The sequence below is a fragment of the Helianthus annuus genome, chromosome 15, assembly GCF_002127325.2.
Source record: "Helianthus annuus cultivar XRQ/B chromosome 15, HanXRQr2.0-SUNRISE, whole genome shotgun sequence".
Lineage (NCBI taxonomy): Eukaryota > Viridiplantae > Streptophyta > Magnoliopsida > Asterales > Asteraceae > Helianthus > Helianthus annuus.
The window spans coordinates 130,011,303-130,083,391 of NC_035447.2; the positions used below are offsets into that span (position 1 = coordinate 130,011,303).

General features: G+C 39.9%; 4 protein-coding genes across 4 annotated transcripts; 3 read left to right on the plus strand and 1 right to left on the minus strand.

The window, feature by feature from the left end:
• Window positions 1-32,074: 32,074 nt before the first annotated feature.
• LOC110912443 (dof zinc finger protein DOF3.4) lies at window positions 32,075-33,062 on the plus strand. Its single transcript, XM_022157154.2, has one exon. The coding sequence runs from the start codon at window positions 32,234-32,236 to the stop codon at window positions 32,867-32,869; it is 636 nt and encodes a 211-aa protein (XP_022012846.1). The 5' UTR covers window positions 32,075-32,233; the 3' UTR covers window positions 32,870-33,062.
• Window positions 33,063-44,468: 11,406 nt separating this feature from the next.
• On the plus strand, window positions 44,469-46,014 carry LOC118487528. Its single transcript, XM_035984455.1, has 5 exons — window positions 44,469-44,765; window positions 45,175-45,481; window positions 45,561-45,668; window positions 45,759-45,924; window positions 46,002-46,014. The coding sequence occupies exons 1-5, from the start codon at window positions 44,469-44,471 to the stop codon at window positions 46,012-46,014; spliced, it is 891 nt and encodes a 296-aa protein (XP_035840348.1).
• Window positions 46,015-46,055: 41 nt separating this feature from the next.
• LOC110914187 lies at window positions 46,056-47,463 on the plus strand. The gene is made up of 4 exons (XM_022158999.2): window positions 46,056-46,212; window positions 46,296-46,479; window positions 46,626-46,880; window positions 46,949-47,463. The coding sequence occupies exons 1-4, from the start codon at window positions 46,061-46,063 to the stop codon at window positions 47,375-47,377; spliced, it is 1,020 nt and encodes a 339-aa protein (XP_022014691.2). The 5' UTR covers window positions 46,056-46,060; the 3' UTR covers window positions 47,378-47,463.
• A 1,891-nt stretch (window positions 47,464-49,354) lies between these two features.
• On the minus strand, window positions 49,355-50,702 carry LOC110914186 (protein FAR1-RELATED SEQUENCE 7-like). Its single transcript, XM_022158998.2, has 3 exons — window positions 50,220-50,702; window positions 49,660-50,134; window positions 49,355-49,569 (listed from the first exon to the last, which is right to left on the minus strand). The coding sequence occupies exons 1-3, from the start codon at window positions 50,700-50,702 to the stop codon at window positions 49,355-49,357; spliced, it is 1,173 nt and encodes a 390-aa protein (XP_022014690.2).
• Window positions 50,703-72,089: the final 21,387 nt, after the last annotated feature.

A 72,089-nucleotide genomic window follows, 5' to 3' on the forward strand; every position in this document is an offset into this window, starting at 1 on the left:
TGCCACTTTAACGCGTCGTTTGCGTAAAACGCATTCGGAAAGCCTAACTAGTCCTATGACAAGCAAGTTATCCTTAACATGTTTAATATTGTTGCTAAATCAGTTTAGATGTCAAAAATTATGTTACATAGGCTTAAAATGAATTTTGGCATAAAAAGGGTATTTTGGTAATTTACCTAAGGCATAAGAACTACTTATCATACAACTACTTAAATGTCGCGACCATAAGGTATAACCTCGGAAGGTTATTCCCTACACAACTATGGTCACCTAAAATGTTTGGTCGGATCCTAAAGATCGACCAAATGGGTCGGGTTCGTAAGCATCAGCGATTGATTAGATCGCTTACCTTTACGACCCTAAACAAGCACAAATCTAAAAGCGACGAGCTAAACATGCTAGAACATGTTTAGTAATGTTTAGAAAACAGGTTTGGTATTAAAACAAACGGTTTTAATACCCTAGAGTAGTTTGGTTACAAAATACGCGAGAAAACGCATTTTGGCCGAAACTACGACTCGTCACTGAGCCTAGATAACGTGGTAATCAGTAGGTATAGTCACTAGGGACTATAACCATCGTGATTACGTTCACGTTATGAAGTTCAAACGAACTTCGCAATGACCATAAACTGGTCAATGCAGAAAGTCAAACGCAGTTTGACTTTAACGCTAAAACGAACGAAAAACGTGAAAGAATACTTACAGAAGGTCCCCGCAAGATTGATTTCCGAGTATTTCTCTGGTATGAAGTGTTTATAACTCCAACTTAGAGAAAATCTCAGAATCAAGTGGGTTTGAATGAAGTTGGGGTTGGGTATTTATAGGAAAGGCACAACCGTTAGGATCGTTTATCGCGAAACGTGCTTCGATCTCGGCCGTCCAAGTGTACCCATTGTTTTGCAAAACCATTAGAGCCCATTGTTTCAGTCCCTTGTTTTGAAAATACCATTTGCACATGATTTTTAGGTGTATAACAGCTGTTAACAGCTGTTTTCAGCAAAAATTGCAGGTCTGGGGAGGCCACGCGGCCCGCGTAAGATTCATACAAGTCTTACGCGCCCCGCCTGGGTGCACAGATCAGCAAACAACTTTCAGAAATGACAGTTTCAGCCCCTGCATGCTTTTAAGGCCATTTTTGACACGTTTAAGGCCCGTTAAGCCAACCTTAAGGCCCTAAAATGATGCCTAAGTATGAGGGACATAAAACATGCTCAAAAATATGCCGGATGTCGGTTCGTTTGGTCGTACGATCGCGATGTTCGCTTAATTACGACGGAATGCGCATAAGCGCGAAAGACGATCCAAATTGCGCGACGAATGGATTTTTCTCATGCCAAACATTAAAACATAATATTTTAATGCTTACATAATTTTTTGGATGTCCGGAAGTATTCAGAACGTAAGTTATGCGCGAAAATGCAAACTTATGCACTTTTTGACGCTTTTAGTCCCTGAATGAGCATAAAGTTTATTTTAGCACACCGAACCCCTCAAAGCCTATTTCTAAGCTATGTAAAGGATATTTAAGGTGTGTTTAACTTATGATCATGTTCCGGAATGTTCATTACAGTTCAGATTGGCATACTTTCGCAGTTTGTCAATTTTAGTCCCTGTAAGCGAATTAACTAGATTTTGCCATACCAAAGCCTTCGAAACTTATTTCTAAGTTATGTAAATGTTATTTAAGGTATGTTAAGCATAAATTGGTGTTCCGGAGTATTTGTTGCATATAACTGATTACGTTTTCGCACCAGTTTGCGTATAATTCTCCAGAAAGCGATATAGAGTTTGAAATCGAATAAAAGTCAAAACATGAAAAACATCAAACACAAACAAACAAACATAGGGATCAAATAACTTTATTTCATTAATAACTGAACTGTTTACAATGATTACAAGCACAGATGTCACAAAGAATAGTTCGATTCAACAAGAAAGGAAAGTAAAATCCAAGGTTTGTTGGACCATTCGAAATCATTAAACAAATTGGGCCAGTACTTATCATCTAAAGCTACCAGAAGAAATGACTAATATACATGATATGTTTCATGTATGCAACTTAAGGAAATGCCTAGCTGATGAATCTTTAGTCGTACCTCATCAAAGATATAGAGGTAAATAAAAAGTTTAAGTTCATTGAAAGACCCTTACAGGTCAAAGATAAAAATCTCAAAGTATAGAGATTAGTTCTGGTCAAAATAAAGTGGAATTCAAAGCAAGGACCAAAATATACTGAGGAACTAGAATCAGAGTTGAAATAAAAGTATCCCTCTTATTTCAGTGAATCTTGAGGACGAGAGTTAAAACAAGGTGGGGGAGGATGTAACAACCCTAAAAAAGGGCTCGAAACAATTCATAATCGAAAACCCGAATGTGTATGACGAGAACCAGCATGAAAAATGAGAAAACCAAGTTCTGATCACCGTCGCGCGTCGCGTGGCGCGACGAGTTCCTTGAGGACTGTCACGTGTCGTGACGGGGTAGGATTACACGGAGGCCACGTGGTGCCACCCGATGGCAAGTGGCAAGGCTAGATACGCTGACTCACCAACCCTAAACCCTAGCCATCCCCGTCGCGTGACGCGTCCGGGTCTTGTGTGCCCGTCGCGTAGCGCGACGGTGTCTCTTTTTAGCTATATATAGGTTCGAGCATGGGCAGTTACATTTGCTCATCTTCACATCTTGATCTCTATTTCACACTCTCGTTCTCTGTTACCAAACCCCTGTCCCAATTTCCGTATACGAAACCCTAATCGCTGAAACGATACCCTGTCCGATTGATCCGAAACCCTAGCAACGAAAAGCTGAAGTTCCGCCTGAATAAGGTGATACTTTGTATGTTGCGGTTTTGATCTCATGATTATCATTAAAGTTTGATTTGGTTTCTTACACTAATCCATGTCACATTTTGGTATATCTAGAAATTAGAACTTATAACCAGGAGTTGCTAAACCAGAAAACGTAGTGGTTAAGAAAACCTAGCGGTTAAGAAAGCTTAGTGGTTAAGTAAGTTAATTAATTAATCAGCTAAGTAAATTAATTAAATAATCAGCTAATTAAGTTACTTAATTAAATAGATAAAGTAAACAAATTAATTAAACACTTTAACTAAATTAATTAGTTAAACTGTTAAAGTAAATTAATTAGTTAAACAACGAAGGTTAACAACAAAACGGTTAAGTAAATTTAATAACTTAATATCTAAATAGATATATATAAGGTAAATAACATTTAAATAGGTATATATGAGGTAGATAATATATAAGGAATGTTTATCTAGGGAAGGTATATATAAAACTTCCTAAAAATGAAAGGCATATTCCTTACCTATAAATAGGAAGCCTAGAATTTATTTTCCTTGCTCATTCCTTCTCGTCTTCTCTCTATACGTTGGTGTTCTAACCAATAATCACTGATACGATATTATGTTCGATCTATAAGGGAACCAACTAACGAATGCCAAAGTGCTGCCTGAATTAGGCTATACTTTGTTAACTTACATTATGGTTCTGATTTCATGACCATCGCTAGGTTTGATTTGGTTTTACACTAATACCTATTCTACTATGTTAAACTATCAGAAAGCTCCGAACTATAAACTTACTATCAAAATAGATGCTTAATTACCAGAAGATTTAGAACTATAAAAGTAGATGCTTAACTATCATAAGGTTTAGAATCATGAGGTCTGTTAAATCAATAAATATAGACCTACAAGGTGAGTCATTCTCTTTTACTCAAATGATTTGCAAAACCCTAAATGTTTTCCAAGTTGTATTTACAGTGATTAAGTCTTTGTAATCTGAAATTACTGCCGGTATGTAGGGTTTTGTATACACTACTTGACACTCATTGCTATTAGACAATGAGTTAGCCAATAGTAATATGACTACAGTCACCGTAAAAGGATGTGTGACAAATACTGATTTGAGTAATTGAAAGATATATACAAATGTAAAAACTCTTAATGCTGTAATTACAAAACTATATCTTTTTATACAAATGAATGAACTCACCACTATTTCCTGCTGATAATATGTTTTAAACATGTTTCAAGTGATTATAGTAGATCTGAATAAGAGTTGTAATACGGCACCAAAAGGCTTAAAGAAGTGGCTTGTATTATCAATTAAATTAAGAAACATTATTTTATGTATTCGGGTTTATCCCCTATTAAAGCTACCTTTGTAAAACATGAGTTTTATTCCCATTTGTTATAAATAAAATTATGGTGTTTCTAAACTCTGATATTTTTTTTCCTAACTTACGTTCCTGATGAAATTTTTGTTGCAATGTTTTCAAAATAACCACCGGTACTACTTGACTGTTCACGGCTCCCGCCCAGGGTGTGGTCGGAGGTTGTGACAGAAGTGGTATCAGAGCCACTGATTTAAGCAAATAAGTGTTGTAATAATACTTTAGCTTAAACGAAAGAGTTAGAAAATTGATATTAACTGGTAGCACCCAGGATAGTATATAGACTTTAACTTAAGGAAGAAGACTCAATATAAGCTTTGAGATGAGCTATTTACTTGTATCAGGGGCGGAGCTAATGTATTAAGAGGGGTAGCACGGGCTACGGCTCAACCCCATATTTGTAGTGTCTCTTTTTCGGTTTTTTGGGGGTTTTTCAGGTTTTATACAAAGGATGCCCCTAAACAAATACAAGAATACCCTTGAATTAATGGTGTAACACCTCGAAAAATTTCGTCCAATAATGTCTTGACACGTGTCATAAGGTTCCGTTATGTGAAAACATACTTTAGAGGGACTAAAAGTGACAAACGGTGAAAACTATGGAACGTAAGGGTCCAAAGTGTCAACAATGGATAAATAGGCTCTATGATAACCCCACATAATGTTTATAACCTTTAACGGATGGTTCATGGATCATACGACGCGGAAATTGCACAAAAGTGAAGTATTGTAAACTATAGGGGCCAAAAGTGTCAACATGTTTAATTTATACCTCTGAGTGAACTTTTGGCAGACCCGAAGCTTAGTATAGCTAAAATATACTCACTAGAATATGTGGTAAAAATTTCGTGAAGTTTCGTCAATGTATGAGAAAGTTATGGCCAAAACCGTACTTAAGGGACTAAAAGCGTCAACGTCGAATTTCAGGGCTTTTCGGTTGAGCGCAAAGTTATCCGAGGATATTACCATGTTGGTAAAAGTCCTAAGGTTCTTAAAAATCAAGTTTGGGGGTTTGCGGGTCGAGAAAAGCAGCCGAAACATCACACGCAAGCTCAGGGACTAAAGCTGTCAAGTTTAAAACTTGTTTTGGCTGAACCAGGGTCAGGCGACCCGCCTGGTAAAGCCCAAGCGGGCCGCGTGGGGCTGCCAGCGACCAGAAATTGTATTTGGGTGAAATTGGGTCCGAATTTGAGTTGATTACAGTTGTTTTCGCCTCCAAATGCACCAATAAGAAGCCTTGCATGCCTACATCAACAGTAAACCTCAAATATCTGCTTTAAATCCGAATTTGCATCCATTTCTTGAGCATGTTCATAGTAACCAAGTGCTCTCAACATTCAAGAACTTCAAGGCAAGCTTTCTGGAGGTAATCTGATCAACAAGGCCGACTTCTAGTGTTCATTAAACACCTATAGGACCTTTGTAAGCTTTCAATTCGTTCTTTAATCTGTTCTTGTTGTGTTTATTGCTAAAAGTCAAACTGGGTGTTCATAACCTTTGACTTTCTGATTAAACAAATTTCTTTCAGTCATTTCTCGAATTGAAACTTGTTATAGATTGATATTTATGTGGGAAACAAACCCTCTAAAGGGAACTATCTGATTCCCACTACATGGATGGTAAATGTCGAGTCAAACCTATTTCTAAAAAGTCAACAGAAGCGATTTTTGTGAAAAATAACATGAATAATGATATAGATGACATGCAATCTGATTGATCATCACAAATGACTTGTAATACATATAAGAATGTGTTTTAATCATCATCAACTCGACAATCTATAGTGTAGCCACGAATCGGAACCAAAAGTCTTGTAAAACGATTATTTCGTCGACTATCGATTCGGATTCGTACATGCATGTTCGAGATCTGTATTGGAAAGTATTTTTGACTATTTTTATTTTAGTTAAAACTTTCTGGAAGTTTCTTTGATTGAGTCTATGCTTAGCCTATTCGAATGCATGTTTCCGGTTTATGCATAAAGTTGACTATTTTGCCCTTTTCGATTTAAAACGGGATTTTTGGAAAAATGAAAGGATAGAAATCTTTATTTCTAATATATGAACTTGCACCGAAAGTTTCGGATCAGTTGGTGGTCCAGATTGTGAGTTATGGCCATTAGCGTAAAACTATATTATAAATTTACATAAACGGTCCTTTTCGCATAGAACCCGTTTCTGGCCACGTTTTGGTACAAAACTTTTTTACCAACAGAAGTAATATAATATTCTGGGAATTTTGATGATTTTTAATTAATTTTTGGCTGAACGGATCCTAGATCGCCTAGTCATTTCGGCTTATGTCGGTTTTGACCGTTTTAGCCATAAAATGGGTTTTACACATCCTTTTGACCCGAAACCTTTTTCTACTGATTTTATATGATGAATAAATTATTTTAAGTATTCTGGAAATATAAAAATCTCAGATTTAATTTGGAAACCCGAAAACGCCCTTAAATCGCATATTTAGCGTTTTAAGCGCATAGTGAGCGTTATACTTGTTTTAAACATATAAGACCTATACCTACTGATGTGTTTAGCATATTTTCATATAAAAACAGTAAGTATAAGTATATAAACTCAGACTTCCAGTTTTGGCATTTTTAGCCCTTGTGAATTTACTAAAATACCCTTACGGTGCATAGTTTGGTTTTAAATGATATATTTGGTATATGGGTCATACCCTACTGATATAATATGTTATATTAAGTATATTTACTGTATGAACCAGACCCGAAACTCAGATTTCTAATTTTACCCTTTTATTATCTTTTAAATGACCAAAATGCCCTTCTAAGGCATAAATTGAGTTTAAAATTATCCCGGGCAATATAGAACATAACTTACTGATATAATATCATATTTTAAGCATATTATCTCAGGGAACTTGCATTTGAATCATTTGACTACCCGTATCGTCCTTTTCGCGTTCGGTTCGGTTTACGTAACTAGTTTGCGTAAATTGACCGAAACGGGCCAAACGATATCATTTTTATTTCAAAATCCAGAATGTATTTAGTATACCCATATTATACAGGTATTCAAACTTGTCGGGTCTAAATCACATTCTATCCGGTCTTTCGCTTAATCGTGCGTAAACCGTATCATTCTTAAAACTAACCGGTCAAAGCTTAGGCTTAAATGAAAGGCCGTTAGGAATCTAATAGGTTAATTATAAACCTTTGTTCCAGATTAGGAGGCCCGGTAAAAGCTACCAACACTTAGCATTTGTGACTTATACTTGCTCAGGTAAATACATTTTGACTTATTTTCCCTATACGGGCTTGGGGTACGGTATTTAAAATACCGCTTGATCGGGCGCACAAGTCCTGCGCCTTATAGGTGTACAGTCTTGAATAGCTTGTGCGACTTCGTTTAAACAGTTTTGTCTTACTTAAAGGCTTTGGGGGGTTATTGACCATGTCCCGGATATCCTTGGCATTATCTTACGAGATGGCCACGACCAGAGCACGGGGTGTAGGCGTACACCCGACGTGTATAACTCTTTAATGTGGTGTGTCATTTAATCTCTAGCCCGGACAGTAGATCCCGGGCCACCAGAGATAAAAGTGCATGTAATTCGTTCACAAGTTTATATTATATAATTATCCCAAGTTAATAAAAATATTTATGCCTTGTGCATTTAAATCAATTTTTATCATTTTCAAAATGAGTCAGTCGATTTGTATTTACCAGTGTAAACTGACGTATTTTTCCCAAAAGGTTATGTCACACCCCCAAAATCCCACCTGCGGAGTACTACCGCTTGGAGGCGTGACTGACCAGGATCCAGCCACCAATCATACTGAACAAGCATATAAGTAATTATAAAAGTTTAACCAACACGATTGGTGTTCCAAAACAAATAAGTTTAAGTTGTAAGCGGAAGCATAAGTTTAAAGTTGTAACATAAGTTCCAAAAGTTTCAAGTTTAACATAGTCTTGTAGCAATCCCTGTCCCACAACGATCCTCCTCCATGCAAGCTCCCACTGAGTACCTATGGTCCTGCAAAGCATGTAGTAACGAGTCAACAACTAGTTGAGTGAGTTCACGGGTGGGCGTTCGTTTTAGTTGTTTCGAAAACAGTTTACTTTATCTGGCATCCTGCCGTGGGGGTTACCCCATAGTTTAAAAAGACGTGACCAGTTCATTCCCAGTTACTCCGGCACTCCGGCCGTGGGGGCTACCCCATGTAGTTATCAGGCATTTCGGCCGTGGGGGCTACCCCATGTACATCATCTGGCTCTCCAGCCGTGGGGGCTACCCCATGTGTATACTAGACTCGTTACCGTATCGATTGCTGACTGTAGTCATGTTTATGTGCCCTGAAAACATCAATGTCTATCATCATTGACGTGCCCCAGATCCATTAGTTCACGCCCGTCCTCTGCGGCACGGTGTGAGGCTTGTCAGACCTAAATAGCGCTGTCTAACTAATGACCCGCTCGCCATTGGCCCGGCGATTAGTCGATACAAAAAGGAGGGACTTCGTGATAGAGTTTTAGTCTAGTACGTTTATCCGTCCATCCGGACGAGGAATCACATTCCTGAACCACTGACGTCCTACCCAAAGGTAGACGAGGAACCCACGTTCCTGAATCCCGTTCCCAACCCAGGGAATCCCATGCTTTGTAAAGGGTGTGAACTCACCTCGGTTTGCTCGGCAGTTAATCACAGAAAGTCAATCAAGTCGCAAGTAGTCAATAACGTCCTAACACGGATATCACGTATAATCAGATTCGAACCAAGTAGTGTACAAATGTTCAACACGCATGGAAATCACGTATAATCAGTAACAGTTCTCAGTTAACAGTCAGACATAATCCAAAGTCCAAGTGTGAGGCCCAACAGTTGGGCTTGTGATAACAGGCCCAAATAACACGCTAACAGTAGCACAGGAGTTCATATGTCCGGCCCACTAACTTAGGCCCAAAGTGTGGTCTCGAGTCGCAACCGGACTCGCAAGCATGGTCTCGAGTCATGCTGTGTGTTGATCATGGATGGTTGCGAGTCGCAACCGGTGTCGCAACCGTAGTCTCGGTTCATCATGCTAAGGTCTCGAGTCGCAACGGGACTCGTAACCTGTGGTTTCGGCTTGTCCTGCTATGGTTGCGAGTCGCAACCGCGTGGTCTCGAGTCATCACGCTGTGGTTGCGAGTCGCAACTGCGTGATTGCGAGTCGGTAGCAGTCGTTTTCAAGTTCACGTGTTGATGCAGGTGTATCAGTCCCATTAGTACAATATAATCAGGCCCAAATCAGGAAACTACCAATAGCATTCCACTAACAGTTTTCCTAATCAGGTTACTAGTCAAAGATGGATCAAAATCACAAGGGTTTTCACATTCTTAACTATCATTCAAAGTGTTCTTCAAATGTTCAAACTCATATTCATCAAGTTCATAGCATATTTAACACTTATTTCAACCACAACTATGAACAATCATCAAGACATGATTTACTAGCATGCATTCTAACATGACAAACATACTCCTTAGCCGATTTGTTTAGTTTAAACACCCATTTTTAACATCAAGCATTTATGCAAATTTTCAACACATAACAAGAACATTCATGAACCGATTTCTATGTATAACTCAACAACTTAACATATTGTCACATAATCTCATACAAACATAACATGAACACACTAACATTCAACAAAACATCAAGAACACTAACCGGTTGGTGATGTGTGTGTGTGTGCCGATCCGAAGTCCAAATCCGAGAGTTTCTTGTGTCAACCGAGTGGATCCGAGAGTCTTGGAAATGTGTTTGTGTTCTTAAGGCTTAGAGAGAAAAGTAGGAGAGTGTGTGGGTGTAATGTTTCAACAAATGGCAAAGTTAACTAAGGGTGGTGTATTTATAGTCAAGTTCCAAATGTGCACCCTTAGTGGGTTTCGAGTGGGGTTCACGGCCCAAAGGCCCAACCGGCCAAAGGTTCTCGGCCCAAGTTCACTCGAGACCTCATGGTCTCGAGTCGGGTTCTTTGTTGTTTCGTGTCGGGTTCTCGGGTCACATATAACACGTACACAAATATATACAAATGCACACATAACCAAGCACCTATCACATAAAAAGGTTCACGTTATCATTAAGTTTAATCATTCAACTAATCACATAATGTACAAGCAAGTTACAACGAAAGGTTCTAGATTTCGAGTTGTCACATCATCCCCAAGTTGAAAGAAATTTCGTCCCGAAATTTGATGGCACTCACTGAGGAAGCTAGTCAAGTTGTAAGGTTTTCCCGGTTATCCTGGGGTGTCACATCCACCCCCCGTTGATCTGGAATTTCGTCCCGAAATTCCGTAGCTTCAGCCTCAGTAGCGTTTGTACTGTTCTCAAACAGTTGGGGATACTTTTGTTTCATCCGGTCTTCGCGCTCCCAGGTAAACTCTGGGCCGCGACGTGAGTTCCAACGAACTCGAACAAGAGCTATTCTAGTGCTCTTGAGGACCTTAACATCCCGGTCCGTGATTTCGACAGGTTCTTCGACGAATTTCAACTGTTCGTCGATCGTAAGTTCCTTCAGAGGAACTACGTGCGTCTCATCTGACAGACACTTCTTCAGATTTGACACATGGAAAACGTTGTGAACTGCCCCGAGTTCTGCTGGTAATTTCAGTCTGTAGGCCACCTTGCCTATTTTCTCAAGGATTTCAAAAGGTCCAACGTACCGTGGGTTGAGTTTGCCGCGTTTACCAAAACGAACCACACCCTTCCAGGGTGAAACTTTGAGTAATACCCGCTCCCCAACCTGGAGCTCAAGTGGTTTCCTGCCCTTATCGGCGTAGGCTTTCTGACGGTCACGAGCGGCCGCCATACGTTGTCGTATTTGAGCAATCCGCTCAGTAGTGTCTACCACATGTTCTGGACCAGTGATTTGACTATCCCCCACCTCTGCCCAACAGAGGGGTGACCGGCATTTACGTCCGTACAATGCCTCAAACGGAGCAGCTTTAATGCTGGTGTGGTAGCTGTTATTGTACGAGAATTCTACGAGTGGCAGATGCTTTTCCCAGCTGTTGCCAAAGTCGATTACACAAGCGCGAAGCATGTCTTCTAGTGTTTGGATAGTACGCTCGGACTGCCCGTCCGTCTGCGGGTGGTACGCTGTGCTCATATCTAAACGTGAGCCAAAAGACTTGTGCATTGCCTGCCACAGTTCCGAAGTAAAACGTGCATCTCGATCAGAGATGATAGAAGTGGGCACCCCGTGCCTCGAAACAACTTCCTTGAGGTATATTTCCGCTAGAGTGGAGAACTTATCCGTTTCCTTGATTGCCAAAAAGTGTGCGGATTTTGTGAGTCGATCCACGATCACCCAGATAGTATCGTTTCCGCGCTGTGATCTAGGTAGGCCAGTAACGAAATCCATGGAAATTTGCTCCCATTTCCATTGTGGTATCTCTGGTTGCTGAAGTAGGCCTGAAGGTTTCTGATATTCCGTCTTGACTCGCGCACAAGTCAAACACTTGCTGACGTAAGTTGCTATGTGGGCCTTCATGCTAGGCCACCAATACGTAGTTTTGATATCGTGGTACATCTTGTCCGAACCAGGGTGTACCGAGTAGCGAGATTTGTGCGCTTCATCCATCACAAGTTCTCGTAAATCGCCATAGTGCGGGACCCGAATGCGTCCTGTTACATAATAAGCACCGTCTTCCTTCCGTTCTAAGCGTTGCCTTGACCCGCGTAGAGCTTCAGCTCTAACGTTTTCTGGTTTCAGTGCTTCTATCTGAGCAGCTCGTATTTGCGAAGGTAGACTAGAATGGATCGTGAGTTGTAAAGCTCTTACACGCTTAGGCGTAGTGTCCTTTCGACTGAGGGCGTCCGCCACTACGTTGGCCTTGCCCGGGTGATACCTGATAGAGCACTCGTAGTCATTCAGCAGCTCGACCCATCGTCGCTGCCGCATATTCAGTTCCTTCTGTTTGAATATGTGTTCTAAACTTCTGTGGTCGGTGTAGATGGCGCACTTGGTTCCGTACAGGTAATGCCGCCATAACTTAAGTGCGAAAACAACCGCTCCCAGCTCTAAATCATGTGTCGTGTAGTTCTTCTCGTGAACTTTAAGTTGTCGTGAGGCGTAAGCTATGACTTTATCTCGTTGCATCAATACACAACCAAGACCTTGAATTGATGCATCACAGTAAACCACAAAATCTTCTGTGCCCTCTGGCAGTGAAAGGATAGGTGCACTACAAAGTCTATCCTTTAGATGCTGAAAAGCTAACTCTTGTGCATTTCCCCAATGATAAACAACGCCTTTCTGTGTTAACAACGTGAGGGGCTGCGCGATCTTAGAAAAATCCTTAATGAATCTCCTGTAATAACCTGCCAATCCCAAAAATTGGCGAATTTCCTTTGGTGTGCGAGGCGCAGGCCAGTTCTTAATAGATTCCACTTTGGATGGATCAACGTGAATCCCATCCTTGTTCACCACATGCCCTAGGAAATGGACTTCACGAAGCCAGAAGTCGCACTTCGAGAATTTCGCGTAAAGCTGTTCCTTCCGAAGGAGTTCCAAAATAAGTCGTAGATGTTGTTCGTGCTCTTCTTTATTCTTAGAATAGATCAGGATGTCGTCGATGAAGACTATAACAAACTTGTCCAGGTACGGTTTGCACACTCGATTCATCAAATCCATAAAAACTGCCGGTGCGTTCGTCAGCCCAAACGGCATGACCAGAAACTCATAGTGCCCATATCGAGTCCTAAAAGCCGTCTTAGAGACATCCTCTTCTCGAACTCTCAACTGGTGATATCCCGATCTCAGATCAATCTTCGAATAGTAGCTCGACCCCTGCAACTGGTCGAACAAGTCGTCAATACGCGGTAGAGGATAACGATTCTTCACAGTCACCTTGTTGAGTTCGCGATAGTCGATACACATTCTGAAGGTACCATCCTTCTTCTTCACAAATAACACTGGAGCTCCCCAAGGCGATGAGCTAGGACGAATGAAACCCTTATCCAAGAGTTCTTGTAGTTGCGTGGAGAGTTCTTCCAACTCTGATGGCGCTAAACGATAAGGTGCACGGGCTACAGGCGCGGCTCCAGGAGCTAGATCAATCTGAAACTCGACTTGGCGATGGGGCGGAAGACCAGGTAATTCCTCAGGGAATACCTCAGGGTAGTCGCGTACAACCGGAAAATCCTCTAGCTTCTTCTCCTTCTCTGTGGTATCAGTAACTAGAGCCAAAATCGCAGTGTGGCCCTTTCGTAAGCATTTCTGAGCCTTAAGAAGAGAGATGATGTTCTCAACAGCACTTCTCTTGTCGCCACGAATCATGAGAGGTTCACCACCTAAACCAGGAATACGAACGATCTTCTCGTTACAAAGAATCTCTGCTCGGTGTTGGGATAACCAATCCATCCCAATGACAACGTCGAAACTACCCAGGACAATAGGAATAAGATCGATAGAGAAAGTCTGGTTAGCGAGAATAAGCTGGCAACCCTTGACTACGTGTGAGGCTTCCAAGCTCTTACCATTAGCTAGCTCTACGGTGTGCTTGTCGCTCAGGGGTGTAGGAATACGCTTAAGCATCTTACTAACTTCTAGTGACACATAGCTAGTATCGGCACCCGAATCAAATAAGACTGTAACATAAAAATCGTCGAGAAGGAACTTACCCGTCACCACGTTGGGATCATTCCTTGCTTCTCCTTGACCAATCACGAACACTCGTCCCCTAGCACCATTGTTGTTGTTGTTGTTCCCATTGTTACCATTCCCCTGATTGTTGTTGTTGTTCTGGTTCAGTTGGGGACAATCCTTCTTGAAGTGGCCTTCAGCTCCGCACTGAAAGCACCCTTTGTTGTTACCCTGCTGCTGTCGCTGGTTCTGCTGAGGTTGCTGACGATTCTGGTTGACGGGATATGCGCTTCTGCAATCCTTTGCAACATGACCAGGCTTGTTGCACCGATGACAGTTGCCCCTGGTGCATGGCCCACTGTGGTGTAGGCTGCAGCGATTGCATTTGGGGTGATTCCCCTTGTATCCACCATGACTTTGACCACCAGACGACTGCTGACTGGGGCTCTTGTGATCGTCCGTCTTTCTCTGCTGAGACTGAGTTTGCACTGAAGTTGAACCCCTGCTTGAAGTTCCATCCCATTTCCGTTTATCTCCACTAGAAGTACCAGAAGTAGTTGCAGCACCTATACGCTTCGGTAACTTGTTCTGCTCCACCGCTTGGTCAGTGAGACGGTGAGCCAACTGTACAACCTGCTGGATAGTAGTCAACCTCGCTGAAGTCACATGACTTTGGATCTCTGGCACCAAGCCCTTGAGATAGAGTTCAATTCGTTTATACGGAGGATCCACCATAGTAGGACACAACAAAGCAAGCTCATGCGATCTCTTAGTGTATGCCTCAATTTCTGACCCCGACATCTTAAGATTGTAGAACTCATCTTCCAGTTTGTGAATGTCGTCACGACTGCAGTATTCCTCCCTGATCATTTCCTTGAAGTTTTCCCATGGGGTGGCGTTGGCAGCAACCAACCCTAACATCTGCACTTGAGCATTCCACCACGTGAGGGCCAAACCCTCGAGAGTACCAGTAGCATACTTCACCCTGCGCGCTTCAGGGCATTCACACATTTCGAACACAGACTCCAGTTTCTCAAACCAGTGTAGGAGACCTACTGCTCCTTCAGTGCCGCTAAAAGTTGTGGGTCGACAGTCCATAAAGGTCTTAAAAGTGCACACCGGTGCCTGACCTAAGGTAGGTGAAAGAAAAGACAGAGTTTAACACAAAGGTTGGTTCACGAGAGTAGGATCCAAACGATCCTAGAACAATTTCGGACTGCAGGATATACCTCCTGCGTGTGCAGCTGCGAGCGCTGCGGCAACTCGTTCGTTGATCAAAGCCGTCAACTGGGCTTGTGTCATGTTAACGCGTCCAGACATGGTTCTTCATAATAAAAGCAATACGTGTGAGAGAGGTTCGCGAAAGCACGATAGTAGGACAGAGTAAGTACGCATGTGTTCAAACAACAGTAGTTATACTAGTCAAGCATACCATGAGCAATGTACTACGCAACTAACAAGTAGGCAATATACATACATTATATTACCTAGAACGTCGAGCCTTGCATGAGGAGCGAAGTGTCGTTGTGGACCGTTGAGCACTGTTCCGGTTATAGTCTGGTTTTAACAAAAACGTTTCTTCTTTTATTAAAACCAAGTTCACTATAACCAATGGCTCTGATACCAATCTGTCACACCCCCAAAATCCCACCTGCGGAGTACTACCGCTTGGAGGCGTGACTGACCAGGATCCAGCCACCAATCATACTGAACAAGCATATAAGTAATTATAAAAGTTTAACCAACACGATTGGTGTTCCAAAACAAATAAGTTTAAGTTGTAAGCGGAAGCATAAGTTTAAAGTTGTAACATAAGTTCCAAAAGTTTCAAGTTTAACATAGTCTTGTAGCAATCCCTGTCCCACAACGATCCTCCTCCATGCAAGCTCCCACTGAGTACCTATGGTCCTGCAAAGCATGTAGTAACGAGTCAACAACTAGTTGAGTGAGTTCACGGGTGGGCGTTCGTTTTAGTTGTTTCGAAAACAGTTTACTTTATCTGGCATCCTGCCGTGGGGGTTACCCCATAGTTTAAAAAGACGTGACCAGTTCATTCCCAGTTACTCCGGCACTCCGGCCGTGGGGGCTACCCCATGTAGTTATCAGGCATTTCGGCCGTGGGGGCTACCCCATGTACATCATCTGGCTCTCCAGCCGTGGGGGCTACCCCATGTGTATACTAGACTCGTTACCGTATCGATTGCTGACTGTAGTCATGTTTATGTGCCCTGAAAACATCAATGTCTATCATCATTGACGTGCCCCAGATCCATTAGTTCACGCCCGTCCTCTGCGGCACAGTGTGAGGCTTGTCAGACCTAAATAGCGCTATCTAACTAATGACCCGCTCGCCATTGGCCCGGCGATTAGTCGATACAAAAAGGAGGGACTTCGTGATAGAGTTTTAGTCTAGTACGTTTATCCGTCCATCCGGACGAGGAATCACATTCCTGAACCACTGACGTCCTACCCAAAGGTAGACGAGGAACCCACGTTCCTGAATCCCGTTCCCAACCCAGGGAATCCCATGCTTTGTAAAGGGTGTGAACTCACCTCGGTTTGCTCGGCAGTTAATCACAGAAAGTCAATCAAGTCGCAAGTAGTCAATAACGTCCTAACACGGATATCACGTATAATCAGATTCGAACCAAGTAGTGTACAAATGTTCAACACGCATGGAAATCACGTATAATCAGTAACAGTTCTCAGTTAACAGTCAGACATAATCCAAAGTCCAAGTGTGAGGCCCAACAGTTGGGCTTGTGATAACAGGCCCAAATAACACGCTAACAGTAGCACAGGAGTTCATATGTCCGGCCCACTAACTTAGGCCCAAAGTGTGGTCTCGAGTCGCAACCGGACTCGCAAGCATGGTCTCGAGTCATGCTGTGTGTTGATCATGGATGGTTGCGAGTCGCAACCGGTGTCGCAACCGTAGTCTCGGTTCATCATGCTAAGGTCTCGAGTCGCAACGGGACTCGTAACCTGTGGTTTCGGCTTGTCCTGCTATGGTTGCGAGTCGCAACCGCGTGGTCTCGAGTCATCACGCTGTGGTTGCGAGTCGCAACTGCGTGATTGCGAGTCGGTAGCAGTCGTTTTCAAGTTCACGTGTTGATGCAGGTGTATCAGTCCCATTAGTACAATATAATCAGGCCCAAATCAGGAAACTACCAATAGCATTCCACTAACAGTTTTCCTAATCAGGTTACTAGTCAAAGATGGATCAAAATCACAAGGGTTTTCACATTCTTAACTATCATTCAAAGTGTTCTTCAAATGTTCAAACTCATATTCATCAAGTTCATAGCATATTTAACACTTATTTCAACCACAACTATGAACAATCATCAAGACATGATTTACTAGCATGCATTCTAACATGACAAACATACTCCTTAGCCGATTTGTTTAGTTTAAACACCCATTTTTAACATCAAGCATTTATGCAAATTTTCAACACATAACAAGAACATTCATGAACCGATTTCTATGTATAACTCAACAACTTAACATATTGTCACATAATCTCATACAAACATAACATGAACACACTAACATTCAACAAAACATCAAGAACACTAACCGGTTGGTGATGTGTGTGTGTGTGCCGATCCGAAGTCCAAATCCGAGAGTTTCTTGTGTCAACCGAGTGGATCCGAGAGTCTTGGAAATGTGTTTGTGTTCTTAAGGCTTAGAGAGAAAAGTAGGAGAGTGTGTGGGTGTAATGTTTCAACAAATGGCAAAGTTAACTAAGGGTGGTGTATTTATAGTCAAGTTCCAAATGTGCACCCTTAGTGGGTTTCGAGTGGGGTTCACGGCCCAAAGGCCCAACCGGCCAAAGGTTCTCGGCCCAAGTTCACTCGAGACCTCATGGTCTCGAGTCGGGTTCTTTGTTGTTTCGTGTCGGGTTCTCGGGTCACATATAACACGTACACAAATATATACAAATGCACACATAACCAAGCACCTATCACATAAAAAGGTTCACGTTATCATTAAGTTTAATCATTCAACTAATCACATAATGTACAAGCAAGTTACAACGAAAGGTTCTAGATTTCGAGTTGTCACAGGTTAAGTGCAGGTACTATACGGAAATAGGCTGGTTGTTTCCTAAGAGCGTCCACTATAGTCTCGCAAGCTTGGACGACAAATATCTGTTGAACTATTTTATCTTATTTTATTTGATCCGCCTGTGGATCCATTTCAACTACTGTGATATTTATTATTACACTTTATTTAAAAGTTGAAATGTTTCTATTCTGCTTCCGCTGTGCATTTATTATATTGTGTTGATTGTCTATGACGATGCCAACTACGTCACTGTACCCCACACCGGGCCCACCGGTGACACGTGGAAATCGGGGTGTGACAGGTTGGTATCAGAGCCAACGCTGAGTGAATTAAACACTATCCTAATGTGTTTAATCTCAGTTACACAATTGCACATTCCTCGATTTTCGAGTCTAGACAAAGAACTTAGGAAATGTTCAACATTTCGTTTAATTTTATTTTATTACTGCATTGTCTTATATATATTGTTGTGCAACTTGTTTGATTTCTGACAGGATCACTATGCCGCCAAGAATGAGAGGTCGAGGAGGATTTGCTACGTCTCACGACCATGAGGCAGGGCCCTCACATAGGCGAGCACCATCCGCCACGCACAACACAACCGCCAACGACCTTTGGAGGTCTTTCGCCGAGCCTGCTAGACACTCGGTATCCGCCAGCACTTCACCGTCTTTACCCCACTCGTTTGGGCCCCACTCAGAGAATGGGCCCCATGGTTCGCATGGATCCTACATACCTTTGCACCAGTCACCGCACCAGTATCCAGCGCCAGTCTACCAGGGTTTGTATGACCCTAACGCTTTTGTGGATGAGCCAGTGGGTCATAACCCACTTGGACCGGAGGACCACTTTTCTGGTGGTCACGAGATGGACGTCGACGAGGATACGGACCCCTCGCTACCTCCATCAGGTACGCCTAACCATCCGATTGAGATATCGGATGGGTCGCCATTTAGGGGATCACCCTACAATGGTGGGGACAGCTTTCAGGAGAGATTTAAGCAGCATGATTGGTATTTCACCCCCAGCCACAACTCTCCGATGCTCCAGTCTCACCAGGTTTCACCGGTGCACTCGCAGCACCACTCGCAGCAGCAGCAGCTCCAGCAGCAGCCGCCTCTACCGCAGGACCTATCTGAGGCCCTATGGCGTGACGTGATCACTCCGTCACCACCGCCGCCACCAGTTTTACCTCCTCCGCCTCAGAGGCCTAGGAGGAATGCGCGCATGTCTACGCGCGGAGGGATTCGCATAGGCACCCCTCCACATGTTGGTAGCAGCCGCTACACGTCTCTTCCCGGGGAGTCCGAGACAGGGGAGTCTCAGCATCCCGTATCGGAGGTTACTTCTGTACCGATCCCGCCTCTGCCGCCGCAGAACTTTGGAGAGCCGATTCCGGCTTATGCTAGTGCAGCTCAGTTTAACCCGTTCGAGCACGTTTTCCCTCAGGGTTATGATTACACAGGAGACCCTTATTGGCAAGCTGTGAACTACAGCTCACTCCCTCCTAGTGGTCCATTGGGAGACACTTGGACTGCTGGGCAGTCTACTTTTGGTTACCCTCCGGGTTACCAACAGCCACCGCAGCCGCAGCCGTACCAGCCGCCGCAGCCGCAGCACTTCCAGCCACCGCCACCGGCGCCTATGATGTCGCCGCCGCAGGTTCAGGAAATCCTGCATGGGATTGATAGCATGCGACGGGAGTTGCAAAGTGATCGCCGTCACAACCGTGGCATGTTCAAGAAGGTGTTTGACCTGCTCAAGGGTAAGAGCAAGAGGGATCATTGAATCCTTCGATTTTGTCTCATGTACTCATGTCCCTGCGTGGACATCTATCCTTGTACTCTACCCCTGCGTGGGTATATCTATCTTATTCTACCCCTGCGTGGGTATGATATTCTGTTAACCCCTGCGTGGGTTTGCTTTGTTTTATTTTGTTATTGTTGTTAGTTGTTTAGCCCCTACGTGGGCATGTTGTCCCTGTTATTCATGTTATTTCAAAGTCCCGTTTAGGGCAAATATGTACTGGTATTTTATTTGAGATTTGAAATGGTTAGTTTGAATTTATCATTTTATTTATATGCATGAATAATAATAAAATAATGGAAAATATCAATTTTTATTTGATTTGCCATTTTATAAGGATCTTAGTAAGGTATAACCTAGCTTGAATGTCTTATTAATAGACCTGGCCCTGATGGTAAAACCTGGTTGAAAGGATTCAACTCCCTGTTAACGTCTGAGAACATGTTAATATTCCTGGCTAAGCATGATCAGTAGAATCACACAAGCCACCCTTTTTAATAAATTATCTACAGATTTTATCTGTATACAAGTCTATTAATGACTTGATACCTACGGGTTATGACTATGTCATATAGTGGCAGTTGTGGTCTATGACTCCCTGCCTAGTAAAGAAATATCTACAGATTTTATCTGTACACAAGTCTGTTTATGACTTGATACCTACGGGTTATAACTATGTTATATAATGACAGTTGTGGTTTTTGACTCTCTGTCTAGTAAAGGATTATTTGTTTAATTATACAATTTATAATCCTATAAAAATCTAAATTTATAATTTAGTAATTGTCCATGTGACTAGGCCTATGGTGCCAATATATATATTTTCATTCCTTGATTGCTAATAAGAGCCTGAATGAAATTTATTAAATTAACTGCTAAGGTTTTTGATACCATGGTTAATAAATCGTCTAGGACGATAATACTGTTAGGTTCTAAATTAGACCTTGTCCTTTATTGTAGCTTAAAGCTACGATGGCCAAATCGGAGGAAACCAACAGTCATTCTGGGGAGCACCCAGACAATACCAGGATTCACGTCACTGGTGAAGAATTGCAAGCACTGATAGATAATGCTGTCGCCAAGGCTATGGATAGGCAGTTCAAAGAATCCAGTGGTACTCGGAGTAGGACCCGAACAGAAACGCACGCAAAGCCCAAGACTCATTCTGAGGCTCATAGTAAGCCTCCTTCTAAAAAGAGTGAGCCAAAGAAAGTTGAGGATGATAATCACTCCTCCAACCACAGCAGCGTCCCAAAGCAGGAGATTAAGCTGAAACATGACACGTACAGCAGGTCCTGTACGTACAAGTATTTTGTATCTTGCAAGCCCAGAGATTTCACTGGGGAAAAGGGAGCCGTCGATTGCATGACGTGGATTGACGAGATGGATACTGTGGTTGACATCAGCGGGTGTGCTGATAGGGACGTCGTGAAGTACGTGTCCCAGTCATTCAAAGGAGATGCGTTAGCATGGTGGAAGTCACTCCTACAAGCTGCCGGTAAGGCCACACTGTACGGTTTGTCATGGGAACAGTTTGTGGCCCTGATTAAAGAGAACTTCTGTCCGCAGCACGAGGTCGAGCGAATCGAATCGGATTTTGTATCCTTAGTTATGAAGAACCTCGATTGTCAAGCGTATCTTACTACGTTCAACACGTTGTCTCGTTTAGTGCCTTACTTGGTGACCCCGGAGCCGCGTAGGATTGCTCGATTTATTGGGGGTCTGGCACCGGAGATAAAGGCGAGTGTTAAAGCTTCAAGACCTACAACATTTCGATCCGTAGCGGATCTATCCCTCTCCCTCACTCAAGACGTGGTTAGATTGAGAGCCATGAAGAGCTCTGAGGAGAACAAACGGAAACGTGAGGATGACACCTCACGAAGATCTGAAAAGCGACATAGAGGGAACAACGACCACAGGAAAGGGTCGGGGTCTAGGAAAAATGATCATCAGTCGGGTGAGAAACCCAGATGCAAGATCTGCAGGAGGCACCACTTCGGGAGGTGTCGGTTAGAAACGAAATCTCAGTCTTCGGAGAAACGATGTGGAATCTGCAAGTCCACAGACCATAAAGCTGTGGATTGCAAGAAAATGAAGGATGCAACTTGTTTTGGTTGCAACGAGAAAGGGCATATTCGGCCCAACTGCCCAAAGTTTGCAAAGAAAGCAGATGATGGGAAAAAGACTAATGCGAGAGTCTTCAGAATGGACGCTAAGGAAGCAGTCCTTGACGATAACGTCATTACCGGTACGTTTCTTGTAAATGATGTTTTTGCTAGAGTCTTGTTTGATTCAGGAGCCGATAAGTCGTTTGTAGATGATAAGTTTTGTAAACTGTTGAACCTTCCTGTTAAAACCTTAAGTGTGAAATATGAGGTGGAATTAGCCGATGGAACCTTAGAAACCGCCTCGACTGTTCTAGATGGATGTGTTATATCCATTAGGAATCATTCTTTCCCGTTATCCTTGTTTCCCTTTAAGTTAGTTGGATTCGACATAGTAATAGGCATGGATTGGTTGTCGAGTAACCAAGCCCAGATTCTGTGCAACAGAAAGCAAGTAATAGTTAAGACTCCGTCTGGTGAGTCACTTACTATTCAAGGAGATACCCAGCATGGATTGCCGGAGCAAGTGTCCATGCTCAAGGCATCCAGGTGCATGCAGAAAGGATGTGTCATTTATATGGCACAAGTTACCATTGATGAGCCGAAGCCGAAGATTGAGGATATCCCTGTTATCTCGGAATATCCTGAAGTGTTTCCTGAAGAACTACCCGGTTTGCCACCGGATAGGCAAGTAGAGTTTCGGATAGATATCATTCCAGGCACTGCACCTGTAGCAAGAGCACCATACAGATTGGCACCAACGGAGATGAAGGAGTTGAGGACGCAGTTGGATGATCTATTAGCTAAAGGTTTTATTAGACCAAGCTCATCTCCTTGGGGAGCGCCAATCTTGTTCGTTAAAAAGAAGGATGGTTCGATGCGTCTGTGCATCGATTATCGTGAGCTTAACAAGGTCACTATCAAGAATAGGTATCCGTTACCCAGGATCGACGATCTGTTCGATCAGTTGCAAGGAGCAAGCTATTTCTCCAAGATTGACCTGAGGTCAGGTTATCATCAGTTGAAGGTCAAAGAAGAAGACGTACACAAGACCGTGTTTAGGACTCGTTATGGACATTACGAGTTCCTAGTGATGCCGTTTGGGCTCACTAACGCACCAGCCGCGTTCATGGATCTCATGAATCGCGTCTGCAAACCTTATTTAGATAAGTTCGTCATAGTCTTTATTGATGACATTCTTATCTACTCGAAGAGCCAAGCTGAACATGAGAATCACCTTCGTTGTATTCTCAAACTTCTGTATCAAGAGAAGCTTTATGCCAAATTCTCGAAGTGTGAATTTTGGCTTCGAGAAGTCCAGTTCCTTGGACATGTAGTAAGCGAGCGTGGTATCCAAGTAGATCCCGCTAAAGTAGAAGCAGTCATGAATTGGCAGGAGCCGAAGACTCCTACTGAGATTCGCAGTTTCCTCGGATTGGCAGGATATTATAGGAGATTCATCGAGAACTTCTCAAGGATTGCTGCGCCCCTAACTTCGTTAACCCGTAAGAAGATTAAGTTTGATTGGGGCCCTAAGCAGCAGGAATCCTTTGACATTCTGAAGCAGAAGCTGAGCAATGCGCCAGTGTTGACATTGCCCGATGGTATAGATGAATTTGTGGTGTATTGTGATGCATCACATACTGGCATGGGCTGTGTACTCATGCAGAAAGGCAAAGTCATTGCCTACGCTTCTCGACAGCTCAAGGTGCACGAGAAGAACTACACCACCCACGATTTGGAATTGGGTGCGGTTGTATTTGCTTTGAAGCTATGGAGACATTACTTGTATGGAACCAAGTGCATAATTTATTCGGATCACAAGAGTCTTCAGCATCTGTTCAATCAGAAGGAATTGAACATGCGTCAAAGGCGATGGATGGAAACTTTAAATGATTATGACTGTGAGATAAGATACCATCCAGGCAAGGCAAATGTGGTTGCCGACGCCTTAAGTAGAAAGGAAAGGGTTAAACCGATCAGAATCAATGCCAAGCGCATTGAGATAAGAAATAATTTGAATGAAAGGGTGTTAGCTGCACAGAAGGAAGCTGTGCTGGAAGCTAACTATCCTGCAGAAAAGTTGGGAGTAACTGAGGAGCAGTTATCCCACGACAAAGATGGAATGCTACGCCTAAACGGACGAATATGGGTTCCAGTTTATGGAGGGCTTCGGGATGTTATCCTCCAGGAAGCCCACAGCTCTAAATATTCCGTTCATCCTGGAGCTGATAAGATGTACCAGGATTTGAAATCAAACTACTGGTGGATTGGTTTGAAAAAGTCCGTGGCCGAGTATGTGGCCAAATGTTTGACTTGTGCGCAAGTCAAGGCTGAGCATCAGAAGCCGTCAGGTTTGCTTCAGCAACCTGAAATTCCCAAGTGGAAATGGGAAATGGTGACGATGGATTTCATCACCAAGTTACCAAAGACGAAAAAGGGAAATGATACCATATGGGTCATAGTAGACAGACTGACTAAGTCAGCTCATTTTCTACCCATCAAAGAGACGTATAGCTCAGATATGTTAGCTCAATTATACGTCGATAAGATAGTAGCGCTACATGGTATACCTATATCTATTATCTCTGATAGAGATACTAGATATACGTCACATTTTTGGAAAAGTTTCCAACAGTCGTTGGGCACTCGTTTGAATTTTAGTACGGCTTACCATCCTCAGACTGATGGTCAGAGTGAGCGTACTATTCAAACTCTGGAAGACATGCTTCGTGCATGTGCGATCGACTTAGGTGGTAGTTGGGATAAGAACTTACCACTGATTGAATTCTCCTACAACAATAGCTACCATTGCAGCATAAAGGCTGCGCCTTTTGAGGCCCTATACGGTAGGAAGTGTAGATCGCCCATTTGTTGGGCAGAAGTTGGAGATGTCCAGTTGTCTGGACCAGATATCGTCTTTGAGACGACAGACAAGATCGTTCAGATCCGTGATCGTTTGAAAGCTGCCAGGGATAGGCAGAAAAGTTATGCGGATCCTAAGCGCAAAGATTTTCACTTTGATGTAGGTGAAAAAGTGTTGCTTAAGGTATCACCTTGGAAAGGTGTAATGCGATTTGGAAAGAAAGGCAAGCTAAGCCCGAGATACATAGGACCTTTCGAGATTATCGAACGTGTCGGGTCAGTCGCTTACAAGTTAAACTTGCCTGAAGAGCTTAGTGCTATTCATAATGTGTTCCACATCTGTAATTTGAAGAAGTGTTTCGCTGACGATTCACTGGTTATACCGCATACAGATATACACATAGACGAAAGTCTAAAGTTTGTTGAAAAACCTTTGTCGATTGAGGATCGACAGGTAAAGAAGCTTCGAAGGAAGCACGTGCCTATCGTTAAAGTCAAGTGGGATGCCCGTAGAGGTCCCGAATACACGTGGGAAGTGGAATCCACGATGAAAGAAAAATATCCCCATTTGTTTGAATAAATCTCGGGGTCGAGATTTCTTTTAAGGGGGTGAGGATGTAACACCTCGAAAAATTTCGTCCAATAATGTCTTGACACGTGTCATAAGGTTCCGTTATGTGAAAACATACTTTAGAGGGACTAAAAGTGACAAACGGTGAAAACTATGGAACGTAAGGGTCCAAAGTGTCAACAATGGATAAATAGGCTCTATGATAACCCCACATAATGTTTATAACCTTTAACGGATGGTTCATGGATCATACGACGCGGAAATTGCACAAAAGTGAAGTATTGTAAACTATAGGGGCCAAAAGTGTCAACATGTTTAATTTATACCTCTGAGTGAACTTTTGGCAGACCCGAAGCTTAGTATAGCTAAAATATACTCACTAGAATATGTGGTAAAAATTTCGTGAAGTTTCGTCAATGTATGAGAAAGTTATGGCCAAAACCGTACTTAAGGGACTAAAAGCGTCAACGTCGAATTTCAGGGCTTTTCGGTTGAGCGCAAAGTTATCCGAGGATATTACCATGTTGGTAAAAGTCCTAAGGTTCTTAAAAACCAAGTTTGGGGGTTTGCGGGTCGAGAAAAGCAGCCGAAACATCACACGCAAGCTCAGGGACTAAAGCTGTCAAGTTTAAAACTTGTTTTGGCTGAACCAGGGTCAGGCGACCCGCCTGGTAAAGCCCAAGCGGGCCGCGTGGGGCTGCCAGCGACCAGAAATCGTATTTGGGTGAAATTGGGTCCGAATTTGAGTTGATTACAGTTGTTTTCGCCTCCAAATGCACCAATAAGAAGCCTTGCATGCCTACATCAACAGTAAACCTCAAATATCTGCTTTAAATCCGAATTTGCATCCATTTCTTGAGCATGTTCATAGTAACCAAGTGCTCTCAACATTCAAGAACTTCAAGGAAAGCTTTCTGGAGGTAATCTGATCAACAAGGCCGACTTCTAGTGTTCATTAAACACCTATAGGACCTTTGTAAGCTTTCAATTCGTTCTTTAATCTGTTCTTGTTGTGTTTATTGCTAAAAGTCAAACTGGGTGTTCATAACCTTTGACTTTCTGATTAAACAAATTTCTTTCAGTCATTTCTCGAATTGAAACTTGTTATAGATTGATATTTATGTGGGAAACAAACCCTCTAAAGGGAACTATCTGATTCCCACTACATGGATGGTAAATGTCGAGTCAAACCTATTTCTAAAAAGTCAACAGAAGCGATTTTTGTGAAAAATAACATGAATAATGATATAGATGACATGCAATCTGATTGATCATCACAAATGACTTGTAATACATATAAGAATGTGTTTTAATCATCATCAACTCGACAATCTATAGTGTAGCCACGAATCGGAACCGAAAGTCTTGTAAAACGATTATTTCGTCGACTATCGATTCGGATTCGTACATGCATGTTCGAGATCTGTATTGGAAAGTATTTTTGACTATTTTTATTTTAGTTAAAACTTTCTGGAAGTTTCTTTGATTGAGTCTATGCTTAGCCTATTCGAATGCATGTTTCCGGTTTATGCATAAAGTTGACTATTTTGCCCTTTTCGATTAACGGGATTTTTGGAAAAATGAAAGGATAGAAATCTTTATTTCTAATATATGAACTTGCACCGAAAGTTTCGGATCAGTTGGTGGTCCAGATTGTGAGTTATGGCCATTAGCGTAAAACTATATTATAAATTTACATAAACGGTCCTTTTCGCATAGAACCCGTTTCTGGCCACGTTTTGGTACAAAACTTTTTTACCAACAGAAGTAATATAATATTCTGGGAATTTTGATGATTTTTAATTAATTTTTGGCTGAACGGATCCTAGATCGCCTAGTCATTTCGGCTTATGTCGGTTTTGACCGTTTTAGCCATAAAATGGGTTTTACACATCCTTTTGACCCGAAACCTTTTTCTACTGATTTTATATGATGAATAAATTATTTTAAGTATTCTGGAAATATAAAAATCTCAGATTTAATTTGGAAACCCGAAAACGCCCTTAAATCGCATATTTAGCGTTTTAAGCGCATAGTGAGCGTTATACTTGTTTTAAACATATAAGACCTATACCTACTGATGTGTTTAGCATATTTTCATATAAAAACAGTAAGTATAAGTATATAAACTCAGACTTCCAGTTTTGGCATTTTTAGCCCTTGTGAATTTACTAAAATACCCTTACGGTGCATAGTTTGGTTTTAAATGATATATTTGGTATATGGGTCATACCCTACTGATATAATATGTTATATTAAGTATATTTACTGTATGAACCAGACCCGAAACTCAGATTTCTAATTTTACCCTTTTATTATCTTTTAAATGACCAAAATGCCCTTCTAAGGCATAAATTGAGTTTAAAATTATCCCGGGCAATATAGAACATAACTTACTGATATAATATCATATTTTAAGCATATTATCTCAGGGAACTTGCATTTGAATCATTTGACTACCCGTATCGTCCTTTTCGCGTTCGGTTCGGTTTACGTAACTAGTTTGCGTAAATTGACCGAAACGGGCCAAACGATATCATTTTTATTTCAAAATCCAGAATGTATTTAGTATACCCATATTATACAGGTATTCAAACTTGTCGGGTCTAAATCACATTCTATCCGGTCTTTCGCTTAATCGTGCGTAAACCGTATCATTCTTAAAACTAACCGGTCAAAGCTTAGGCTTAAATGAAAGGCCGTTAGGAATCTAATAGGTTAATTATAAACCTTTGTTCCAGATTAGGAGGCCCGGTAAAAGCTACCAACACTTAGCATTTGTGACTTATACTTGCTCAGGTAAATACATTTTGACTTATTTTCCCTATACGGGCTTGGGGTACGGTATTTAAAATACCGCTTGATCGGGCGCACAAGTCCTGCGCCTTATAGGTGTACAGTCTTGAATAGCTTGTGCGACTTCGTTTAAACAGTTTTGTCTTACTTAAAGGCTTTGGGGGGTTATTGACCATGTCCCGGATATCCTTGGCATTATCTTACGAGATGGCCACGACCAGAGCACGGGGTGTAGGCGTACACCCGACGTGTATAACTCTTTAATGTGGTGTGTCATTTAATCTCTAGCCCGGACAGTAGATCCCGGGCCACCAGAGATAAAAGTGCATGTAATTCGTTCACAAGTTTATATTATATAATTATCCCAAGTTAATAAAAATATTTATGCCTTGTGCATTTAAATCAATTTTTATCATTTTCAAAATGAGTCAGTCGATTTGTATTTACCAGTGTAAACTGACGTATTTTTCCCAAAAGGTTAAGTGCAGGTACTATACGGAAATAGGCTGGTTGTTTCCTAAGAGCGTCCACTATAGTCTCGCAAGCTTGGACGACAAATATCTGTTGAACTATTTTATCTTATTTTATTTGATCCGCCTGTGGATCCATTTCAACTACTGTGATATTTATTATTACACTTTATTTAAAAGTTGAAATGTTTCTATTCTGCTTCCGCTGTGCATTTATTATATTGTGTTGATTGTCTATGACGATGCCAACTACGTCACTGTACCCCACACCGGGCCCACCGGTGACACGTGGAAATCGGGGTGTGACAAATGGGCTACTCCGTCACTAACTTGTATAGGTATAATGTGATGGGTATTGGTATGCCGTGAGGATGATGATTAGAACATTGCAAATAGGATAAATAAGCGATAACATTTGATCACCATTATTTCTTGTTTATTGATTCTACTCGGTTCAAAGACAATCATACGTTTGTTAGAAATTTGTTCAAAGACAACTATGGGGTATGGGGCTTGGGTTGGGGGAAAACACCCAAGCCACCACCCCGGGTGGGCTTGGGTTGGGGCATGGCCCTTGGGGCTTGGGTTTGAAGCCGGGCGTGGGGCGGGTCTAGCAAGCTGACATGGCGGGCTCTCAATTGCCAAACTAAACTAGCCGTTGGCCAACGGTTATGTTAAAAAAAATATTTTTTTCACTATAAAACTCACATTTTTCTTCCATTTTTTACCACATTCAACCACAATACACTCCACATCTTCTATAATCATCTTCAATTCTCCTTCTACAAAACGAAAAAATGCATCCTCATAACTGTGCTTATGACCCGAACAACCCGTTTGCATTCCAAGAAAATAATCCTAGCCCACCACCCAATCGTCCAATGCCTCGTCCATTTTTCATACACTCCCCTATGCCCCTTGAAGCGAGTTATGCATCGTATATCGGGAATCGTGTGTTTACTAACTTCCCACACACCGACGATTTGATACCTACCCCGTTTACACAAACGCCCATCAACCTTTCACCAACCTCCATCGACCTTTCACAAACCGAAACCGTCCCCGAAACTCAACCACCCAACGATGGTCCTTTCGCCTCAATAGTTCCCAAAAAAGAGAAGTCATAAGGAAAAAACCGAGGCGGAGAAAGCACTTGAAACCGTCAAACGAAAACAACAAAAATGGGGCGTTAATGAAGAACTTGCATTGGCGAGGGCTTGGTGTCAACAATCTCAACATCCAAGTTTAGGTATTCTTAAATATTTTGTAATATATTAAATTTTGTTTTTATTAATGGTTATTTTTATATAACTTTGTAATATATTAAATTTTATTTTTATTAAAATAGGAAATTCTCAACATCGAACCCATTTGTGGGAAGCGGTTAGTAAAGCATTCCATGGAGAAATGGGAAGGGAGGCTTATCGTGAAAACGATAGCTTATCCTCGAAGTGGAACGAGATTAGCGGCCAACTTACAAAATATAGTGGTTTTTTAAATAAAGCAAAGCAAAACCCAAAAAGTGGTGAAACCGAAGCCGACATTGTGACAAATGCATTGGTTGCATTCAAATCAAATGCGGGGAGCGACTTCCGTTTCATGCATTGTTGGGAGATTTGTAAGTTCCATCCAAAGTGGGCGAATATCCCCAGTGGTAGCGAAAGTAACACGTCTTCCAAAAGGTCAAGGGGCTCGTCCCAAGCCCAATCTGATGCACGAGATCAAGAGTTTGAGGACCTTTTGGATGATTCGCCAAACCGGCCTGAGTATGGAAGAGATGCCGCAAAAAGGCGTCCTCAAAAATCAAGATCTGGTACGGCATCGCCTTCAGCTGGGAGTTCGGGCTCGCGTAGGGGAATATACAGCGATCAGTTGGATGACATTGCATGCAAGTTAGATACATTCAACGTATTCCAACAACAAGGGGCCAAAATTCGAAAGAGCAAAGAAGCTATAGATGTCGCTAGAGATGCCCAGAAACAAAAACGGGATGATTTGAAATTTCTATCCCAGCCCATTGATCACCTAGAGGGTGACGAGTTGCAACTAGTCTTGGAGATGAGAGAAGAGATAAAAAAACAAATATAAACGCTTTGGAATTTTTTTATGTAATTTTCTTTATTTAAAAATATTAAAAAAATAATTTTTTTGTTTTAAAAAATATTCAAATACCGAGCGGTTTGGGTCAGTCCAGCGAAGCCCACCAAACCCACGCCCCAAACCCCCGCCCCACCATACCGTCTTCAATGTGAGTCAGCCCAGCGAAGCCCCCCAAGCCACGTGTCAACCCATGTCCCAAACCCCCGCCCCAACATACCCCACGGTCTAACAAATGGCGTATCCCGTCACTTAGTTAGCGTGCACCTGCTACTATGTAATTGTGTATTTAACCTTTATTAATAATTTAATTGATTGTAAATATTTTTTATATCATGGATTAATAATGTATTTTCTTATGTATCATGGATTAATAATGCATTTTCTTATGCTCCTTTTCAGTTTAGTAATTAACTTATTGAATATATGACTAAAAATAAGATATTCTTAAACGATAATGGAGTAGGGCATACCTAATATTATTGTCGGTTCATCTTGGGAGACAATGTGCAATCATTATGAGTTATAACGTTCTCTTCTTCTAATCATACTTGCCTTTGCTATCTTTTAATTTTATGCATCCCTCTTCATGAAATTGTAAAATTGAAGATATATTTCCAATTTTAATATTTATACACGATTATATACAACTCAACACATATGTAAGACACATCTAAAGGAGACTCATTTGTAAGACACATCTAAAGGCCACTTTAAGATCGAAGATCCGTATAAATATGTAAAAACACATTTAACAATTATAACTTACAGGGTTGGTTTCCGTACAAAATATTCTTAACCTAATAAACGTAGGAAACCGGTTCAAACAAACTTCGATTGAGCTCAATCTAGTGACATTAGAACCGACTTGTCGAACCCCAACTTAAAACCTTAAACCCTAAAGTTAAATCCTATTTAAATTATAAACCTTAAAAGCTAAACTCTAACAAAAACCTAAACCCTAAAACTAAACTCAAATTCTAATGTTAAACCATAAAAGTTAAACTCTAAACCTAAACCCTAAAATTTAAACTCTAAACCATAAAAACTAAACCCTAAAATTTAAACTCTAAAGCTAAACTCTAAAATTTGAACATGGTTCTGCGAGCCCGTTCAAACGCCATTAAAATATGATCAATCAGATTTCGCTTAACCTGATTTCCTATGTTTAGTAAGTTAAAATCGTTTTGCATATAACTTATTGTTGAGTTGAGACCAGAAAGAGACATGCGAAATTGTTGAGTTGAGAAGTTTATATTAAAGACATGTTTTCTAAATTCACTTTGTTCGCTAATAATGTGGGATGGTGTGCAAATTTTATAGAACTTTTTCTTCGCCGTCACTATACTCCTGATATGAGGTAACAGCTTTTTTTTCTTATATTGTTTAATATTTTATACTATTTTTATTTATTTTATTATTATTATTATCTAAACTGTAAACACAACAAGTATTACAATCCACACTTGAAGACTGTCTTCTGTAGTCCAGTAAAATCTCTCTCTCTCCTCCCTGAAAAAGCCTGCTTACTTTCTCTCTCATCCGCCCTCCGCCTCCATAAAACCCCTCACCACCCACCAACATTCCTCCATATCCCTCTCTCAATATCTCTCTCTCTCTAAAACAAAAAACCAAAAAGCCCATCAAAATGCCATCAGAACCCACCACCCAACGCCGCCCACCCATCACAACCACAAAACCCCACCATACCACCACCGGCACACCACCACCCGAACCCGAACACCTCCCATGCCCACGCTGCGACTCCACCAACACCAAATTCTGCTACTACAACAACTACAACTTCTCCCAACCCCGTCACTTCTGCAAAGCTTGCCGCCGCTACTGGACCCACGGCGGCACTCTCCGCGACATCCCCATCGGCGGCGGCAGCCGCAAAAACGCCAAACGATCACGCCTCACCACCAACTCCACCCTTGAGTTCCGTCACATGGCCCCACCCACCGCCACCCCGATCCTCATCCCGTTCGCCGGAGATCATACCGGAGGGTTGCATTTTCTGGGTGATGGGAAACCGAGTATGTGCGAGAGTTTTACGTCGTTGTTGAATGGGAATCAGGGGGGTGGGTTGTTTGGGGGTGGGTTTGAAGATGGGGGGTTTGGGTTTGGGAGGGGGGTTTGGCCGTTTTCAGGTGTCGGTGACGGTGGGTATGTGGCGGGAGGTGGTGGTGGTGGGAATGGGTGGCAGATGGAGAGTGGGGAAGGTGGTGTGGAGTGTTTTAGTTTGCCGGAGCTTGCTATTTCGACACCCGGAATGATATGATATGATACGAAGAAGAAGACGAATATTGAGATATGAAGATGAGTTAGAATTAGAAGTGATAGAGTAGGATTGTTAATGTGGTCCGGTCTGTAGTAGATTCTACTTCCTGTTCGGTTTAGTACGAGGAAAATGTTTTACGTGGTTTAAAACCTGATTTAATGATAGTTATATATGGCTCGTTTAAAAAAACAAATGTTTAAATTCTTTCTTTTGGAAAAATGAGCTTTGATAGATAATCTAGTTTAAATTCTTTCTTTTGGAAAAATGAGCTTTGATAGATAATCTAGGTATATATAATTTATTAGTAATTAATAATGTGACGGTTCCAAAAACATAAAAAACTAAACCCTTGCCTTACCTACATTCTTTTTTTTTTTTTTTTTCATTTATGTTCAAAATTCAAAAGCGTTTTATTTGTGTTCATTTGCATTGAGTTTCATAAATATGTTCATTTACTTAATGAAGAAACATAAACGTAAAATCTCATTCGCCGTTTATGAACATATTTATTCCTTAACGAATGAACGTGTTGTTCGTGTTTGTTCCTTTTTTTACAACCCTACATACTTCCAAATAACATAGGATGTTTAAGAAGATAATAAAAGGAAGATTTTTACTAATATTCTTTATAAACATCATATCAAACTACTAATGGGACTAAAGAGATTTGCAAAAGGAATATGTTAGCCACAAAAATAAAAAACTAAGCATAGCATTTTTCATAGTACATACACTAAATTATAACGATCCTAAGAATATTGTCTATATCTTTAAAATAGGGGCTGATTTTGTAATTTATTCACATGTTATGACTAATTTTTTCATAACTTACTTGTAAAATTTGTTTTTGAATTAAAAAAAAACACCACTTCAACCAACGTTAACAACACGAGCGCTTATAGATACATTCCAAATCTAGAATATCTTTTTTAATAGTATTGTGGTTTTTTTTAGTTATTAAAACTAATCCATAATCATATGTTTTACAATTGACACAAGTCATCCGTTTACTATCTATTTCGATGTAAATTCATAATATATCACATGCCAGTAAGAAATCCGAGTTGTGGATCCAGTGATCTCAACAAGGTCAGCTTGTGTCATGATCTTATGTTTACTTGTGAAAGGAATCAATTCATGGTTGAAGACCCTGGTTTTCAGTCTTCAAAACATGTAACAGTTGACGAAAATGAAAAACTTCAATAACCGATACGATACGAATGCCCAAAAGATATATTTAAATGTATGAGTTGGCCGGGTAACCTGTTGAGATGATGTAACAACAATACTAGTTTGAGGCCTATAATCTTATCGCACTTCTGGTAAAACGTTTAAACTATCTCAACAACAGCAGCCCGCATTTTAACTGAGTGGTGGCAGTTATCTTATTTCAACCTCAACAACAGCAGCAACACCGATTCAACCAAAATTTTCTCTTCACGAATGAAAAGACTCCGGCTGACTAACGCATACCTGGCTGATCAATGTGGCAGAGGGAATGGAAATCATCCATTTGTCGAGCGAAAACCGTCACCCCGACTATTCATTTGTCTTGTAACTCCCAACCTATATTATAAATTTAATACTTTAGTAAGTGGCCAATCCTTACTTCGTTTGCTATTTGTTCGAATTGTATATGAGCTGCAACAGGATCTTTAATAATAGCCTAGCTGTTTCTTTTGTCCCCCTTAATTTAAGTATGAATATGAATATGAATGCAACAGGTCGGATTTGGATCAAATCAACACATGGTTTGACCTGTGACCCAACTAAATGGATGTGATCTAACCTGTTAGCTAGCCCATGGATCATTATCTTATCTGACCCATCATCCCACTACTAAAAATAGATGGGCCATGACCCAAATCGACCCATTTGTTTTGTTGATTTGTCTGTTCAATTTATCAAGTGTAAGACATGGATCACAAAAATTAAAAAAAAAAACATATAGAAATAAAAAATAGTAAAGATATTCTCTTTACATATTCGGGAAATTATAGTATATGTACCGTCTATAAATCCTTACGAATATAACGTATCATACAACATATGTAACTAAATTGACTCAAAATATGGTCTTCAACAAGAGCTTTAACCGCGTCTTCTTGTATGGTCCGTTGTGTTTTTCGTCCGTTGTGTAGGCTTCAACGAGGTCTTAAACCACGTCTTCTTGTACATTAATTTCCTACAAAAAGAACAAACAAATGTTGACGGTTGTGGCGCACGTGTTTAACACGCTTCCCTTAAAACAGATTTCGCGCCTCTATTAAAGACGACATGTTTGTCTCCCAGGGTACAACAGCCGAAGCAGTCTGTACTACCAAAGGTGGCTCACGCGCCCGAGGTTACAACGAGTGAAATTGTAGTGTTAGAACTTGTAGGAAAATAAGGATATAAAGGTGATGAAATCGAGTAGAGAAAACTTATCTCTCTATAATTCTCAATATATTGATGTTTAAGTCTTCACCACTTCTCCAAGAATTCTTCATGCATATATTTATGTTTTTTTTTTGTTGTATTCTTTCTCTTGTAGTTTTCTAATCATTCCAATGAGCCTACCATTTTTTACAAGAGTTGTGGGTAGTGAAGAGTTTTCCTTAGTTTGTCACCATGAAGAGTCCCAATAATTATTTACTAAATTAATTTCCATTTACATTATTCTAATTTTCCAACATCAAGTTTGTTGATCTGTTGGATCACATATCTAATGTATGTTTAACTGAACAAGAGAATCTTTTTTTGTAATAACATATTAACATACAATTTAACTCGAAAATTTTCAAAAAAAAAAAAGGATGGAAATATTAAGTTGCATATGAGACTAGGGCTGTAAACGAACCGAACGTTCAGCGAACAGTTCGTGAACCGTTCGACGGGAAGTTCGTTTATGTTCGTTCGTTTAATAAACGAACGAACAAGAACAAGAAATTTCGTTCGATTAGTTAAATGAACGAACATGAACAGAGGTCTCGTTCGTTCGATTGCGTTCGTGAACGTTCGGTAAGGTGTTCGTAAACGTGTTCGTGAACATGTTCATGAACATTCGTTGATTTGCGTTCGTTTATGTTCGTATATTTGTGTTTTAATTGAAGATCTTTGTAATTTTTTATATTTTATTTGTACTTTTTATATTATTAAACTTTTATTTATTTTATTACCCTAACAATTAAGCTAGAAAACCCACTTTCACCTTGTTTATGCATCATTTCCCTTTCATTTCTCATTATTTACATAGGCGAATACGATCAACCTCCGTTCCACAATAAGGGATGCAAGTTCGAGTGCTACTCTCTAGGCCATCTATCTTTATCCTTCGTTGCGTTCTCCAAATTTATTTGTGTTTGTTTGTGTTCGTGAACCGTTCGCGAACACGCTCATTTCCTTAATGAACGAACACGAACATAAAATCTCGTTCGGTAAGTGTTCATGAACCGTTCGTGAACACATATATTTCCTTAACGAACGAACACGAACAAGGCCTTGTTCGTGTTCGTTCGGTTCGTTTACAGCCCTATATGAGACTTCAAAAATGGAAATTCCTGCAAATTTCAGATTATAATTTTCAAATAATGTAACTTTCTGGTATCACATACATGGCTCAGTGTTACATAACATAGTTTCATATATTGTTTTGTACATCTTGTTTTGTTATCTATATCCTTTGAAGTGCTGTAGCTTCTGCATTCATCTATATATAAACCTTCATCTATAACTTTTACAATGTTTTTTATTACAAATAAGTCAATATTGTTACCATTTTTCTACTTCTTGCACCAATCCCCATGAAACTGGAAAGATTTGAACATATGAATTCCAAGATAGTATTCAATTTGATCTGAATCCTGTTCTTTAAGCATGTTATGCTCCCTCAAATGAGAGCACAGTTTTGATGATTGAGTTCCATTTTCAAATATTATAGTCACCATCAACTTTTAACAACTCCCACCTTAACCATTAATCACACTAATTTGATAAGACACCGAAATTTGGCTTCTTATTAGTTGGCTGATTACGCGTGTTGATCTGGTCCCACTTCATTATTATCACTTAGACTATGGAAGTGTCATTGGAACTACTTGCTGGTAACTAGAAAAAATTGGAATGTAAAAGCATCCAAGATCCAACTAGGTTATTTATTATATGTTTGCATGGTTATAGTACTATAATTTTTTATTGTTAGTGGATAATCCTCATTTAAAAGGTGTGATCATGATGGAGATAAGAAATATTATTCATTTGAAACTGACAGATGCTGCATTGATTGGAGCGAGTTGAGAACGACAAAGATTCACAAGATAATCGATAGGTTTTCACATCTCGTCGTTTGAAAGGTTAGTTCCACCAACCCCTATTCATCCATTTCTCGAAAGGGACAAAAAAATGATGTGGGAAGGCGTTGTAACATCTAGCCTCCTGTGCCACCAGTATTGATGACTCTACCTGAGCACGCTTAACTGTGGAATATATTGTCCAATTTGCGTTGGTAATTTTTGAAGTTCGATACTCCTTATGAACTCAACATCTCTCATGTCCACGGTTGATGTGGGATTTGCCTGTAATGTTACAATGTAATCTTCGATGATTTCATTTATTATGATCTATCTAATAAAGCTTAATTACCTAATTAAGGCTTTTGTTTTAATATAGTACTTCATGGGACAACATGACTCTCATAGGATTGTTCAAGTTGTCTTGTTAATTCTATAGGTGGACCCTTCTTTACAAGAGGAATGTAAAGCTGAGCAGCACTAAGCTTTGTCCAATGATGTGTAAGTTGTAGTCTTACAAGTTTAGAGCTGCAAATCTTATCATCTACATGATGATGGTGATGATGATGCTCATGGTTTACTTTGTCATCATTGTTATGTCTACATGATATACACATCACATATATGTTCTACTTTATATGATATGAAATGTATTTACAGGTATGATAAGTACTAAAAAAACAGTAGGATCTGTGCATTGATGCCAACTTTAGATTAGTTATTAATATTGTTGTCAACTATGGGTTCATGTGTGTTGGGAATCTTGATTATGTTATGTCTTTGATTATGGGTTGTTGGTGCCACAGTTGTTTAACCAACCTCTGTGTTCACAACAACTTTAAAGGGATTGTTGGCTTTGTTTGACCCAGTCAAAGTTTCCAAGTGTATTCCCACTAACTTTTATCAATGGTGTAAAGGTTATGCTAGACTAGACTGTTGCTGGCCCATGAGTTGGACCATGGTCGCCTTCCATGTGGAAGGATTGGACAACTGGGTAAAAATGGGTGAATGATTTCTGATTTAGGATAAATATAAAGGGCTAATCACATAACTTGTTTTTAAGAAAGGATAAGATATTATTAAGTTGTTTTAAGTGAAATTATTACTATAGTGGGAGGCCAAAAGATCAAAGATGTATTAAGTTCCTATGTCAATCATCATAGACAAGTTGTTACATGTACCATTCACCACAAACTAGCGCATCAAAGCATCTCATGAAGCTCACTGACAGTAGTGACAGATCCAACAATTATTTTTTAGGGGTGCGAACATATTTCTAGATCACTCCTCACATGAGTCCTTATAGGCATGAAAGAAGTGGCTTAATGTGAGACAGAAGAACAAAATAAATTTTTAATTTTTATTTTCTCCTTTAAAAAGTTTCTATTTTTCACTTTTATCCCTTTAATTTTGCAGTTTGAATTTTACCCTTAAAAAACTGAAAGTGTTGAATGCTCACCCACATTTTCTTAAATTTCATAGGTAAATATATGTTCACACATTTTTTTTTGGTAAAGGGTTACCCCGGTAAAATTTTATAAAATAATCAATAAGTACACAGGTGTGCCTGACATAGCACACACAGCTAGCCTTGGCATACCAAGACTAGGAAAACCAGAAACAAACAAAACCAGAACCAACACAACCAGTTTAAACAACAAACATAACCCAGAAAAACAACCACAGCAACTAAGCGCTAACTAGGAACCCTACAATCGAACTGCCTCAGCCCGGGTCCTCATCCATAGCCCTTGACGGGATCTGCCACTTTGTCAGCACTCTCTTGTGATCCACATGCCCTTGGAACTTGAAGCCCATCAACCGAAGACGCACGGAATTTTTAATCTTCTCGGTTACCTGACTGGCCGTACATTCAACTTGAGAGAATAACCGGTTATTTCTTTCTTGCCAAATAAAATAAACCGACGCCGCTACTACCAATTTGCATACAATTTGCTCCAATTTCTTCGAGTTCGAGTATTGTTCCATCCACTCCAAAACTGAATTCCAAGACTCACTTACATAAACCATATCCACCATAGACTCACACATTTTGTTTTATTATTGTTTTGACCCGTGCGGTTTTAACCGCTATGAAAATCTTTTTGTATTTGCCATTGTTTATGCATACTCACATATAAATACAAACTAGTGAGATTCTTCCGCGCTTCGTCGCGAGAATTCGGCCAGTATCGGTTTATTTCTTTACAGTACCGCCACTTAGCGATGATATTTTTTACCGAAATACTTGTACTATATCGGTTCCGTACCGATACCGTACGTCCGGTCATAAACGGTACCGGAACCGGTATTAGATTTTTCGAATTTTGGTATCGGTAAATAACGGTATCGGTACCGGTATTTTCGGTAAATACCGAATTACGGCTATAATAGATTATTTTTAATTGATGTAGATTGTAGTACATTGTTTATAATTTGAGAAATTTTCATTAGTGAGTTGGTTAGCAAAATTTCAGAATTTTAGATTGTTTATGATTTTAGACTGTTTATGTTCTAAGATTCAGAATTTCAAATAACCAAAACAAAATTGTTCGCTTATCTTTGCATCAACATTCTTCACGCATCTCGCAAATTTTAGATTTTTAGCTTTCAAAATTTCAAAAACTTTGTTTTCGTATGTTACTGAGTTGCTCCCATTTTATCAACTAACATTATTAATAAAATAAAAAGGCATGTTATTATTTAAAATAATAGTCAACTTAAAAAAACATAATCGTTTTGTGCATGTTATTTTTTTTATTTATGTGTTTATCATTCTATCAGTCAATTAAATTTTCAACTAACAAGTTATTAAAATTAGTATGATAACAAACAACTTGTGGCCATTGTTTTTAAATTAGTATGATAATTTTTAGATCTTCATTAGTCATTTTCTAAATTAATATGATTATTTAAAACTTATTTGTAATACAATGGTTCGTATCCATTGGTTGTGGAGATTAAGTAAAACAACGGAAAACACCAAAGTTGTATCAGTGCGGTAAAATACCGAAAACCCGGTACCGATACCGGTACCGAACCGATATATTCGTTATCCACTTTTCCTTAAATTTGTTATCGATATTTTCGGTATCGGTACCGGTACGGTACTGGTATGGTACCAATCTCATCCCTACCACCACACATTATAGTAATCAATAGGGAAAACCTTACATCGATCGAAAACAATAAAAACGTATATCAATACCGGTACCGATAATGTTCACCTGATATCGGTTCGGTTTGATTGCGTTTTATGTTTCTTTTTTAAACATTGCGATATAAGTTTTTATTGTGTTTGCTTTTGATAAATTGACATCGTATCGCTACCCTCATACTGAACTGAACCGAACCAAACAACATCAGTACTGATATGTATTCAGTTTTTTGGTGTCGTTTTTATAATGGATATTGTGTCGCTCCGTTTTGAACCGAATTGAAACTGAACGGAAAACACTGGTTTCTGTACAAGTATTTATTTATATTATTTTTTTCTTTCGATCAATTGACAGCGCATCTCTATCGTACCGTACAGAACAACATCAGTGCCGACAACCGTATTCATTTTTATGGGTTCTAGTTTTGAAAACGTTTCATTTACACAACTCTATTTGCGGCGATAAATGGATATTCGTACCCCTACGGTGACAATCTAAACCAATTGATACTGTTCGAAGAATATCGTGCTGCTATCGGTGTTCGTCTTTTTATCGTTTTTAGAAATAAAACATGTGTTGATTTCTATATATCGTACCGATACCGTAATGAATAGAACCGAACGCATACTGATTTAATGCCCACGGTAACATATGGTCAGAACATGTGGGCAAATCACCTAAAATGTCAAAGAAAAAATAAACATAAATGTGGATTTAGATTTTTTTAAGTTCACTGCAAGTTATTATTAAAAAAATAAATTAAATATAAAATAAAATACTACTAAAAAATAAAAAGCAACTACTTAAAAATTAGCAATTGCTACTAAAAAATCCAAATAAATAATAAATAACATACTACTAAAAATCAAAACAAATAACTCAAAAATTACAAAAAAACAATCTATATATCATACTAATACTGTAACGAACCGAACCGAATGCATACTAACGGTAACATATGATCACAACATGCTGACAAATTACCTGAAATGTGAAAGAAAAAATAAACATAAATGCAAATTTAGAGTTTTTTAAGATTATCGTACACATAATTAAATTTATCTTACACAACTCGTAATTTATCCTACACAACCTAGTAATTTGTCCTACACTCTAAATTAAATTTTTTTTATTTTTTTGAAAAATATATATATTTTGAAAATAAGTTACACATTTAATGTATTAGCTATTAAAAAGGAAGATTAGAAATTAATTATATATGTAAGTTTACAAATATACCCTTACATTAAAATTAAATGGAAATATTAAATGAAGTAAAATGAAACATTTTTATTGGTTGAAACTTATTCTTTTTTCTTCTTACAAAAAATTTCTTCTCATTTGAACCTTACACTATATATATATATATATATATATATATATAGAGGGCGGTTAACCTACATAATGACTAATCGTACATAACATACGTTATAATCCTGACCGTTGGATCAAACGATTAAAAGCGGGATTAAATAAATGTTTAAGGGTCTGGCTAAAACGTAATTATTTGAATCAAAGGTTAAAATGGTCAATTCCTATACCTAAAAACCCGGCTAAATCTCAGTATCTAATCAATAACCATATTTGTTCATCAAAAAATTCGGTGACTTTCAAACGACTCGGAGCGACGGAGAAAAGACGGTTCCGACCGTCGGTGAAAGAAGACTAACAACGGTGAAATAGTAACGAACATCGATTTCACTTGAGAATGACGAATACGGCATTAAGAGGTATCGATTCAATCCCGTTTATTTTGTTAGACAGTCCCAACCTTATAGTTGAACTAATCGGCGGTTACATTATACCTTGAAGCAGCTAAAAGAGAAAGAAGGAGCAAGAAAAGAAATGATCCGGTGAAGCCGGTGCACATTAGCGGCATAACTACAGGTTTGATGTTGATTGTTGTTTTTTAAAGCCAAAATTAGGGTTGATCCACTAGCGTTATTTGATAAGAACAAGCGTAATTGTTTGTTGATTCATTGATATGTCGAAGCGGGATTATCAGGATCAACATTAGATCATGATTCTCTTTAATGAACTAGCGGAATTAGGTTACATTGTCAAATTGGGAATTTTACCACTTGATATTGGGCGTCTGATCTAATTGTGAAATTGAATCATTTTAGCTATCAAACAACATTAGCATGATTGATATGGAAATATAGAATTAGGTTGCCTTGCCGGTGCACATTAGCGGCATAACTACAGTTTTGATGTTGGTTGATGTTTTTCAAGCCAAAAATAGGGTTGATTAACTAGCGTTATTTGATAAGAACAAGCGTAATTTTTTGTTGTTTCATTGATATGTAGAAGCGGGATTATCAGGCTCAACATTAGATGATGATTCTCTTTAATAAACTAGCGGAATTAGGTTACATTGTGAAATTGGGCATTTTACCACTTGATATTTGGGGCGTCTGATCTAATTGTGTAATTGAATCATTTTAGCTATCAAACAACATTAGCAAGATTGATATGGAAATATTGAATCAGATTACAGTGTGAATTGGGATATGAAACTTATAGTCTTTGGGTTTCTGCGGTAATTGTAAAATTGCTGATTTAGAGGTAACAAGCGGCATTAGTATGATAGCTATTACATATTGATATGACCTACCGGTTCTAGCTTAAAAATTGTGTAGTTGTAGATTTTGAGATAGCAAGCAGCATTAGCATGATTCATCCCATCTTTTAAAAACTTTGTATTGGAATATGATGTAGGGGTTGCTGATGATGATGATGATTTTGAGCCCCCGATTCAGGCGATTATGACAAAGCAACCTCATAAATCAAAGGTTAATAAAAAGCATACAAACTATAGTCTAGAAGATGATGATGATGACTTTGAAGAACCTATTAGAAATTTGATAGTCAAAAGAGGTGAAAACACAAGAAAAAGGCCAAGTACTACAACTAACCAAGATGGTGAAGACTTTGAACCAGTAAAAAAGAAACAATCGAAAAACGAAAAGCAGATGGATCCTATCGAGGGGAAACGGAAGATTACCGATGCAGAACCTTTTAGGTCAGAACCAAGACCGTTCTATCATTATCATCATGATGTAATAAGCCTACGGTGCAGTCCTTCAGGTTTTTTGGATACAGTTAAGCACTTTACTGAAGCGCAGGTGGCGGATGTGAAAAGCATTGGATTTGGTGATGTCCTTAATATAAAGCTTTATCATATAAGCACGCGTTTAGGGTATTGGCTCGTACGAAACTATGACGAGCAATACAGCACACTAAACATAGGAAATCACAAGATAAAAATCACCCGAGATTCAGTACATGACGTGTTTGGTATTCCAAAGGGTAATGTTATTGTACGAGAAAAAAATAAGCCTAGAAAAGGAGCAATAGTGGAGAAAAATACGGCTACTCAAGGCGCAGAAACAACCATAGATGAGTTCAAAAACCAGTGGCCAGACAGAAACAAAATTACTCATACTTTGCTTGCAAGAACTATGTCAAATCAAACCACTGGCGGACGATTATTCAAGCTAAATTTCCTAGCCTACTGGAACACTTTGTTTGTAGAGATAACAAAGTCAACAACTGTTAAACAAAGTTTTCTACTTGCAATTGACAAAGAGGAAGACATTCCAAATCTGGACTGGTGCTCCTTCGTTTTAGAATCGCTGAAACGAACAAGACAAGGTTGGAAAAAGTTAGACTCACAATACAATGGCCCGGTTGCATTCCTAACGGTATGTTATGTACACATCTTTAACGGTTATGCTAAATACGATATTAATATTAATAATTTGTTTTTTTTCAAAAAACAATATGCAGCTTCTATACAGCCATTATTTCAACCAAAGACACAAAATTTTCGATGAACCTGTCAAAATGCCTGTCATACATTATGTAACCTCTGGTATGATCGACGACGTGGAAGAATATTTATACAATAACGGGCCGCTAGGTGTTGAAGATTGTGAGGAAGTGGAAGAAGACGAAGGAGCAAATGATAATCGCCAGGATCAACCACATGTTACTGCCTCGCGCATAAATGGCAATGATCATCAAAATCAAGAGGCTACGACCGCACCATTCGAAATCGTAAAAGAAAACACATCGACGGTGTACACTGACCTTTTCGCTGACATCATCCCGATACACGAGGCAGCTGCGGTACAAGAAAACCTCACCGAATTCAATACATTAGATGAGATGGAAGATACGGATGAGTACATGATACCACCAGTGGATACGACACATGTCTACAACAGAAGAAACCTGACTGGAAACCTGGATGGGGAGGATCCGATTGACGAAGGAGACATACCATCAAATACGGATTGGTTTGACGGGTGGAATCCGAATGAACATATTTCAGACATGAATTTAGATGAAATGGACATAGGGACACAAACGCAAAAAGAGATTGACTACTGCAGCACTCCAGTTCAACTAACCGGGGTGATCTATGATCATGCTGCGTGGGAAGCCTCGAAAAAAAATAAAAAGGTAAACTTGATTTTTTGTTTGTTTTTATTTTTATTTATTTATTTTTTTTCTGTCAATAAGAGATGCTATAGAGCTTGTTTATGATGTTAGACAATAATTCTGTAGATGTAATAACGCATACTGGGTAACAAATTAATAACGCATGATATAAAACTTGATAATCACGCATGGTATTGTAGAAAAATGAAACTTGGCTTCTTAAACTGGGAATCACGCTATAACTGTTAATCACGCTAGAACTTGATAATCACGAATGGTCTTGTAAAAAAATGAAACTTGGCTTCTTAAACTGGTAATCACGCTAGAACTGTTAATCACGCTTGAACTTTTTGCAACTTGGCTTCTTAGACTTGTAATCACGCTATAACTGTTAATCACGCTTGATCTTTTTGACTGTCCAATTCCGCAGGTGTTGTTGAAAACAATGGACAATAATATAAAGAAATACATTTCTCTTGTTTCGGATATGAATGCTCTCGTTAAGGGTGTAAAGGAGAAGTTTTTCTGGGATGTTGAAATTATGGAAAGGTGTAAAAGATGGAATGATGCGGTTAAAAATTCCGTTTCTACGGATACAGTTTCGATACCTGCTGAAGTAAGCTATGCTGGTGATGAGGTGGTTCAAAACAAAGTCGGACAATGTGGCGAAACAAATCAAGAGTTAGAGGGCGATGGAGATGCAAAATTGGAACATCAAAACACGGTGAAAGATAAAGGTATATAATAACTTCTCTTATTTGTTAATATTTACGTGAAATTATGATTAATAAAAACAAAACGTATGGGATTTTATAGGATGTGATGATGTTCATGATACCCCATTTGATGATGGTGGTATTTCGGACTCGTGCCTGGCTGCCTTACAAACCATCGAACCAGGCGTATACAGGCAGACTACAGAAGGTAACAAAAATATGTTCATTACTAAACAAAGGTGCATTTTTTTAGCTTGTGATTACAAAACAAATTAATCCAAATCAAACATGAAAACAGTGGCGCAAGCAGATGTGGTGAACAACATGGACCAACCTGTAAATTTGGCAGAGTGCAGTCAACAACAAGCACATAAACAGAATACAATAACCGACGCCTATGATAAAGATAAGCCTCCGACAACATCAGCTGATGAACCTGCTGAAGTGACCGAAGCAGAAATGCAGTCTGTTGAGACACTTTTAAAATTGGCTCCAATCCTGCAAACATCAAGTGCGGGTAATCAAAAAACTCCTGTGTCAGCGAACACAAATAAAACGGATGACGAGAGGCATACACGGCTAGTAACAACGCGTATCAAGATGATCAGGGAAAAGAGGGAAAAGCGGCTGGCAGAACTAGGTGACGCATATAGATCGCCTTACTGCAACAGGGTAACCAACCTATATGAGCCACTTTTGGTACGTGACCAAAACATCATCTGTTATCTCTTAGCTCCGATGGGAGATATTGGGTAAGATTTTGAATCCTAAAAATTAGTTAAAAATTTTCATCTTTTTTTTTTAAATTTTCTTTGTTGGTATTAAAAAACAACAGGACATTGATATACAAGTCTGACAGTGGAGTCGAAGCGCTTAAAATCATATTTGAAACCTTCCACCCATCGCAATACATATCATATGGTGGAATGGACACATTTGTAGATGTTTTAAACTTTGAAGAGAAAAAAAGGGACAGAAAATCATCACCCTACAGGCTGTTCTTACCAACTACAATATTGGTAAGTTTTCCAACATTAATCACGCAAAGGTTGAAAAATTAATATGTTAATCACGCATGGTTGCATTTTTTTTGAAAAAAATCACTAAATATGTTAATCACGCATGGTTTGATTTTTTATGAAAAAAATCGCGAAAAATCTTGCAGCAAGACGAAATGTTTGAGCCAAAAATCACAGATAGTGATCGATTGAAAGTATTCGGACCAGGCGTAGACGATATATTGTGTAAGTATCAGGTGAAGAAAGTTGACAAAGTTGATCTCATCTTCATTCCAGTACTACTTTCTGATCATTACTGGTGCCTATGCTTTAACATGAAAAATGGAGATATCGAGTTAATCGATAACTCTCGGTATGCCGAATCGTTTACCAAACGCTACCGTGGACGCCCCGAAAAGCTGGTAATTCTAAATAGCTTTTTATCCTTATGATGAATAGGTAATAATATGATTTTTTATCGTGCTTATAGCGGAGAGTCCTAGTGCTATACCTAAAAGGCAAACTTGGACAAAAAGAGTGGATAACAAAGTTGGAAAAAGCAAAAATAATTCGAAAGGAAATGGAGTGGAGAACTCTTCAAAATGGTAGTGACTGTGGTGTCTTCACTATGAGGCATATGGAGACATACAAGGGCAAATCTCCATGGAATGCAGGGTTTAAAACGGAAGACCAGAAAGAAATGCAAGATTCACAACTACGGTTTTTGCGGTACAGGTATCTTAGTAAGATTGTATTGTCCGACTACAATCTTATAAGGAAGGAGGTATACGACAAAGCTACGGACTTTATGGCGAATTCGATCCCCGCTGATGCTTTGCACGATCTAGATAGCAAAATAAGTAACAGATTAGAGCAGTTCTTCAAGCTCAAAAAGAGGAAACAAAATGAAAAGTCGTAGGACTACTATCTTGCTGTCTTTTGTTCCAAACATCTTTGTCATTTGGATTTTTTATTTCTATTTATAATTCTAATAATTTCTAGTTATAAACATAAACTAGTCGGACATTTTCATTATTCAAAAACACAACTTTCATACAAAAATATAAAAAACACTTAGATAGACATGATTTCGCAAACATATATGATTGACGATACATAAAAACCATCAGAAATAAGTCTCTAGAAACTGGATCTTCAACTCCATAGAGCATCCCAAGACGGTAATGGCGTCCGCGAGTTGTTTTAACTGTTTCTCATCCCGCTTGCCAAGATCAACCATAAACATCATAGCCACCTCTTTGACACTTGAATCTGACATACCAGACAACAAATTCAGTATTTCTTCCCTCCTTTTCATGTTCTCTCTGACCCTATGAATGTTAGTTTCTAGCAAGTCTTTACAAGACTTGTCTTCAGCTATTTGATCCTCAATTCTCTTTTTTAGATAGGCACGCATACCTGATGAGGAAGACGAACCACTCGATGAATTACAAGACTCTGCCATGTTTTAAAATAAAAATTGAACGGATAAAAAATGAATGGTTTTCCATCGATATATAAAAGGGAATTGCAGAGCAAGAGGACAATATAAAATTATTGACCATGACAGATGTTTTTTTTTGTAGTTTTGTTAAAAAATAACGCTTGAATATAAGAAATAACGCATGACCAATTTATACAGCAGGAATTATAAAAAAAAACGCATGCCCCAGTTTTAATTAGGCATGAAATCACGCTAGTCCACATTATACAGCATTAACTAAAAAAAATAACGCATGTCAATTTTTTATAAAATTATACCGCATGAACTAACAAAAATAACGCATGCAGTGATAATTGTGCAGACATTATCAGTATGCAACTTGATGTATAAAAATAATTAAACCCTATAACTATATAGACTAGTATTAAGTCGATATGACTTGTAGAGACTTGTAATGATGTAAAATATTAAATTTAACTTACCAAAAATATCTCTCAACTACCAAAATTAATTACCCAATAACACACATATAAGATTCACTCACCCCTCCCATTAGGCATATACTATAAAAAACATATATCAGACTCTCTTCAAGAACAACAATGTCGACAAATACCGCAAACGAAGCAATCAAGGAGCTCTTGAATACCCGCAGGTTAACGGAACTTGCTTGTAATGTTAACTCCTGTAACAGTATTCTCGATGTGCAGGGCAGGATATTAGAACATAAAAAAAAAACCCAGGAAGTGTGGGGAATTCTGCTTGAAGAACCGAAGTCCATGTTAAGGGATAAAGCAATACAACTGATGAAGGATCAAGCATCGGCAGATAACTTAGTATACTCATATCTGAAAGATGCAGTGGAGACCGTTGAAGAGAAGATGGAGACGTCCGAGAAGGAGGTTGGGAAGATAATGTCACCGAAGTAAGTGGTATGGCTGATTAATAAACTATTTTGTTGATTTTCGGGATGACCTAATGTGTTGTTGGTATTTTGAACAATGGTGGTTTTAAAGTCTAGTTTTGTGTGTATTGAACTTATATGTGGGGGTATATTTTGGTAAAATCATCCACCCATAGCTAGTTGTGATGATGAGACTCAGTGTTATGTCACTTGATGTCTCATACTTTTTTGAATGTTGGTTTAGCAATATTGATATGTAAAAAAATGCATGTTACGTATTATCACGCATGAATTTGTACCTTTTAATACGCTAGTTACGTAGATGAGAATCAGTGTTTGGTCACTTGAAGTCTCCATTTCAAAAAAAAGTCCTGTGTATGGTTATGATTAATCACAAAAAAAAGGGGTAAAAAAAAAAACAATTACTCTTGAGATATATAATCACCCATATCATGTGAAAAAAAAAAACCATGTGAATGTCATAGATTACATAAAAGTTCAGTCACAAGAAAAATCATTAAATATGGAATGTCTGTATTGTTAAAACACTACTCGTCTTCGCATTCAAAATCACTATCTTCTACTTCGTCGGACTCCTCAAACTCCTCTTCGTCACCACTTTCAACCTCCTCGTCCTCTTCATCAACTAAATTAGGATCCTTCTCTAACTGAATTGCTCTTCTTTTCCTCCCCTCCTTATTGGCAACCTTATCAGCAGCAGTAGCTTTACCCTTTAACACCTCGCAGGTTCGAATGTCATGACCTTTGATATTGCAAACACTGCATGTCCGACTTCTCTTGCCTTTTAGACTAATAATTTTCTCTTTTTTTTATTTAATCCGCTTATGTGAACCTCGTCCTTTGTTTCTAATACCGGTTGGCACACGGACTGTAGGTGGCTCGTCAGTGTTTGGTTTCTCGTAACCAATTAACCGTGAATATCTATCAAACTTAGGGTCGATGGGCTTGGTTATGCGAAGTTCATCAACCATTTCTTTCATCTCTCTCATCCGATCCCTAACTATAAGTAGATGATCGAAATCTTTGATCAGATTACCAATAAGATACTCTCCAGTCTGCATAATCTCATACGCAACCTCTTTGGCCTTTTTATGCGCATCATCACCGTCAACAGTAATATCAAATGTATTATTAAGATCATTCGGTACCACATCTTTAGTCCATCTTCTCATTACATACTTGTTGGGAATTTCCTTCACTTTGAACATCTTGAACACGAAATATATATGCTTGCACAACAATCCATATTGTTCAAACCTGCGACACGTGCATAATGCAATTACATCCTCGCCCTTCTTGAAACATACCTACACAAAAAAAATAATAAAAAAAAAATAAAAAGGAAACATGGTTTGGCAATAAATGCATACTAGCTGATGTATATATTATTACCTCTAATAAACCGTCGCCGTGAGCTTTCCAATCCTTCATACTTATCCTCAAAAAAGGTTCCTCAATTTTAGTCTCTATAGGAAGGCACTCGGACAATGTTCCTTGTAACTCTGCCTGTTGATCAGCAAAAATTGACCTGGTGTAAATTTTCATGGCATCATCCTCTAGAGTAGATTCAGAAAAGTTATCCGGGACTGTATTTCTAGATATATGGTCATTCTTCCGATGGTTGAATCTTTGAATGTCCATTGCACCGTCAAAATGGTTAAAGAACTCAACAAGGGTAAGTTGAGAATTCGCAACTTGACAGAAAAAATGGTTTTCGCTCTCTGATCTAGAAGTGGTCCGCATAAGCCCAGACATAGGCTCATGACGATAGAACGCTGGGATCCACGAAGATCTCATGCAAAACATATCATCAAGCCACTTATTCTCAGTTAGACCGAAATCAATCATTATCAGCTTCCATTCTCTCTCAAACATTTCTGGCGTAATCGAATCTGTCCATACAATGTCACACATACGTCTCTTAAAGTCTTCGTTATTGCACAGCTGATGTCCGACCTATTAAACCAAAGAATTGGAACTTAGACGGTGTAATGAAAAAAAGAATAAAGCACATAATAACTGCTAGAATGAGAACCACCTCAAGTTGTAAGAACCGCGAGAACCACACCGTACGGGGCGAGGTGGACCAAATTTTTTTTTTCAAAAACGTAGATGCATGTATTATAAACACATTCGTAAAAAAAATTAAAAAAAAATGTCATGCATGTAGTTTTTTACACCACAAACTTGTGGTGTAAAAAACTACACGCACGGCATTTTTTTAAATTTTTTTTTACGAATGTGTTTATAATACATGCATCTACGTTTTTGAAAAAAAAAATTGGTCCACCTCGCCCCGGATCAAGTAGTTCTCGTGATTCTTACAACTCGAGGTGGTTCTCATTCTAGCGCCCCCCCTATATAGAATTGACCGCTAGAATGAGAACCACCCCGAGTTGTAAGAACCGCGAGAACCACACCATCCGGGTCGCCGTTTACCACGATTTTTTTTTACAACCAGATGTGTGTATTATAAACACATCCGTAAAAAAAAAAATTTAAACGCCGCGCCCGAGGGGGTAGTTTTTTTACACCACAAGTTTGGTGTTTTTATTTTTTTTCTTTTTTCTTTTTTTTTACACCAAACTTGTGGTGTAAAAAACTACCCCCTCGGGCGTGGCGTTTAATTTTTTTTTTTTTTACGGATGTGTTTATAATACACACATCTAGTTGTAAAAAAATCGTGGTAAACGGCGACCCGGATAGTGTGGTTCTCGCGGTTCTTACAACTCGGGGTGGTTCTCATTTTAGCGCAATTATATATATATATATATGTATAATATAATAATAAACAAAAATAAAAAATAAAAATAAAAGAAAATAAAGAAACGTGTTAATAAAACAAAAAATAAAAATAAAGTGTACCGGAAAGCGGCTATCCCACTTGAAACGAAGGGAGCCAAACGAACCGAGTTGCCGCACATAAAGAGACATTTGTGGGACCATCTAAAGTTGAAACGGTACAAAGTGCACCAAGTATTATTCTCTTGTAACTCATCTTTACTTGATATAATATTTTAAACACTTCATATAAACTCTTTTTTAGTGTTATCAAATTCCTTTGTGTAGTGAAGAATCCTTTCATCAGTTGGATGATTCCGGTTCATCGTGTTGCGAATTTCAAACATATTCTCACATATCGATAAAGAATTTAAGCAATGAACAAATATGCATTGACATGTATAACTCGTGAAGGAAGTGATGTGTATATAGTAGTAAACAAGTATCTGTCATACGTGTCAACAAATTTGGTATGTAGTTATACGTAAATAACTAAAACCCACCTATACGTGAAAAAATGCAAGAAGTTGCGAGCCATTGCATATAAATGGTTGTATCGTTACTAGTTATCTGTAACTAACTAAAACCCACTTAGATGTGAAAAAACAAATGCACGAAGTTGGGAAATATTACATGTAAATGGTATAAGAACGGTGCATTTCGTAAGTATAAATTACCCTGATAATAGTTCATAAACCGTAGGAGCAATTTGCGGTGCATCAGTTTGACTAGTGCACAAGAGTCTTAGATAGCTTTTGCTATAGCCTCTCTTGTTATGCTACGTGTAATGGTAAGGTGGACATGAGAAGGGGTGTGCCACATCAGCACCACACCCACATAACACCGTGTCTCAGTTTCGTGAGTAGGGCGTAGCTCTTCCTTTCGTGAGCTTGGTAACAAGCTTGGAAGCATTTTTAGTTAACATTTTTTGTGTGTGTTTTGTCCAATAAGATAATGACAACTGTCCCTTATATACCTTTCACTACTCACTAAACCGTTACACGCTTTTAGTGAGTAAGGTAAGAACCATTACTATGTGATGTCTAAATAACTTCACTTTTTTTTTTATCACATTCACTATATCATTATGGATAGCGTTATTAGCTTTTTCTTCTTTGCTTTGATTTCCAAGAAAATCCACGTCCACTAACCCAAATGATCAAGCTTCACATAAAAATAAAATCACGTATTACTAAGAACGCATTGCGTAGATGATTTGCACCGCATAAGCATATGGAATGTGAGTATGTGGAGGTAGTGTTTAAGCCTTAAGGCAAGCCATAACAACTATATAGGGTTTCTACACTAAGACCATGCGTAATGGACGTTGTTTTTTCAAAATTTCCTCAATAACGCCCAATATCGCCCCACTCCCACCCTCTGAGCGTGATTGGGCGTGTTTTTGCAAAAAAAAGGCCCCTCAGCGCGTTTTAAATCACGCCAAATGGGGGAATCAATTGACCAATCACATTCAACTTCATTTGTTTTGTCCAATAAGATTTTTTCAATGTTTTTTTATTTTATTTTATTACAAACATAATGCCCCACAATCCCCACATCCCCACTACACCCCTTTTGTAAAAATGTCCAATAATGCCTCATTGCTGACTGGGCTGCCACATGGCGCAAAACGCCCTAAGGTGGGACATTATTTACCCCAATAACTACGCATGGTTTAATGTTGTGAAATCGAAAATGTCTTAAATATCATTCTTCATTTCTCTATCTTTGAATCGTTGAAAAGAAAGCTATTTGTTAGGAGTAATATCATTTCCTTAAATTTAGTTATCTTTAGTTATTTACAACAAAAATATCAACTTATAAACTTTCTATACTAACTTGTTATCTTTATACAAAATATTGTGCTTTTAACCATTACTAGTGCTCTAGTGGTGACCATGGGTATTTAAGTTCCACTTATGGTGGGTCCGGATGAGTTTTCCCTCCAGGTCTCAATTTCGAGTCTGGGTGATAGGTGTTTCTCATTGACGGGTTGAAATTGAGGATCTATTATGCGAGGGGGCTCTCTAGCGTGGACTTGGTTAAGACAACGTATACTAGACATCCCGACATTCACGAATAATTCACACCTTTCAAAAAAAATTGTATATTGTGCTTTAAATATTGAAATAAGTTTAGAATAATAAAAAGCGTTCCTTAGGGTGTAAGGGGCACTCACCTAAGAGGTGAGTCCCCTCTCTTACCCCAACCAACCAACTAGTGTCACGTCAACTCCCCTCTTAAACTCCCCTAACACCCCATTATGATGGCGGCACTCCCCTTTTAGGGGAGTTGGTTTTTTTTTTTTTTTTGTAAAATTATGCATGTTTATAAATTAAAAAAATATTAATAAAAATAAAAATAAAATAAAAAACATTTCATTAAATTAAAAAAAAATACATTCAAACTAGAAAAATAAAAATCACATTCATACTAGAAAATAAAAATTACATTAAAACTAGAAAATTAAAATTTTAGAAATCGCATGGCCACCCGTACTTGTTAGCGATTTCGCGCTTTCGGGCGCGGATGAACGGCAACATACTTGGCGGAGCATCGTCGTGCGGCTTGAGGAATGTTTTCATATCTCGATCGTAATTGTAGTTTTTCATCGTCTCGCGTTGTTCCGATATGAGCTCGCGAGCCTCCGACTCTCTTTTTTTCCTCAATTCGATCGCCTCCAATTCTACCGCTTGCTTCGCTTCTTTCATGGCGGTGTACTCTTTGAATTGTGCCGCCAACTCGGCCGAGCTTCCCTCGGACGATGTAGCTTGACGCTTGTCTCGCCGTTGTGGTCTTTGTGGCGAGGGGTCTTCGTTCATATCCGGTATCGAAGGGTCCACCTCAACGGGTTTTCTTTTATGTGCCGAACCTTCACCTTCCTCACCCAACAATGGGACTTGGGCCCATTTCTCGTGTCTTCGAACGACCTCCCACGCCTCGACATGTTGAAAACCGTTCGGAAATTTATCTTTAAATTCTTTTAACGCGACTTTCATCACGTCGAGATCCTTACATCCGCTTCCTCGTGTGCGATCCTACATATTATAAAATAATAAAAATAAAATAATAAGTGTTAAAAAAATATGAACTTAGAAAAAAAATTAAAAATATACAATGTTAAAAAAAATATAATTTTTACCTCTTGTTGGTATAGGCCGTTGAAAAAGTTTATTTTCGTCATCATCGGGTTCCATTTAGACCGTACTTGATGAACGGTCCGGTTACTTCCACCGACAGTTTTGTTAAAATGCTCTAAAATCTTACGCCAAAAACTTTCGCGGTTTTGTTGATTGCCCTTCTTTTTGTTGGTAGAGCAATGTACCCACGCCTTTGCCAACGCCTCTTCTTCGAGCTTTGTCCAATTCGTGCTCTTCGTTTTTCCCTTTTTTTCCCGAGCGTCATCTTCTTCGTTGCCCGCGTCTTCATCCACATTATATTCATCTTCCTCGTCCTCGTCGCCCAAATTTTGAGTTTCGGGCACTACCTCATCGTCCTCGTCGGATAAAATAGGTAGAGGACGTTCGACATTTCCTCGTGTAGATGGAACTTGTGGGGAACGAAAAGCATATGGGTCGAAGGCGGGGGATTGAGGAGGAGCGTCCATTATAACAAATTTTGAAAATAGCCGAAATTGGGTTGTTGGGTGTTGTAAAACGAGGGGTGTGAAGGTTGTTGGAAAAAAAACGGGGGTTGTGAAGTGTATCCGAAAGGGGGTTGTGGTTGAGCACTTGCACCGCTCGAACCACCACGAGACGGTTGCGAGCCCCGTCCCTTAGTTTTTTTCTTGGCCTCGCGGGGTTGGTTCTCCATTGCTCGGTGTGAAGGGGGTGTGGTTTGAGAGTATAAAAATAAAGTGAAGTGGGTGTGGTTGGAGAGTATAAAAAATGTGTGAGGTTGATATGGTTTGAGTATAAAAAAATGGAGTGAATGGGATGGTTATTTATATATGTTTTAAAAAAGTGAATTTTTTTTTAAATCCGACCGTTGCCACATGACCGTTCCTCAATTTTCGTGCACAAACAGCGGTGACTCCACACCGATCGAACCCCCCGATTCGGGTCCCCGCGTTGATGGCGACGGTGTTCCCGATCAGGGACAAGGGTCACCGAACCCCCTCCCTGCGAACGCCCCATACACCCTTATATTTATAGAAAATATGATTTGACTCTGATCAATTACCTCTAATCAGTTTAACCAAGCTAAAAATAAAGTTTGAAAATAAACACGCTTACTAAACAAATATTTGTTTAGCATGAGAAGACCCATTTATCAAAACGATATCGTATTTAAAAAAAATAGTAAAGATACCCGTTTTACGTAACGGGATTCCGGCCGATATCGGACCCCATTTGGTAGTACATTGCCACTTGGTTTAATAACCGAAAGAATTATGACAAACTTTTACATTGATAAAAAACAAACAAAAAAAAAAAAACATACATTGAACGGTATTGTTGTGGGGCGCTAAATCAAGAAAAAAATTAACGTTTTAAATATTAAATAAAAAGAGGTCTTAAACTTTTTTAAACAATAATGCTATCGGTAGCAAGGTGGGAGCTGACGTAAGCGTATAAGAACCAGTCAGAGGTGAGACGGGATTCGAACTCACGCTTGTTAGGTAAGTAGCCAATACTCGAACCATGTGAGCTATATTCTTGGTTATTTGTAAGTGTATGATTTAACTGTTATATATCCTGAATTATACATAAATAATGTTTAATAATTTATTTTGTAAATACACTATATAAGTATAATACTAACCATTTATTTATTTAATATATATATATATATATATATATAGGTAAAGGGTACTGTACAAATTCCCTTATCGTACATTACGTACGCTACAATCTCTGCCGTCAGATCATCTTCCCGCAATGAAAATCGCATGCTGTTTTTTTTTTTTTTTGTAATAATTTCGCATGTGATAAATTTGATGAAATAGCAGGTGTTTTTTGTAACAATTTCGCATGTGTTAGTTCAATTTCGCATGTGATAATTTTGATGAAATAGAAGGTTGTTTTTTTGTAACAATTTCGCATGTGGTAATTCAATTTCGCATGTGATAATTTTGATGAAATAGCATGTTGGTTTTTGTAACAATTTCGCATGTGGTAATTTTGAAGAATCGCATGTTAAAAGACCAACATGCGATTTTCAATGCGGGAAGATGATCTGACAGCTGAGATTGTAGCGTACGTAATGTACGATAAGCGCATTTGTACGTTAACCAGCCCCTATATATATATATATATATATATAATTAGAAATTAGAATTAGAAAGTTAGTATGAATAGTAACTTTATTATTATAATAATATATAGTTTTTTTTCACATTTTTAACACTACCATAGATTCTGTTATACATATTATATTTTACATTTAATTGTACCGTTATCGTACAAAAAAGAACCGAATAATATATGATCGGTACCAGTATTTATTTATATTGCTTTTGCTTTTGACAAACCAATATTTGTTTATATTATTTTTGCTTTCAATAAACTAACATCGTATCGCTACTATACCGTACCAAACAACACGGTATCTGTACTCATTTGTATGGTTTATGTTTGGTAATGAATTTTGTGTCACAACCGTAATCAACCGAACGAACAGCATTGGTACCGGTACTTATTTTTAATGTCTTTACTTTTGATAAACTGACGTACCCTACCGAACAATATTGTTACATGTACCTGTATTGATTTTCAATTTCGATAATTTTCATTTATACAACTCTGTCTACAATAATAAATGAATATCATTACAAGTACCGTGACGATGGAACTGATGGATACAATTTGGATAGCATCGTTGTCGGTATCGGTGTTTTTTTTTTCGTTTTCAATTGATGTAAAATATGTGTTGATTTATATGCCAAGTGTAACACCCCGACCGCGTAATACAACAAACCGCGATGGAAACGTCGGGGAGTCATGTCACAGAATCATTGTCTCACAACACATGGTATTTGAAGTTTCGTTTTATTTCGTTAATAGACTCGTTGTTTTGATACAAACCAATTAAATAAAATCAATTGTCTTTCAAGTTTTAAAGTCACTAAGGCCCGCGTCCATCCTATGCGAAGCAAGCAATCAACAATCGTCACATAATATAACCTGAAACATATGTGAAAAACAGTCAGCATAAAAATGCCGGCGAGTACATAGGTTTTGTATGTCAAATCCAGGGCTTTGAACTCATATTGCAATACCTCGTCCAACTTCGAAAGTCGACGAGTATAAATATTGAAATCAAAAAGTGGTTGATATTGCAATATGTTTTATCAGCTTTACAAGCTGATATAAGTAAAACCAAAACCATTGTAGCCATGAATCTTGACTGAAAACATTTGCCTTTGTAAAACCAAGTAGTAAATTGTCTTGAAAGTAAACATTGTATGGTTTATATCTTTAAGTAAACATTGTTGCGTGACATCGTTTGAAAACATTCGTCCAAGTGATATAGATAACGCTACGACATGTAATGTGATAAAAGCACTTATACATAGGAAGTACCAGCGGCGTATCCACCATGCTTTTATCACATTACACCCATTTCGTCATCTAATCACTTACCATAAACCAATCGTCCAAATCGTCCGTGTTATAAACCATCGTTCAATCGTCCGTGTTATAAACAAATCGTCAATCGTCCGTGTTTTAATTGTGAAATAAAACCTTTGGTCGTTCTTTAATGGATACATTCAAACCTGTGTGACTCGACTATACCACCCATGGGGTATCTTTAATAGACCCTGAAAGGCCTCTTTAAAAAGACTAACAAATCAACACATGATTTGTTAATCAGAAAATAGTTTCTGTCGTTCCCCAAACTACCCACCAAATCCAGTGAATAGCCTAGTAACGGGATTTGTCAGATCCTATGGTACCATAACATACTACTGGTCGGCTTGATCAAAGCTAATGAATGTCATTCGTCTTTCGACTAACGCACCAACAAGTTCGTTCACATTATTGAAATCGTCGTGTTTTATATAAACCATAGTCTTTGTTTTGAAAACTTGAAAAGCTTTTATCACATATGAGTCACCCCAAAACAATTGAAAGCACAAAAGAGGGGAGCTACGTACTCACTTGGGATTGCAAAGTATCCTTGAATCAAGTGAAGTATCAAGCTTCATACGTGTCCTAACATCGGGTAACTATGTTATAGTAACGGTACATAATCAGAGGAATCGGATAGAATGAGGTCTTGTAAACCAAATGAGTGTTGGAACTCATATAAAATGGTTTAACAAAGTCTACATTCTGATTTGGAATGAATCCTAAGTGCTTTTGACCCGTTATGACCCGTTAAGGTAGTTTACGCTACTTTAACGTGTCATTTGCGCAAATGCTCAGTCGGATGGTCAAACTAGTCCTATGATAAGTCTTATATGCCTAAACATGTTTAATAATGTTGCAATATCAATTTAAGTGTCAAATTTTAGGTTACATATGCTTAAATTGAATTTATGCGCAAAAAGGGCATTTTGATCATTTCCTAAAGGCATATAAACTACCTATCATACAACTAACCAAACGAAGTGACCATAAGGTATAACCTCTGGAGGTTATTCCCTATACAACTATGGTCACCATATGTGTTTGGTCGAATCCTAATGATTGACCAAACGGGTCGGGTTCGAAAGTCTAAGCGGTTGTCAATACCGCTTGACTTACGACCCTAAATAAGCACTAAACTAGAAGTGACGAGTTAATGATGCGTGGTTGAAAATCGGCGTTCGTTAATGCTTAAGTTGATGTTTTTACTTGGCTTTTAATCTCGAATAGCCTACTTTTAATTAGATTTGTGTTTTGCAGGTTTAATGAAGTTTAAGGAGCTTTTCGGGAGCTTTACGGATCACCGGAGCGAAAAACGGATCACCGGGACACTAAACGGGTCAATCGGGAGTTCAAGACGCGAAAAATTGGAGAAACGGAGTTGGGCAAGCCGTCGGCGACGGGCATAGGCCGTCCCCGACGGGTTCGGGAAATGCCCGTAAGCCAGGAAATCCCGTATCCAGTCATTTAGCCCGTCGGCTACATATGCAATTTTGGGGACCCGTCGGCGACGGGGTCAGGCCCGTCGGCGACGGGTAGTGGATTTTCAAAACGCGCAATTTGTTGATTTGAAGGGCAGGCTCGATTTTGATTGGTGTTCTTTCATTCATTACGGGAGTTACACTAAAAAGAGAGTTTGAAACTTCATCTTGGAGCCTAATTCATCAATCATTCACCTACCATTCAACCATCTATCATCTCTACAACCCGAATTCATCATCATCACACAATCAATCATCAAACCCTAATTCATCCATTCCATCATCCTTCTCACCATCATCATCCCATAAACCCTAATTCTCCATCATTCCTTCATCCTACAAGCTTCAAGATGACTCCATCCGCATTCCAAACATCCGGTGATCAAGTTGCATCAACCATGAGCGGCTAATCATCTCGGTTTCACCCCGGCGTAGGTAGTTGTTAATTCAAGTGTTTCGAATTGTTCTTGTTTCATCTTAGTGACAATTTGTGTTTGGTTTTTGAAACTTTTGACAATAGTATTACATTTGTTACGAATTCATGAATTGTCGAACGATGTTAAAAGTTATGACTTTGTGAAACGGTGATATGTAATTGTACGTCGTCGTTGTTAGGATTTACTTGTGTTGATTACAAAGTGTCTTTTTTGTCCGTTCTTCTGGACGTTGATAGTTAGTAGCACCTAAGTCACGGTACACTAAATCCGTTAATCGAATGCATTTGAGTTGAAACTAAAACTTGTAGAAATCCTAGGTTAACAATTACCGAAGCCGGGCGTGATTCCTTTTTATTATTATTGTTCTAGTAACCGTTTTTATTGCAATCATTAAGTAGTATTTGTCAATCATTCTCATCAATCCATTTAGTTAAAAATCATATCTTTCAATTAAACGAAAACACAAAAATACATTAGCAAGCTTCATAAATTGTGACAATTGTTTTAATTCATTCGAATCCACACACAAACCACATACTCTTCGTGGTTCGGCCCCTTACTACCACTAACACATTGTTAAGGGTAATTTGGGCTTATAAATCTTATCTTTGACCGGAGCGCGACACTCCGATCAAATTTTGGCGCCGTTGCCGGGGAGTGCGTGCGCTTTGTGTTTGGATATTGTTTAAATTTGCGTGATTAACTGTTTAAATTGTTTAGCTTCTTTTTTGCACTTTGTCTTTTTCCTTGTTACGCGGGGTGTGTTACTTGTGCAGGTTACAGGTAGTGCATGCATACGCGGAACTCCGGGAGGACTTCACCTTTAGTCTACGAACCGGAAATCGAAAGACTCGCAAGAAGGAATCTAGCAAGTCGGTTAGAAGCAACTCTTGCTTCTAATCAAACCCACCAAACACCACAACTCACACCAACCATCGAAACCGATTCAATGGCAAATCAAAACTCCAATCAAAACCAGAACCAATTCCAATACCGGAGCAATTTTAATCCCGCCCAAAACACCCAACCTATACCTCAAGAACAACCGGGTGGTAACACCAACACTAGACCACCCACTCCACCTTTCCGAAACCAAAATACCAACAACACCCAACGAACACCTCAACAACAAACCCTTCACCGACAAGCATCGTTACCTATCAACCTTGATGATCGGAATGTCAATTCCGATCGTAGAGGTAACCGTGATCGCGGCAATCCCGCAAATGAAGACCCGTTTTTCAACATCGACGATTTAAGGAATGCAATCCCCGATGATGAACCGTATAGTGTTCCCGGTTATCAATCGCCGGAACATGTAAGCATTCATACGGAAAATTCGGACGATGGGGGGTACTACGATGATCGGGTTAACGATGATGAAGATTGGGGCTACGTGAATAGGGGAAACATTTACAATGCTAGAAGGTATGATGATGAGGAATTTGGCTACCAAAATGCCAATTACGTTAGGGACGATGAATACGGTTATGGAGGTGGAAGAAATGATGGTTATGGGAACAACCGTCAACCACGGAATAATAACCAATGAAACTGGAATGATGGGTTTTATAATAACCACAATGCACAACCTAATCGGATTCCTCGTTTTGTGGGAGGTGGTAACCCAAGGGATAATCGAAGAGAGGATCGAAGAGGTGAAAGACGGGATAATAGAAGACCGGTCGATCAAGAAGTTAATGGTCCACAACGTCGTCAACAACCTCCACGGGGAGTAAATGACCGTTTCCGACCGATAGTGACCGAGAATAATTCTCCGATAGTATGCGAAAGGAGGATGTTTGATTGTAAACCGCATTACATCAACATACTTCCTCACTTCAATGGGAGGTCCAATGATGAACCATTCACACATTTAACGGAGTTCTCTTCCATTTGTGATACTATTGGGGGGGCACAATTTCGCACTAGAGGAAGTTAAGCTTCGGTTATTTCAATTTTCGTTGAAAGACAAGGCAAAACAGTGGTTCCTCACACTTCCGGCCAACAGTATTTGAACTTGGGAACAAATGCAACAAGCATTTTTGGACGAATACTATTCTATGGCAAAGACCGACGATGCTAGAGATGAAATTCGGTCGTTTCGTCAACTTTCGAGTGAGCCTTTACATGAAGCATTTACTCGATTCAAAGAGCTAATGAGGTGAAATGCTTTGTAAGGGGTTTGGATGATGCGACTTGGAATCGTCTAGAGTCAACAAGCAATGGAACACTCTTGAGCAATCATGAAGACGATGATTGGGAATTCTTGGAAAGGATGAGCAAGCGGTCTAAAGAAAAAGAATCGGCCGACAGAGCAAAGAGACATCCAGTTTCCCGGTCATTTCCCGATCTTGACTCCAAGGATCGAATCTCTTCTCTAGAGCGGGAAATGGCTCGTCTAAAGAAGAAAGAGGTAAATGCGGTTCAGTTTGCGGTTTGTGAAGAATGTGGAGATATTGGGCATGCAACCGAGCAATGCTCAATGGGGTCGAGTGGTTATACCGAAGAAGTCAATCAAGTGTATGGAGATAGAAAACAGTATGACATGAACTCCAACACTTACCATCCGGGTTTGAGAAATCACCCCAATTTCCGGTATGGCAACGCTTCAAATCAAATGAACCCGAATTTTCAATCGGGTAATCAAGGAGGAAGTGGGTCATCATATCAAAACCGTCAAGGTGGTAACCAAGGAGGTTACCAACGAAATTACAATCAAGGGTACCAAGGTGGGTACCAAAAGAATTACAATAATCAAGGCGGTAACGGGAATGGGTCGAACAATCAAACCGGTGGCGATGACTTGAGTGCCAAGATGGATGCTTTGCTAAACATGCAAAAAGAATCTCAAAACCAAATAAGGGGCTGTTTGGTAGCCTCTTAATGACCATTCAGATATTACCTCTTAATGGTTTAAAATCTCTGAATGAATAAGAGGTAACCTCAAGTCTGAATGATTAAGAGGTAACCTCTGAATGGTAAATCATCACATGTCACATTCTTTTACTTTCTCATTGGTAAATTCTTAATAGTTCCATTAAGAGGTAGCCTCTTAATAACCATTCAGAGGCTACCAAACAGCCCCTAAAAGAGACTCATAATGATGTTAAAGAGATAAAGAAGGCAAACGAGATTCGAGACAAAGCGCATGAGGCATTGGCGAAACAAGTGGGTCAACTAGCGGAAGAAGTGGCCCAAATAAAGGGAAGCATGGGGAAGCTTCCAAGTGACACCACGGTAAACCCTAAGCATCAAGGGTCGAGCTCGAGACACACACATGAGGTACATTTAAATGAAATTTCTTTACGTAGTGGTCGAGTCATAGATAATGGTGTCAAACCACCATCACCCCAATTTGTTGAAGGGGTGGTGGAAGATGCGAGTGAAGATGAGCGTGAGGATGGTCAAACGGGTCAAAATAAAAATGACTTGAAAAAGAAAAACAACCCAACCGTTGGGACCATCCCCGTCCCCAAGGCTAAGGAAAAGGGTGTGGAGGCTAATACCGCCCCTTATCCCGAAGCATTAAAGGGACCCATGAAAAAAAGTTGTAAACAAAAAAGGTCCACAACAAGAAGAGTTGTTGGAAATTTTCAAACAAGTCAAAATCAATTTACCTCTTTTGGATGCAATTAAGCAAGTACCGTCATATGCTAAGTACTTGAAAGATTTGTGTACCCAAAAACGTACTCATAAATTTCCAAAAAAATTAGATTTAACTGAAAATGTGAGTTCGAATCTTTCGGGTGCACTACCACCCAAGCTCCAAGATCCGGGTGCGCCTATCATTTCAATTCAAGTAGGCGATTTTAAAATCAACCGGGCACTTCTAGATCTTGGAGCTAGCGTAAGCATTCTACCGGGTAGCTTATATGACCAATATGAATTTGGTCCACTTCAATCGTCAAACACCACTGTGGTGTTAGCCGATTTGACACCCAAGCTACCCCGTGGAGTCGTTTCGGATGTGATAGTGAAAATCGAGGATTTTTACTATCCGGTGGACTTTCTAGTATTTGATTATGTGGCCAAGTACCCAACCAAACAACCTACGGTGATTTTGGGTCGACCGTTCTTAGCAACTGCAAATGCTCAAATTGACTGCAGAACAGGAACGGTTGACATGACATTTGGAAACCGAAGGTTGAGGTTGCATGTTTTTTCTGGACTTATGAGTCCTCCAGTTGATGATGAATGCTATATGGCAGACATTGTTGACACGTGTATACCTCTTTGCGACACCGTCGTTTATGGGGAAAACACAATGGAGGATTGTTATATGTTTGACAAGTCACAGGTGGAGGTGGAGCAAAGCATGGACGAGGAAGTAAGGAGTTTGGAGGTGCTTGCGGTTAGGGAAGGAAAACCGACATGGACGCACCAAGTTGAAAGCTTACCGGAGAGCATTGACACTAAATTGAAGCCGTCATTAGTAGAGCCTCCGGAAGTTGAGTTGAAAGCATTGGCAAAGCATCTCAAGTATGCTTACGTTGGAGAAGGCAATACCCTCCCGGTTATTATTGCATCGAATTTAACCGTGGAGCAAGAGAAAAAGTTGATGGAGGTATTGGTCACCAATAGGGCGGCGATTGGATGGACCATTGCGGATTTGAAGGGTATTAGTCCCTCGGTGGTGATGCACAAAATCATCACGGAAGAGAATGTGACTCCCGTTCGAGATGCACAAAGGCGGTTAAATCCGAACATGCGGGAGGTCGTGAAGAAAGAAGTGTTGAAGTGGCTTGATGCGGGTATCATTTACCCGATCTCGGATAGCCAATGGGTGAGCCCAACACAGACGGTTCCCAAGAAAGCGGGTATACAAGTCGTCAAAAATGACGCAGGTGAAGAGGTAGCCACCCGGCCGGTAACCGGGTGGCGAATTTGTATTGATTATAGGAAGTTGAATACCGCAACTTCCAAAGATCATTTTCCTTTACCTTTCATAGATCAAATAGTTGAGAAATTGTCAGGGGGCAAAAATTTTATTGCTTCTTAGATGGTTATTCCGGTTATAACCAAATTGCCATCCATCCGGAAGATCAATCAAAGACTACATTTACATGTCCCTACGGTACCTTCGCATTTAGGCGGATGCCGTTTGGATTATGTAATGTGTAACACCCCGTGTTTTCCAAAAGTCAAAGTCAAAGTCAAGTGTTGACTGTTATTGGAATTAAAGATTAATAAAGATTAATTTCATTTTAGTTTCATTTTGATCTTCATATTATTTGGAGTAAGTGTTGTATAATCAAACTAATCGGACGACAATCGAACTGTGAATCAACGACCGACTGTGAATGATAGGAAGTAACAATGCAATAAAGCTAGTCAATCAATAATCAAGCTAATCAAATCAATCATCGAACTCAAGTGTGGGTATTTTAATACTTTTTATACGTGTGTGTGTGCCTTATGTGTTACTTGTGCATGTTTACTTTTATGTTAAAGTGTGTGGTGAATCAATCAAATCAATCAAGACTCAAAGGTGAATCAAACTCAATGGAAATCGAACCCGAAATGGTTGTAAGGATGCTTGTATGTTAGATATAGTAGTTGGAACTAAAAGTAATTTGATTAGGAATTCTATCATTCTCAAATCATCGTTCATCGAAGTCGAAATATCAAAAATCGTCGCGAAACACTCAAAAACCAGGCAAGCCGATCGAACAGGGCAACCTGCTCGAACAGGCTAGCCGATCGAACAGGGCAACCTGATCGAACAGGCTAGCCGATCGAACAGGCTGTTCGATCGGACAGCTGCTCGATCAGGGATGCTGTTCGATCAGCTGACCCTTTCCTCTTTTGGAAGCCTATAAATAGGGCTGTCTTTGTCAAGCTTTCCACTTTTGGAAAAGCTCTGACCGACCAGCCTCTTCCTCTCACTAAATCTCAGATTTCTCTCAAACCGGTAAGTATTTCGTTCTAATCCTTGTACGTTTTTGTTCATTAATCGATTCTCCATCTTTCTATCTTTCAAAATCTGAATTTCATCCATGAAATCACCAAGATCTAGGTGTTCTTGAGTGATGTCATCATGGTGTTCTTGGTGTTCATCAAGAACTTCATGTTCTTGACTTCATTCAACCATGAATAAGCTAGATCTAACCGATTTCCACATAAATAACCTAAAATCTTCCAAAGATCTTAACATTTCACGGTGGAAAAGGTTTGGAAGATGGGTTTTATCTATCTTTCAACTCTTTTACACTCAAAAAGGGTGAAAACGGGACTTGAACCGATCTACAAATCAATCTAAACAAACACATGGTTCAAGATTCGGGTTCTACCGGGAGATATACCGATTTCGGGTTAAACGTTAAACTTGGGTTCCAAACCGTCTCTGACCGAGTTTGGGTGATTCCTGCTCGAGTCAGTAGACTAAGTAGGGACTTCAGCTTTGTGGTTCAACTCGTAGTCAAAATATCTCTGAAACATCACCAATTAACGGGAATAACCAAGTGTTAAGTGATAGGTTAACCAAATCGAGAAGCTGGCCGAACGGCTAGGCTGTTCGATCGAACAGCCCAACCGAACGACTATGCCAGCCGATCGACTAGGCTAACCGATCGACTAGCACTTAGTTCCCCAAACTCATGAAGTGTAGTATTGACAAGGTACTGTTCGATCGACTACGCCACTCGATTGTAATCATTACTGCTCGAATCATGAGATACTATACTTTAAAACACTTAGACTTTTTGAAACAATGGAATGTCACCCGATCGAGCATGCTAACCGATCGAGTGACATCTTGCCAAGGCTGCAATGCTAACCGATCGGTTGGGCTAACCGATCGAACAGCTGTTCGATCGGCCAACTTGAAAGGTAGTACAAACCATCATACACAAACACATCCTTCACATCAAAGGAAGAAACAATCCACTTGAAGGAACTAGCCGATCGAGCCAGCCGGCCGATCGAATGGATGTTCGAACGGACTTTCAAACCAATCGAACAGCCCACTCGATCGAACTGCTGTCCGATCGAATGGCCTACTCGATCCAAGTACATTGTTTACTTTTTCCGCGTTACTCATCGTTGTGTTATCGAACTATTCAGGCTAACCTATTCTCAGTGCTCCCTTCAATCCACAACCAACCACTGTGAGTATACTCGATCCCTTTTTGCTTTCAGCACTTTTGGGTGTTACATACGTAATCTATCAAATTCACAAACAACACAAACTATTTGAACGCTAACCTACTTGCATGTATTACTTGTCTAAATGATTGCTGTTTATTATGTTTACACGTGGAGTGCTATCTACCTGCTTTAGCAACGTAGTACTATAGTTTGGACTCAGCACCCGTTCACACGGGGGTTGCTAAGGACAATTTCTTGCATGGATTACGGTGGTAATCATGTATTGCGAACTGTCTCGGACAGTCAACCCGCAGTCGTTGGTATCGATGGTCCCATGTCGATAATTTACATGCATCGTTTTCCCTTGTGTACGTGCTTGGTTATGCGTAAACTATTCGAACTCTATATGCTATATCAAACTTGTGTACTCACCTTTACATTATATGTATTGACTTTTATTTTAACGTATGTGACAGGTGTTTAAGCTACTAGCGTGCTAGGGAAGCGAGGCAATAATAAGCTTCTAGGAGCCCGTGACCTTAGGACAGTGTCCACGTATCTGTTCCAGGGCCATAATTATCTGTAGATCTTGTACTGGCACCTGTAGTCAGTAAGATTTACGGATAGCCGTCTAGAGGTCTTAAAACAATATTTTAATTCGGTCTGTAATAATTAAGAATCCGAGTTGTCGGAACAGTTCCCATATTGTTTAGTTGATTTCTATGATAACTTGTTATTGTTTGGGACACGGTATGGGACGTGTTATATAACTGAATTGTATGATAGTTGTTGTGGAAACTTCTGAACAATCTGTTTCGCTCAGTGCCGCGCCCCGATGACTCCGCCATCGGTTGGGGTGTGACAGATTGGTATCAGAGCCATAACTATAGGGAATTAGGTTAGACACGATCTAGTCCGGATCGCTGTCTTAGAGACCTAGACTATAGTTAGGAACCAAGAGACCAAGTTTATGTGCTTATTTTATGTTGTTTCCTTCTATTCTATCATTACATCCGAACTCCGAGCCAAATTTTGTAATTTGGACGGGATTAGGAGTGAAGCCCGCAAATTCCTGCCTAAATTACAAATTTTTGCCAATTATTTTGTGCAAATTTCTATCAACAAATAGGGGGAGAATTATACCAAATCAGGGCTGAAACCCATAATTTGATGAAAACTTTCCTCTAATTTTTCTTAAAACAAGGAAGAAATTGCTGAGCTAGGGGTGAAACCCTAACCTTGGCAGTTATTCCAACGTTAATTTTATCCCGCCAAGGCAATTGACGGACTCCAACGACCTGAACTCACGAGTATGGCCTAGAATGCGCATGCATAATGCCCAAGAATCGAGGCAGGAACATGTCCCCTAGAGTCGAAAGTGACGACAAGTCAACTGTGAATAGTTAAATTGCCATGGTTAGTCAAAGTCTAGCAGCCGCAGACAATCCATTTTCCGATTTTAAGTGTTGCTTCGTTGATTTTATGTGAATTACCTGTTTACGTGTTTTAAGATTCGTTGATTACTCCATTTGTTATCAATCTGCGTGACCTTTGTTGCTATTCTATCTCGATTCAAATCCCTGTTGCTGTGATCTAAACGAAACCAGTATGCTACGCTACGCCATACTAAGCTACTCGATGTGTTGAGGTAGTCAGGAAACTAAGTGTGCTACTAAGTATTGTTAGGAGGAATTACGTGACATTAACTACCTCTGTGATAAAATTGCGTACGTGTTAGGAAATTAAGTGCTCTATTTGCTTAATTGCTTATGTGCCCTAATTGCTTCTGTGCTTATGTGCCTCTATGATTATGTGCTTATGTGATTATATGTGTTACGTGACGAGAGATGCGACGTGATTCTAAGCTTTAGAGATCTAAGAACGTGTGAGACTCGAATTCGTTGTGTTGAGCCTGTGACGATGTCTATTGCAGACCATGTCGTCATCTGGACAACCTAGATCACGCTCGCGTCTTACCCGCCAGGAAAAAGAGATCGACGTCTGGCTGCTATCATCTCTAAGACCGTGGCGAAGGCCGTGAGTGAGGTTTATGAGAACGCCAGCAAATCATCTGAGATGTCACAAGCTGATGCTCCAAAAGAATCCAGCAAGACTGCTTTTAGCTTCAAGCAATTTAAGGCATGTGGGCCAAAAGAGTTCACCGGCGAGGATGGTCCAACGGCTATGTTTCACTGGTTTGACTCGATAGAAGTCACCTTTCGTCAAAGTGGATGCCCAGATAATCTCCGGACTCTCAATGCTACGGGCGTCTTCCAGTCCCGTGCTTTGGACTGGTGGACTGCTGAAAGAAACAAGCGCGGAAACGACGCAGCCTATGCTCTGTCATGGAAGAAGCTGAAGGAAATCATGATCGAAGAATACTGTCCCTCCCATGAGCGTCAAAAGTTGGAGGATGAATTCTGGGGTATTAAACAAGACAAGGGTGACAACGCCGGTCTCACTGCTCGCTTCAAGCAGTTAAGCATCATCTGTCCAGACCAGGTCAAGACTCCCGACATGACCATCAAAAAATACATCCGCGCTCTTCCTGACTGTGTAGCGGATTTTGTCCTAGCTTCAAAGCCCGCAACGATTGAGGAGACCTACCTGCTCGCCGCTGAGATTAATGACAAGCGGGTGAAGGCTGGTTTCTGGGATAAGCAAGTCAAGCCCCTGCATCAAGTCACTACCGCATCAACCGATAACACCACTCAAGCCTCCAAGTCTTCGAGAAGAAGAAAGAAGAACAAGAGTTGCGCTGCCGCAACCACTGCTGCTCCACTACAGTCTGTACCAGCCCAGCAGCAACAGCCACAGCGTTCAGCGCCAGTGATCAATGCGCCGCCAGCGAAGCGTGCGTACACCGGCCCCCACCCACTCTGTGCTACATGTTCCTATCATCACCCGGTGGGTGTGGCCTGCCGATTCTGTGCCCACTGCAACGTTTACGGGCATTTCACTGCAAGTTGCCGCTATGGTCCCCGTCAAACGCAAGCTCAGGCTGCTGTTAACCAAGCCCTGCTACCTGCTCCTCAAGCTCCACAAGCTGCACAGGCCCCGACAAACAATGTTCGGACCTGCTTTGCATGTGGTGACCCTAACCACTTCGCAAACCGGTGCCCGAACAGGGTGGTGAAACAAGAAGCTCAACAACCCCAGCAACAACAACAACAGCCTCAACAACAAGCCGCTCACGCCAGAACTTTCAACATCAATGCACGCCAGGCTCAAGCTGACAACAACGTGGTCAATGGTACGTTCCTTGTGAATGGTATATATGCATCATGTTTGTTTGATACTGGAGCCGATAACTGCTTTGTGTCATTTGAATTTGAGAAGCTTCTTAGACGTAAGCGCGCTTATCTTTCGACACCTTTCGAAGTAGAAATCGCTACCGGAAGAATCATTGCTGTCAACTCTGTGCTCCGTGATTGTACTCTCGAGCTCAACAATCATATATTCCCGATTAATCTCATTCCAATGCAGCTCGGAAGTTTCGATGTCATAGTAGGCATGGACTTTCTTCGTGAAAACCGTGCTGAAGTTGTGTGTTCCGATAAGATGATTCGTTTTGTGCTAGCTAGTGGTGATATTCTATGTGTTTATGGTGAAACTACTGCAAAAGATCTCAAGCTCATGTCCTGTCTTCAAGCTCGCAAATATCTCCGCAAGGAATATCGAGCCTTCTTGGCCAACATTGTTGCAGCAGAGACGGACAAGAAAAAGAAAGTTGAAGTCAAGGATGTTCCTGTTGTCCGAGAATTTCCTCAGGTGTTCCCTGATGATCTTCCTGGATTACCTCCTAGTCGTGATATCGACTTTCGAATCGACCTTATTCCAGGAGCCAACCCAGTGGCCAAAGCTCCGTATCGACTCGCTCCATCTGAGATGCGAGAACTCTCAAACCAACTTCAAGAGTTACTTGAAAAAGGCTTCATTCGCCCGAGCACTTCTCCATGGGGCGCACCAGTCCTTTTCGTCAAAAAGAAGGACGGGTCGTTCCGAATGTGCATCGATTACCGGGAATTGAACAAGCTGACCATCAAGAACCGATACCCCTTACCAAGAATCGATGATCTGTTCGACCAACTACAAGGTGCTCAGTGTTTCTCCAAGATTGATCTACGTTCAGGCTACCACCAGTTGCGGATTCAGGAGGAAGACATACCCAAAACCGCTTTTCGAACCCGATACGGCCACTACGAATTTGTTGTCATGCCTTTTGGTTTGACCAACGCACCCGCGGTCTTTATGGATCTGATGAATCGCGTGTGTAAACCGTTCTTAGACCGTTTCGTCATTGTATTCATCGACGATGTCCTGATCTATTCCAGATCGAGGGCCGAACATGCGCAGCATTTGCGATTGGTTCTCGAGTTGCTTCAGGGAAACCAACTCTACGCCAAATTCTCCAAATGTGAGTTCTGGTTGGAGGAGGTTCAATTTCTGGGTCATATTGTGAATAGTCGGGGTATACACGTTGATCCTGCAAAGATTGAGGCAGTCAAGGGATGGGTTACGCCAGGGAATCCGTCAGAAGTTCGCTCTTTTCTCGGATTAGCTGGTTACTACCGGCGATTCATCGAAGGATTCTCAAAGATTGCAGTACCACTTACCTCCCTCACTCATAAAGACAAGCCTTTTGTGTGGGGAATCGCGCAGGAGACTGCTTTCCAAACCCTCAAACACATGCTGTGCCATGCACCAGTTCTTACACTGCCGGACGGAAGCGATGACTTCGTTGTCTATTGTGATGCTTCAAACCTTGGACTTGGCTGTGTTCTCATGCAACGAGACAAGGTTATAGCTTACGCATCTCGACAGCTCAAAATCCACGAGAAGAACTATACAACCCATGACCTCGAGCTAGGCGCAGTTGTCTTTGCCCTAAAGATTTGGCGA

Coding starts and splice junctions, on each gene's coding strand:
- LOC110914187 (XM_022158999.2), top strand. CDS start 46,061: ATGATCAGGGAAAAGAGGGAAAAGCGGCTGGCAGAACTAGGTGACGCA. Junction 46,213..46,295: donor GCTCCGATGGGAGATATTGG/GTAAGATTTTGA, acceptor AAAAAACAACAG/GACATTGATATACAAGTCTG. Junction 46,480..46,625: donor TCTTACCAACTACAATATTG/GTAAGTTTTCCA, acceptor AAAATCTTGCAG/CAAGACGAAATGTTTGAGCC.
- LOC110914186 (XM_022158998.2), bottom strand. CDS start 50,702: ATGTTTGAGAGAGAATGGAAGCTGATAATGATTGATTTCGGTCTAACT. Junction 50,135..50,219: donor ACGGCGACGGTTTATTAGAG/GTAATAATATAT, acceptor TTTTTTGTGTAG/GTATGTTTCAAGAAGGGCGA. Junction 49,570..49,659: donor TATTAGAAACAAAGGACGAG/GTTCACATAAGC, acceptor GCAATATCAAAG/GTCATGACATTCGAACCTGC.
- LOC110912443 (XM_022157154.2), top strand. CDS start 32,234: ATGCCATCAGAACCCACCACCCAACGCCGCCCACCCATCACAACCACA.
- LOC118487528 (XM_035984455.1), top strand. CDS start 44,469: ATGGAAGATACGGATGAGTACATGATACCACCAGTGGATACGACACAT. Junction 44,766..45,174: donor CCTCGAAAAAAAATAAAAAG/GTAAACTTGATT, acceptor CCAATTCCGCAG/GTGTTGTTGAAAACAATGGA. Junction 45,482..45,560: donor AAACACGGTGAAAGATAAAG/GTATATAATAAC, acceptor GGGATTTTATAG/GATGTGATGATGTTCATGAT.